The sequence below is a fragment of the Marmota monax genome, unplaced genomic scaffold (assembly GCF_021218885.2).
Source record: "Marmota monax isolate L192 unplaced genomic scaffold, Marmota_monax_Labrador192_F-V1.1 WCK01_AAM20220418_F8-fsc00074, whole genome shotgun sequence".
Lineage (NCBI taxonomy): Eukaryota > Metazoa > Chordata > Mammalia > Rodentia > Sciuridae > Marmota > Marmota monax.
The window spans coordinates 4,221,627-4,293,715 of record NW_026694232.1 but is presented as its reverse complement, the minus strand read 5'-3'; the positions used below and the strand labels follow the sequence as shown (position 1 = coordinate 4,293,715).

The 72,089-nt window shown below is 39.4% G+C and overlaps 1 long non-coding RNA gene across 2 annotated transcripts; it reads right to left on the bottom strand.

Annotated features, from left to right (window-relative positions):
* Positions 1-23,612: 23,612 nt before the first annotated feature.
* LOC131425026 (uncharacterized) lies at positions 23,613-51,769 on the bottom strand. Of its 2 annotated transcripts, none has more exons than XR_009228817.1 (3): positions 51,675-51,769; positions 33,569-33,635; positions 23,613-23,824 (listed from the first exon to the last, which is right to left on the bottom strand). It is a non-coding gene; the product is annotated as an uncharacterized LOC131425026 (long non-coding RNA). The 2 variants fall into 2 exon arrangements; XR_009228816.1 differs by lacking the exon at positions 51,675-51,769 and adding an exon at positions 34,165-34,285.
* Positions 51,770-72,089: the final 20,320 nt, after the last annotated feature.

Genomic DNA, 72,089 nt, shown 5'->3' with positions numbered 1-72,089 from the left:
GTCTCAAGCAGGTGTCTGAGAAATCTTTTCAAGCTGTACATTATCCAGGAATTCCAATAGGCCTAACATGTGACACGTCCCCTTCCTCCCTACAGGCTGAGAATCATGGTTTCACAGGGACATAATTCCCTTCAGATATCATGGAATATAGCTTGAGGACCCTGCTCTGAAATCACTTGAAGTGTTTGTAGAATGGAGTTATATATAAAGTAGAATATTAAAACTATGAATTCTTAAAGAAGATGCCATATCTCCTTTCACCTTGGCATTAAAATACTGAGGCCCAGGAGATCAGGCAGTTTGTCCAGATCCAGGACAGGGGTAGGGCTAAGAATGCTGATTCTTTGCTTCCCCAGCCACTGTTTTTACCCCACACTGTGCTCTCCCAACTTATTGAAGGTTTCACTGTAATGTCAACATATATTGCCAGAGTATGATATTCAAGATGATATTTATATTTTATCTGTTAATACCATCTTAGTTGGTGCTCATGCTATTCACACCTCTTTTAGATTACTCATAATTTTATGGTTTGATGTTGACTTCTTTGTCTTTCTTTGTGGTTCCCACATCCTTCAACCCATTTCCTATTTTCACAGAAATGTTTGTGTCACATACTGACGAGTTCCAAACTTCTATTATTCAGTGAGAGTATGTTTTTCGTGTAAGAACAGTATTATTTGCTAAAGATACAGTTGTGCACAAGGCAAACATCTTTGCAGAATCTACAATCTAGTGAGGCAGACAAATAACAAGACAATTACAACATGGAATGGTGGGTACCATATTGGGAGCACTACAGATTTCTGTGGGAACTCAGAGAAAAGATTCTTAATTTGTTACCTGTGCTGTGTAAGAAATTACCCAGATTAGTGACTCAAAACAGCAAGGATCTGTTTCCTCAATTTTTTTTTTTTTGGGGGGGGGGTCAGGAATCAAAGCATGACTTTCTGAGTTCTTCTGGCTCAATCTCTTAGCCAAGCACTCACTTAGGACTTCACCCCAGGGTTCAGATGGCCAGGAGGGGTCATCTGGCTTCTAAGCTCAGTTATATGGCTTTTTACAGGTATGAAAAAATATTTGTTTTCAAGCTTACTAACAGGCTTGCTGTTGGGCTTTGTTTCCTCACTACATGGGCATTTCTATAAATACATGAGCTCCTCTGGCACTTGAAAGAGTTAGAGAAAAAGAAAGAATGCCAGAGATAAGAGTCTTAGTCTTCTTGTAACCTAATCTTGGAAGTGACATCTTAAGTAGAAAATGTGCATTACTTCTGCTGTGGTCTGTTCATGTGAATCACAGGTCCAGTGCACATCAGAGGGAAGACAATGTACAGGGACATAAATACCTGGAAGCAGAGAGCACTGGGATCAAAGGTACTTGAATGGCACCTCGGTTGGTTTCATAGCTTAGCTATTATGAGTTGCGCTGCTATGAACATTGATGTGGTTGCATCACTGCAGTATGCTGATTTTAAGTCCTCTGGGTATAAACCGAGGAGTGAGATAGCAGGGTCAAACGGTGGTTCCATTCCAAGTTTTCTGAGGAATCTCCATACCACTTTCCATAATGGTTGCACTGATTTGCTTTCCCACTGACAATGTATGAGTGTGCCTTTTCCCCACATCCTCACCATTATTTATTGTTGTTCGTATTCTTGATAACTGCCAATCTGACTGGGGGTAGGAAGAATGAATCAGACTTATATACATACATATATATATATGTATGTATATATATATATATATATATATATATATACGTACATATATAACTATATGATTGGTGGGGTTCTATATCATGTACAACCATAAGAATGAGAAGTTATACCCTATATATGATGTATCAAAGTGCATTCTGTCAGGAATAACTAATTATAACAAATTTAAAAATTTTCTAAAGTTAAAAAAAAAATGTTGGGACATAGATAAAGGGGAAAAAATGGTACTTGAGTGGGCCAGGATTGGGGTATATATCAAATGAGCCACCCACCTCTCAGGAAGTGGTATCTGAATGAACCTGAAAGAATGAAAGTTGAGCAGAAATTGGCAGGGCTAGCGGGTGTGTGTGTGTATGTGTGTGTACAGAGGTATGTTCACTCAAGGAAGTAAAGGAGGTGTTCTGGGAAAGGATAGTCTGCAAAAGAGCAATGACAGGAGAAAGCAAATTTGGTATTCCTGGAGCACAAAGTATAGCAGTTGGAGGAGGTAAAAGAGGGGTCTGATTGGTGAGAAAAAACAAAGAATAGGTCATAAAGTCACTCACTTGCTTTTTTTGCTCCCTTATGATGGTTTGCATTGTCTTTTTTATTTGGATAGATATATTATTAGAAGATGCATCAGTCAAGATGTTTGTCAGCAGGCAAAACAAATCCCAACTCAAATAGATTTAACCAATAAGGAAATACACTAGCTTGCATTAGACTAGAGTGTTCCCAAGGTCAACTGAGTCTGTCGCCCAAAAAGAGTGTTTTCCACATTGCCACTCTGCCATCTTCATTGGTTTCATTCCATGACATCATCGCATCCGTTACGACAGTGCCCCGTGAAAGAAGAGAGAAGCCCTCTTCCTGCATTTCACTCTTAAAATGGAGAAAACCTTTTCCAGAAGTCTCTAGATTTCTCTCCCCTCACTTCTCAGAGAGCCAGGTTTAGATGACCAACTTACTCCGGAGTGAGTCATTGACGAGAATGGAATTACCTTGATTGGCTTACACTGACCAACTGGGATGGGATGACATTGGCGTATCAACCAGAAACATCCACTCAAGTAAGAGACAGATTAGTTTAGTCCTCATAGAATTCTTTTCACTGGTTTGTGATCTCACTTTCATGCCCTGAACTTTAATCAAGGGCAGTGCAAGGCTCAGCCACATAAAAGCTATTTCTACATTGACTGAAAAACCAGTCAATGGCATTTTGAAGGCATATTTGTCCTATATCACTTTGGGTCTTTTGTGGAAAGACTTGTATAAGAAACTCCTTCCAGAATTAAGCTTAGATGAAAAAAAAAGTCATTTGAGAATATTATACATTTTCCTCTCTGAGGACAAGAAATATGAAATTGACCAATTTCCTACAGTTCTGTCAGGAAACTCCAAGTCAGAGTTCTAATTAAATCACAGGCCTCTGTTAACAATTATAATTATTTGGTGATTTTATTTCCCACCTATTTTCTTAAGCTGTATTTTCAGTTTCTATATCTCTCCAACCTGGAAATCAACAAAAGCCTTCAGGCCTCTCTGGCTTAGCATCTTCTTTTTTTCATCCTCTGATATCCCAGATTCATTTCTATCACTGATTGCTACCAGAAACTTACAATAATAATATTTGGAGACGTTTATACTACTCAAGATTGCTAGAAGATGATGGAGCCCCCTTCGCCATCAAGTGCTCTCTGATTCCCACCTCACATTCCTCCCATATCTTGAGAAGCAAAAATTTATCTCTCTACCATGTGCATGACATTTTAAAGATCAGCTCTTGTTAGTTAAACTTGCCTTTGGGATTTATCTTTTTACCCTGGGCAGGTTGCCAATGCACTGTCATCACAGTTCTACCCAAGAGAAAGTTTGGCAAATAAAATGTTTATTTATTTATATTTAACCAAGTGTGAATATCATTCTTTTTAAGTCACTCAAAATCCTTTTTGGAAAAAGAAAATTCTAAATAAGTTTAGTAAAGATTTATGAACAATGCCACAAAGGATATTATTGGCTATAAAAATAAAATGCTTGATATTAGAAAATGTATAGCTAAGATATCTACAGAAGATCTTGCTGTCATATAAGGATCTCATTTTCCTACTCTTGTTTTAATGCTTACAGCTAAGATGAGAAATTAGAGGTTCTGAATCCAAAACACATGTCTTCAGTATTTATATATCAAGACATAATAAACATTTTAATCTAATGAGTATATTGTAAGCTACATGCATCCCCCCGCTGCTATGCAGAATGATAGTCCAGACAGAATCCTTGATGTGATATTGAGTGGCCATGTGATTCCACCATGGTAGTAAGAAAGGTTTTTAAAGATGCTGAAAAAGATACCTAACCCAAAACAATATTCGTGAATTATTCATTTGGGGACAATGCAGTTGGAAACCTATCCCCACAGGTCTCCTTTCCCCTGCACTCCAACCACCTTTCATTGTTCCTTTGGAGAGTTCAGCTCCAGTCCTTGCTATTCACAATCCTTTCCTGGAACCCAGCATGAGCATGCAAAGCCATCAATAATTCATTTTTTTCCACTTTGGGGGTGATGATGCTACTGTATCAGCACAAAAATGAACCAGGTAGATAATACGAACAATAAGAGAGCTACCTTGGATGTTCCTGACACATTTCCTCCCTGGAGCACAAAATGTTCTCATATCCACTGGCTCTTGTGTCCTTTCAAAGAGACGTACTCTGTTACATTATTAAGTTAGTAAAGAAGAAAATAGGTTTATGCCACAGTCATCATCAGAGATGGTAGATTTAAATCAGAAAATGCCGAGTTCCTAGTGTCTAACTTAAAAGTGATCATACACTGGAGATAGAAATCATATTTCCTCCCTGTTTTGAAAATACTTAGTTGCACTGTGAAAAGTTAATAAATGCAAGAAATTAAACTGACATTGGCATGCACTTCGCAGTTTACCATGACTCCCTCCATACTACCATTTCTAATCTTCCTGCTACCCTGTGCCAGGGTATTCTTTATCTTCACTTTCTAGATGAAATTGAGGCTGAGAGAGGTGAATTTACTTGACTCAGATTGTAGAACTAGTAAGTGGTGAAGCCAAGACTTAAATCAAGATCTTCTGACTCCAAATCAAGTTCTTTTGTTGCTACACTTCTGACTAGCAGTTGATAAGAGGGAATTTTATCCACATTTCAAATCAGACAGGAACTCACAGTGCTTTATATTGTTGTGTAGGATAAGAGGAAGATGAAAAATAATTCTCTTAAACCATTAAAGCTTATGGCTCCACTGGAAAACATGAAAACCACTAACATACAAGATTTGGTTTTATTTGAAAATAAAAAATTTATCTACATAACATCATCATATTTAATGGACCCTGAAAATATCTTTGAATCTCTTATCTGCTTGCAAGTGGTCAGTCTGACTCCAAGAAAAAGAAGGCTAGGAAGAAATGTAAGTCAGGTGTGAGTATGATTTAGCCAGGTAACAATTTAAGCAGAGACATACATATCATCAAAATGTTAAATATTAATTATGTTAAGAATGGACAGATTCAACATTTGCTATGCCAGAGAGTTAAAGTGGAGGCAAGTTTTAGCATTAGGGCCCTTAAAGCTATAAGGAAAAGAAGTAAGTACATGCTATCCAGGTGATAAGGCTTTTGTGATGGACTTATAATTACAGGGCTATGGTGGAATGGCCAGGGGATATTGAGTTAGAAAGGGTGGGCCATAAAGATGCTCCAACCATAATGTTGCTCCAATCATCCACCAGGAACCCTCAGAGACAGGCAGCCATTAGATACTTAACACAGATTACTTCTCCTCATCCTTACAACTTCCTTGAGAAAAAGGCCGTTTTTTGCAAGTATGAAAATTGATCTTCTGTTTTAGTCAGCTTTTTTGCCACTGTGACCAGAAGATCCGACAAGAACAATTTTAGAAGAGGAACAGTTTCTGTGGGGGCTCATAGTTTCAGAAGTCTCAGTTCATAGGAGGCTGATTCTATTCCTCAGGGCCTAAGCTAAGACAGGACATCATAGTGGAAGGATGTGACAGAGGAAGCAGCTCAGGATATGGCCACCAAGGAGGGGGGTGGTGTGGTGGGGGAGCAGTGCTCAACAAGGACAAAATATATGCCCAAAAGGTACACCCCCAGGGACCCACCTCCTCCGATCACACCTCACTTGCCTACAGTTACCACTGAGTTAATCCTTACCAGGGGATTAATACACTGATTAGGTTAATACTCTTATAACCCAATCATTTCACCTTTAAACATTTTTGTATTGCCTCACACGTGAGTTTTGGGGGAACACCTCATATGTAAACCATAACACCTTCAGAGAGGCTAATCCTTGTCAAATGGCAAGCTGGCAAGTAGCCAAGCTGGGAAATTTCACTTTAAAGCTCAGGCTCTTCCTCACCACACCACTGTGTCAAGGTGAGGTGACCTTGTTCTACCGCAAAACAACACTCAAAGGAAAAGTTCAGGGATGAAGAGAGAGAGAGAAAGTAAGAAGAGAAAGAACCAAAAAACCTCTCCCTGTTCCCTGTTTGCCCACAGCCTCAGTCACAAACCAAACCTTCCTCCTCCTCCTCCTCCCTCTCCCACAGTCTGGAAGGAACAGAGGAAAAAACAAGGTCTGTCATTATTCAAGACTCTGGCCCCTACTAAAAGTCATTATTCAAGACTGGTTGGGAACACTGTGACTTGATCCCAGGTCACAGCAAGGTGGCTTTCTAGGGGGGCCACCTTGGCAGTTATCCCTCAAAACTCTGCAAGTGGGCCTCTCAGGCTTCCAGGCACATGTGGAATGGATTATGTTTCTAATCATAACACTGGCCGAGCCGTCTTCAAATAAGGAACTTGTGAGAGAAACTACCCAAATTAGGAAACCAACGTGGGCACGACAGGATTGGCCTTCAACCTCTCCCACACGCTGCCAACATTTTTCTCCTCTCGCCTGATATTGTTATTTAAGCATCCCATTAACAGAATTTTTTTCACAAGGCAACCTCTGTTTCTGGAGAATGTGTACTAGGTTTATTTATAATTGTCCTATTTCCAAGCATCAATTTTATTATTTGTCACTGCTGCCTTTGTTATTGGGAAATATTCTCCCCCCTCCAACCCATTTTCTAGAAAGATCTCCAGGCTCCAGTACCTCAGACCTCAGATTGGATGATTACATGTGTCACCACTATCCCCACTGGTTTCAAAGGGGATATTTATGTATGCTCACTTATTACTGTCCCCTCTGCTTAGTCCTGATCTTTGGATACGGTATGTGAAAGATAAGAAAGACCTTCTTCCACAGGGTATCTCATGCCCCTTTAGTTGAAGTCCTGGGCTAGAGATTTATCTCAGTACCCTGCTTTGTGCCTCAAACCTCAAAACTCATTTAGTTCTTATCTCCAAAGGCAATAATTAACACTTTCATTAACTCCTACTGAACAAAAATCCTAGGGGGCAGGGACTATTATTTGAACTTTTCCACTTTAGGAAACCAAGACAGAAAATGTTTGCATAACTTGCTGAAGATCACATAACTAGTTAATAACCAGATTTTGAACTGCAATTATCAACACTCACTGATGTACAAATTCTTCTCCAAGTCCACCTCTGTTTTTAATTTGTAAATAATTTGAAACTTAAAAGAATGACTAAGAATAGGAATAATACAAAGAACACTGACATACTCTTTGCTCAGATAACCTGTTATTAAGATTTCAACTATTTGCTTTAAGGTTTACACACAGTCTCTCATATGTATCTAACTATGTATGAATACATTTTATACTATGTGCTATATAATAGATACTATATTTACTATTTTTACCTGAGCCATATGGAAATTGAATACATCATGTACCTTTGCCCTTAAATAATTCAATGTGTATTTCCCAAGGAATATTCTAAGATATTCCCTTACATAACCACAGCACAGTTATACAATTCAGTAGATATCATATTAACATTAATACAAAATTTTAATCTAATCTACATTCATTCAAATGAATTTTCCCAATTTAGCCAAAAATATCTTTTATATCATTGTTTTCCTCCCATACAGGACTCATTACAGGTATTGGATGTCATGTTTCTTTTGTCTCATCTGTTTAACAGCCTTTCTTTTTCTTTATTGACATTGATGTTTTATAATATAGTTTCTTCCTCCTTTCTTCTAATAGAAAATGTTAATTTGGGATTTATCTGGAGTTTCCTTATGATTAAATTTAGGTTATGTATGTCCAACCAGAATTTTCTGTAAGTAATATTGTGTTCTCCTCCTGGTCTCACATTATGAATAGAAACAATGCATATTTGCTTCTCTCTGGTGGTTTTACTTTGTCTTCCTAATCATGGTGTTGTCTGATATCTGTATTATACTGATATAATTACTTTCCTGGAAATTAGTAAACAATGTGTGAGGATTGACTTTATGAACATGAAAATATCATGATCCTTGTCAAAATATCCCCCTCCCAAATTTAATACTCATTGGTGATTTCTGCGTGAACCAATTTTGACTACAATGGATAATCTTAAGATGAGCTAGAACTGCTCAGTGGTAGAGGACTTGCCTAGAATACACAAGGCCCTGGGACTGAGAAACTAAGAAAAAGGAAGAAAGGAAAGAAGAAAGGAAGGAAGGAAGGAAGGAAGGAAGGAAGGAAGGAAGGAAGGAAGGGAGGGAGGGAGGGAGGGAGGGAGGGAGGGAGGGAGGGGGAGGGAGGGAAGGAGGGAAGAAGAAAGAAGGATGGATTTCTAACTTTAGCAGTCTCTCCATATCTGCAGTCAGCACATTAGACACAAGCCCTCCCTTTTCTTCCATATATTTATAGATGTATTCATTTATTTATTTGATAAATTAGCATTGAGTCGTAGACTCTTATTTTCTACAGTGGTTCATAATCACACTGCTTTATTTATTTTGGTATTCAAATTGTGTCAGCTTTGGATAAGGAGTTGCTTCAACTGAGCTCTTATCCTTATAACACACAGTCATCATTTTAAAAAAAAACTTAATTATTTCCTGACACAACACAATGTCCAGAATCCTCTACAACTTTTTCTGCCCCCAACCTACATTCACCCATGTCTCTAAGGAGCTCTTGTTCTTTCAGTAGAGATTAAAGACCAAGATCCAACCACTAGGTGTGCTCATTACTATGGGGGTGTTTTCTTTTAGGTCTTTATTCAGAGCAAGCAAGATACACACACACATGCATACTTGCGTGCACATTTACATGAGCATGCCTATACATATAACGATATTTTAGAAACCATTAGCTTATACCCATGCCTCTAGTTTGGAACATACTTTCTTAATCTCTACACAGTTGTTTCTCCTATGCTCCCATATGGTTGAAATAAGCATGTAGCTTCTTTTTGCAAAACTATGGTGAAGACAAAGGAAATGGAGCCTTGAATTTCTCCAAGAATTTGAATTTGTTACTACCAAGTGCTGTATTTTGAGGTAATTCACATAAAATATATCAAATCCTAAGATAGCAGTGAGTCCATCCACCTTGGACATAGGCTTATACCAAGAAGTTGATAAAGAAAAGCTCAGACATGCAGACAAATCCTTTTTCAGGTGGGAATGCAAGATTATTGGTAACAAAAGAAGGAAGGATGAGCTCCCCCAAATCTCTCTATGCTAGAGTGAGGGAAGATACAGTTTCCAAGGATGGGTACAAGGTGGATCAGGACCCTGTTCTCTGATACTCCAGATCCCCCTAAGAAGAAAAGAGTAACTATTGTTCAGGATCAGGCAGGCATTGATATTATGGCAGCTACACAGCAAGTCCATGCCAACCCATCAGCAGAGCTGAGATACAATACAATAAGCCAGGCTCAGGGGTGATGACCTGAATCTCCTAGACCATACCTGGCTACAGGGTAAGCCCTCAAAGCAATCATGCTCACTCTTTCTCAGTGGCCTTAGCTTTCCTTGTGGCAATGGTGAAGAGGCAGCAGTCTGCAATAATTTTAGAAACAGACAGACCTGAGTTCTAGTCGTAGCTCTCCTGATAAGTGTGTGGCCATGTATTATAACTTCTCTGAGACTCATTTACAAAATGAAAAGTGCAAGATTGCTATGTGAGTTTGACCTAATAAATGTAAAACCCATAGCATTCCGTTTGCTCTTGGAAAAATTGTATGTTTGGTCTTATTTATTGAGAACAATAAAAGAGATCATAGTAACCTGATGTATGTTAAGTCCTAGGTAGGTCAAAGCAAAATAGCCTGAGGTGTCTTAGAGTTTTATAGTCTGATATCAGGAGAGAAATGAACTAGGCCAAATGCACACCCATTCTTTTTTAGATTACCTCTCATTGTGGATTGGCTAACAACAGAACTGTTTTGTATATATATCCACCTGAATGTTACAGCAATGCAATCATTTGGATTCATATCCTTTGTTATTGAATTTTTAGCTGCTTTCATAACTGAAAACATACCAGCTCTTGGTCTGTTGTTATCCTGAGAACACCTGCAATATTGCATTTTCTTTGGAACTTAAATCTCCAGATATGGTGCAGCCAAGGGCTGAAACTAAATGCCAACAGTTCCTTGCCAAGTTATGCTCTAACTGGGCCTGATGTCATCCAGGCAGCATCTCTCCTTCAAAGGGTTTGCATCCCTCCAGGTTCCCCTGCCAAGAATTACTTGTCCACAAACCACCCAGAATAGCCAGTTCCCCCTATCTAAGGATGACTGACAAGTAAAATACAGCTTCTGTTCTTTTCCTACCTGCGCACTCAAATACCGGATCTGCTGATGGACAGTGTAATGGGAGACTAACATTGGAAACCATGTCTCCTGGCAGTGCTACACAGGAAGGGAACAGCTTGAGCCATGGCCTGGAAATCTCTCTACTCTGCAAGCACCATGATCCCAACACAGATGCCTTCAGAGCTACACAGGACTAGTATGTCTGTCATCCAGGGATAAAAGGATCGAAGTGGAAGGGACTAGGAGAACAGTGGAGAGCAAGTCCTGCTGAAGGACACTGACGTGGGGTTATTTTTTTGAACATAACGCATGAACTTCTTTTTTGAACAAAACGCATGAACTGGTTTGTGCACGATTCTGCCCTAACCTGGTGCTTGTTGTTTGCCTTTGACCTTGATGTGAAGACAAACCAGGCAAGTAAGAGATGGGGTCCTGCTCATGGTCCTCCATCAACAGGCTCTAAAACCTTCAGGAGTACTTGACTTCTCTGGGCCCAGTTTCTCCTTAAATAAGATGAAGACACAAAGCCTCCAGGGGACATGCAGACCATTTACTGTTTCATGGGTCTTAGATTCCAGACTCATCCCATCCTACCTCTTCTAGCTCTGCTCCTACCTCTTGGCTGACAGATTTGGGGGGACCTGAAGCTTATATGATTTGTGAGACTCCAGTGAATTTTTTTAAAAAACCCTTCAATAGATGAATGGATAAAAAAAAATGTGGCATTTATACACAATGGAATATTACTCAGCACTAAAAAACAACAAAATCATGGCATTTGCAGGGAAATGGATGGCATTAGAACAGATTATGCTAAGTGAAGCTAGCCAATCCCTAAAAAACAAATGCAGAATGTCTTCTTTGATATAAAGGGGGGCAACTCAAAACAGAGCAGGGAGGAAGAGCATGAGAAGAAGATTACCATTAAATAGGGACGAGAGGTGCGTGGGAATGGGAGAGAGAAGGGTAATTGCACGGAAGATGGTAGGAGACCCTCATCGTTATGCAAAATTACATATAAGATGGTGTGAGGGGGAAGAAAAAAGAGAGAGAGAGAAACGTGTCACAGTAGATTGGGTAGAAAGAGGGGAGGGGAGGGGAGGGGAGGGGAGGGGGGATAGGAAGGGCAGCACAATACAATAGACACTAGTATGGCCCTATGTATAAACGTGGCTATATAACCAATGTGATCCTGCAATCTGTACACGTGGAAAAATAAGATTAAGATTACGTACCCCATTTGAATCAAATGTATGATATGTCAAGATCATTGTAATGTTTTGAGCAACTAATAAAAAATTTAAAAAAAATAAAAATAAATGCTAACTAAAAAAAGTATGAATATATAAATAGGTCCATATTGAATATTCAAAATGAGAAAAATTCACAAAAATATCAGCTTTAAAAGTTAACGAATACTGGAAATAACACAAAACAGAAAAAAATAGATTTATTTATATTAGGATTTTAATGATGTAAAATTTGTATTTATTATCTGAGAAACCTGTACAAGTGCTTGTATTCTACATTTTTCAGCTACATTCTCTTTGATTGCCTCTATTTATGATAAAATTCTATAATATCTTTTCCTATGGATTGACTAGGAAGATAATTTAGATTTTTTATGTAACATTTATTATTGATGACAATTTAGAAAATGTATTTCATTTACACAAGTGACTCTTGGAAATTCTATATATTGGTACCATTGTCAAGTTTGGGGGAATTTACCAAAAGTCTTTCATGTGCAAACAATAAGTTTTCAGACATTCACAATTCACTGGACAGGGGTTAATCTGAAATGGTCTTTAACTTGATGGCACTCTTTAATCAGTGAGGGCTTTAGGGGGACATCTCTTTATCACCAGGTACCTACAGCCCATCCTCACCCAAGCTGAACTTCTTCCCTCTCCCTGACACATGGCTCTGCAAATGCTGATCTCTCCTTTTTAAATGGCCCTTTTTCCTCCTCCCACATACCCCTTCTCCAAGGCCAAAGGAGATACAGCTCCAGACTCCTGCTGTCCTGACTTTTGCTCAAATGACTGGAAGACAATGCCTCTGTGGGGTTAGAGTTTTGTTTATTTGTCTACCTTCTCCACTAGACTCAGATTCTCTTGAGGGAAGACAGTGAGTCTTTCCACCTGCTTAGCATAAGGCCAAGCTGGTGGGGAAAAGTGCTCATTAGGTGTATCACAAACAGAAACTGCTCCACAGCACGTACTCAAGAAGTGCCCCAATTCTTTACTTTCCTAAACCTAACGATATTCTGCTTTGATTTCACAATTATCAATTGATGATTAAAAACAGTATCATTCATTTATTGGCCCTCTTCCTCCTCCCTGGGGATCAGGCAGCCTGTGGTAATAGGAACTTTCTCTGAGACTACCAGTCAGCTTTGATGACCCTGGACACTGTCCTTCTGCCAGGAGACTCATGGAGTTGTAGTCCTCTCTAATTCACCTTTGACTGGCCCCCAGGGATCACTTCCCTGCCTTTGAAGATGGTGACATTTGGGGGGCAACCTTAAGTCACCTAGATGCCCATCTGCTTCTGAAGTGCCACCATCTCTAGAAGGTAGCAATGTGAGCTGGGACAGGCCTGCACCAACTGTGAAGTGTTTCCGACTCGTTTCCTTCGAGGGCTTAGAAATCTCCCCAAAAGTAATGAATGAAGATGTCATCAGATTTGTGAATCCCCACCAGTCTCACACACACACACACAAAAAAAAAAAAGTGAAGAAAAATAATAAGAATAAGGGAGGAAGGAAGGATGGAAGGATAAAATTACAATTAAGGATCTTCATCAGCTTTATTTGTGCTTCTAAATTTGGCCACCAACACATGTAAAAAACAGAGTCAATGTTTCAGTGAACCAACCAGCAGACTTTGGTATAGCAGACAGAAAAGGGCTGAAGAAAGCAGAAACAAAACACAAATAGCCTAAGAAAGACCTTTCAAAGCTGCATTCCTTGTAAGGCCAGGACCGGGAGACAGGACAATAGAAAAAATGCGTGGTTAGCTTCAGGTTACTCCAAGTTACCATTTTTTGCGTCAAGATTACAGCAGAAGAAACTTTCTTATGTCAACTGAAACTGTGCTGTTTGAGAAATTTGACTCTGTTCTCTATAATCTTGATTTCTCTTCTCAGAAGTAGAGATAAACAGCTTAGTTTCAGCTTGGTGACGTGAAAATTCAGCACGAGTGACACCTTCTTCATTTTTTAGCCTAGTACATTGAGACCTGGTGCAGAAGCTTAATTTGTATTTAATAGAAGGAAGGAAGGGAGGAAAATAGAAGTTTGGAGAGAGGGCAGGAAGGGACAGAGGGAGGGAGGGAGGGAGGGAGTGAAAGGAGGAACTGTCTTGTGCAAAAATTCCCAGAAACTCCAGATCATCAAACTCCGTTTTGTCCTTCCTATATGGCTGAACAGTACAGTTGCTTCATGCGTTTTCTAATGAATCTGCTCAAGCAAGAAAATAATAATAATAATAATAAGGCATACACAGGTTAATTTCTACATTGACTTATTAATATATTAGCCTGTCACAAATGTTTATTGAATGAATCAATCAATGAATGAGTTTGTTCATTATCATGAATCTATGTTTTTAAAGCTACATTAATATCATTCAGGGGGAAACATGTCCCTTTCGTCACACCTACATAATTGTGCAAAAATGAACAATGATTAGAAGCCATTGCCTTCCTACACTAAAAAAAAGACCAGGCTTGTTGGCTTGTTTATCTCTGTTTTGATGATAGAGTTTCCTCCCCTGGCTCAGAAAAAGACTTAAATTTATTTTGCATTTTATAGAAAGTAGCTAAGGCAGACAAGGTCTTTTTTAGGCTCCCAGTGGCTTACTTCCAACTACATTATTACAGGGTGGGGTGGAGGAGGGGGCGCTGGAGAGGGACATCAACATAAAATAAAGCCATTTTCCCCTTAATCAGAACTTCTTTAAGAGAGGTTAGATTACAGTGCCTCAATGTCCCCCATCAAATTTACTAACATATTTCCAGAGCAAAGGACACTCCCGATCTAATACATTCTTCCAGGTAAGGTTGATGTTTGCAGTCTGAGGGAGAAATGGAGATTTCACTCCCTCACATCATCTGACCAGGAACTGATCTAGCAGAATAAAACGGCTCACCAAGCTCTTTTTTTTTTTTTTTTAAGAAAAGAGCTCACCAAGCTCTTTTCTAGTTAGCAGGACTTATTTAAATTCCTTCCCCTCCCCCAACCCCCTTTTTATAACCCACAGCAAATTACCAGTATTGATAAACCATTAGAAAATAAAATAAGAGACAATTTTATTGACAGCCAAATGAAGTAATGCCTGGGTTGTGTTGGTTTTCAGCAATTGAGCTTTTTGTATTCATTAAAACTCTGCAAGCAGCATGTGTTAAATTTTTGATATATGCAGTGTGCACTGAAATCTTTATCTACATTAACTGAGACACCAATTTGCACCCCTGTTGCCCCCTAATAGGCTGATTTATTGTGGTTTCCCAAGGCCTATTAATGAAAGAGCTTGGAGTTTTTTAGTGGCCTAAATCAATTTCATTTTTGGATGCAGCAGAACTTGTCAAGGTCCATGTCTCTCATTTCCTCTTTTGTCAATGCGGATGGATGGTGTGAGCTCCTGCGTTGTTTGCAGCAGCCAGCAGCTTGACAGATTGGCATGTAGGCTGGGGACTACTTGGACATCTGCACAAACTCAGTGAGTGGAATGACAAAGAAATGCCACAGGATTCCCAACTGTCTTCAAGGGGAGAAATGCCTACAAAAAGTTTTTGTGCAACTAAAGAAGCGTGCATATGCGTGCTCGCTCACACACACAACCTGAAATAAACTTCAAGAAGCTGCCAGTTTAGAGTGGCAACAAAATCATACTCCGCTGTTCATACCAAGATCTTAACCACCTCCTTTGATGGTATCAAATTCTTCTCTACTTAAACTGCAGCCTCTGGGCTGAAGGCATTTAGTTTTGTTCACTGAGGCATCCTATGCACCTAGAAGAGAATCTGAGCTAAGTAAATATCATCAGTAAACAGACTTTCACACAAGGAGAAAAGAAAAAAAAATCATTGAACAATTACTTTTTTAACCAGTGTTTGCTACCATGGGGGTCAGGGCATCTTTGAGAAAAAAAAAAAATGCTTGGCTGTTTATAAACATTAAATTTCTCCATGCAATTTCAGACTTTCCTAAAATTCCAAGGACTTTTAGGGTAACAGAGGCTTTGATCCACACAGTGCTGAGACACTGGGTAGTTTAATAATTAGAATAGGGGGCAGGGAGCAGGAGCTATGCAGTGTAGGAGAGAAGAGACTAATCCAATTGGATGGAATGATCCGTTGCTTACTCTTCCTAGAGGTACCCTAACACAGCCAGTCAAGCAAACCATCCAAGAATTAATTTGATATACTAATCACTGTTCACAGCCCAGAAAATATTAAAGAGATAATGAGTGAATTTGTCAAAAGCCACAAAAAAATTGTCCTCCTTTCTCTTCCAAATGTGTTAGATGACTTGTTCCCTAGGGTGACCAAGTTAAAGAGTTCTTTGAGTTTTCTTCCTCCTTTTGCAGGGCGTTCAGAATATTCAGGAGCAGATCTTATTCTGTAGCGGACATATCCAAGAATAAGCTAGCCCCTTATTGGCCATCTTGGAAGAGAAGTTTCTCACAGAAATCCCAAAGGCCTCTGCAGCTCACTTAAAGGTGAGGAGAGACAGGAGAAACCAGCAGCTCCCCATCCCCACCCCCACCCTCAGGGATGAAGAGAATATTGCTGGATTTCACAAATATTGGTTAAGTACACAGCTCCTGTTATTATCAAGGTATATTTGAGAGAATTCATCATTCATTCAGAGTGATGGTAACATTTCTGTATCGTACATTGGATAAATTGGGTTTTTTGGTCTATGTTTTGAGTTCTCAGAAGCCCATGAGACTGTGTATTGACTGTTGTCCTGTTTCATCTTTATAACAGAAAAATCTGGTCTAGAGCCTGAATTTTCTGTCAGATTATGAAGTGACCTGTCATGAAATCCTGAAACTTTGACAGAATTTTGACTAAAAACACCCTGACCCAAAATTTAGGGGAAAATTTAATTGAAAAAATCTACCCACCCTTTAGGAGACTCTGAATGTAACATTCACAACAAAAAGGAGTTGTGCATATTCGGGCAAATGCAGTTGTAAATTTTAGCTTTTCCACTAATTGGAATAACCTCATGCCTGATTACTTTGGCTTGCTTACCTTTAAAACAGGGATAATAGTAGGTATCTTTAAAAGCAGTGGAAGGATTGAACAGGGTTATGTCCACAAAGCACTTAGATGGGGGCCAGGAGCACAAAATGTGCATTCAATACCCAGCAGTTGTTGTCTTGAAACTTCCCAGGACACCAAGGGAGAACTGGATAAGGCAAAGAAAGACCACAGGCTGCTCAGGGGCATAACAGGACATGGATAGACTGTGCAGTCTCCAAATCTAAATCCACCTCTGGGGAAAGAATGTTCTTTCAAGACAGTCTCTTTTGTGGGTACTGGGGTAGGGGGAAGGGCACGGGCAGCAACTGAAAAAATAGCAACCCAAATTTATGACAAAAGAGGCAAAACAGTTGAAGAAACAAACATTAAAAATGAAGTCAGGTTCCCACTTGTTTGGCAATAATAAAATTTAAATAAGTCACTTTAGAAGGAAAAGCAAGTACTATGAAGGCCAAGAAAGCTACTAATATGTTTTCTCAGAAGGACAAACAGTGCAGTAAAAACTTAAAATGAATGAAAAATGTATTCAGTTCACAACCAAAGAAACATCATGGGCCCAAAGCCAGAACTATTCTTGAACCCTCAATTTCCCCCCCCCCCAAAGGAGACTAAATTTAACCAACTGGAATTCTTTTGTGAAAATAGCATTCCCTTCAACCTTTTCAAATGAAGAATTTGCACTTGAGAGGAAATGTGTACTTTCTCACTGGGCTGGAACTCCTGACCTCGGCTTAGCTACTTCTGGAGGAGCAAGACTACATCATGGCGGCTGTTGCTCAGGTGCCAATTGCTCAGGTGCCAAGAACGGATGGAAAGGCTTTAGAGAGCAGGAAATATTTCTCCTCCCGACAGGGAATGCTGTCTGGTCAATCTCCTCTGAAGGAAGAACACTAATCTTGTCTCTAAGGATGAAATCCATCAAAAAATTTAAAAAAAAAAGTATAGTTGTAGAATAGATGACTGGAATAATTAAGGTTATTGTTAAGGAAGAGCTTAGGATCAGAGTCAGCAGCAAGTTTAAGCAATGAAACGATGTGCTAGAGGCAGTTTCTCAAATTCCTGCTTACTTTAGGAAATTATGATGAGCTCATCAAAGAGCATCTTGATCCTATAATAGACTAAAGGGAGTCATGAAGGGCAAAAAAAAAAAAAAAAAAAAAAAGCCCAAATAACTCATTTTTAAGACAACAGCTAACTCTGTGGCTGAGAGTATCAGCAGGTTAATTAAGAAGTCTGTTGGCAATGAGGACAGCATATATTCATCTGCGGAACTTACTCCTCATTAACACAGGAGCATAACCAATAGCGGCAGAAGAGCAGCATGCCTTCTGCAGAGGGAGGATGATCTTCAGAGATCTCTTGGCTGGTGGGGGCAGTGGTGGGGGAGTCTCCTCTTGCTCCCTCTCTCCACCCTATTCTTGTACTAACGAGAAAGCAGCTCCATTACTACTTGTATCTGTTGTCTACCTATGAAGTCACAAGAAACAGAACTCAGACTCACATATTTCATGGATTTTAACCTATTTTAACCCTTTTTCTTTAAGACACTGGAAAGGAAACTATTGACAGTAAAATATTCATAAGCAGTATGTCATTCTGAATGCTTTGATTGCAAGAAACATAAAGCCCCAACTTAAACAATAAATGAATTTATTCTTGATTTCATCAAATGTAAGACACTAGTTCTAACACAACCCTTTATTTTTTGAACCCCTAAGAAAAAAGCAAAATACTGGCAATTAAACTGACACAATATTCTCTAATGACAAAAAAAAAAACCCTCTATTCCTATTGAAAGAAAATTATAAAGCTGATTGAGATGTATATCTTATTATACGTAAAGTGCATACTATAAATATTATATATCATAAATATGTTTATAGCTATAGTCTTCAAATAGATTGCTTCATATTCATAAAACGTCTTCACATTCAAAGTTTGGATCTTTAGAATCACTATTTTAAAATTCAGAGCCATAATAGCCATGTTTTTTTGCTATTCAGTATTATCCTCTGTGATATCAAAATATTGACGATGCAACATTTCTTAAAAGACAGAACCACTCTTGCCTCTTGGATTTCCTTCCAAGCATGGACACTCATTATGCAAGCTTTGATGATGGCGCTTTTTTTCATCTTTTCAGGAGACATCAAAAGAAGGTTCTTAAACAGAAAATAGGATCCTTACTCTAATGCCCTTCAACAGCTTGTTGACTGAACTGTCAAGGGGCTTTTGTCATCAGTCATGTCACATGGCATAACAATCAAATTGACACATGTACAAGCAATGACAACTAAGTCAGGACTGCTCCTGGCCAATAGTGATCGCAAGATATGATCATGGCAAAGTATGCTCTGATTTCAAAGATGTTGGATGAAGAAAAGAAAGTACAACTTAGAGTCAACAGAATGCATTATTTTACTTTAAAAAAAAAAGAATGATACCATGATTCCAGGGTAGGTTAATGTCATTGGGGACATTAACCTACCCTTTCCACTTTTCTGCTTAGCCATCCCCAGTATGATATCCAGTGCTCAGTCCGATGTTTTCATGGGCTCAGATGGTATTAAAGTTCTAAGAGTCACAAGCAAATATGATATCCAAGGAATAAGAAGGGACATTTTCTCCCAAGTGTATCTTTTTATCAATACACAAAACACCCCCCTTGAAGGATATTCCAGTCACACAGGAAGAAGAAAAAGAATATATGTCATTGCTCAGTTCTGTCTCATTGTCTATAGGGTTGGCCACCTATAGACTGGGACATTTTAAACCATGAGCCCCAATAACTTTCGCGTGGTGGTATAGTGGTGAGCATAGCTGCCTCCAAATAAACTTTTCCTCTTCTAAATTGTTCTTGTTGGGTATTTTGATCTTAGTAATGAAAAAAAAAAAAAAACAGGGCTTACTGTTGACAGATTTTCTAGTTTGTTAAAAAACAAAAAAATCAGAAAGGTGTATTTTCCTATGGAATACTCCAATTCTTCAACTATGTCTCCAAACCATCCTTTTCTATACTGTTTCCTGATTTCTGCATGTAGCTTGGAAACTAATAAGGCTTTAGTCAGATGGCAGTTTACAGTAACACAGGTCTGGGGGCACTGTTACCGCTGTTGACCAGGTGACGAGTCCTTGCTTCCCCAATGTTGAAGAATAACACCAAAGAAGCACGCCGAGGCAAGGTCAGAGTAGAAATTAGAAGTTTATTAAAGGACAGCAGAAAAGACTTCTCCCGGAGGAAGAAGGGGACCCAAGAGGTGGAATCCGAGGAAGGGATGTTGTCTCCCCTTTTTATAGTTCTTTCAGTGATGGAATGTAGGTGGGAAGGCCTGAGGGGTGGGACACAGGTGGGCCAAAGAAGTAATCTGGTCAGGAAGGACTTCTGAGTCAGCACCTTTTTGCTGGGGGCTGTTCATTAACATTTCTTTGAGGTGGACTTTGGCCTAGGGCCTTTTAGGACTTCATTAACATTCCTTGAGTTGTCCTGCGTTTCCCAGAATCATTGCCAGCATGGCCTCCATTTTAGATTTCACTCGGCATTAGACCCGATTTACCTAACTACACTGACTACCTAACTTTAAACCTGGCTTCAGCACCACTGGAAAACCACACCTGCAGCAGTGCTGGAGATGGAGCTCAGACCTAGTGGCAAGTATCCAAACGAGCAGGCCCTGCCCACAGAGACAGAGGTGCCTCCAAACAGCACAAACAGCTCAGCCTTTACCAACAGGCAGACGGCACCTGGGGGAAAACCTGGAGAAAGTCCCTTGAGGCTGCACTTAGAAGTTCTAACTGCTGACACCACAAGAATCACTAGGAGTCCTTCCAGCAAATGACTCAGACTCCAATTTCAGAGTCTGCCCTACTTCAACCTGCTGACCCATCTCCCATCCACCCCTTCAATTCCTAGGCATCCCTCCAGCCTCTCCATGAACAATGCGCCTTCTGTGGTTTTGCACACCCTTCATCCTCAGCTCCTTGTCCCTTTCTGGCTCTGGCCCCCTTCCACATGCACTTTTACTTGCTCCTAATGTATTTAGGCCACAGTTGTGAACCGGGCCTATTGTGTACCTTTTCCCATGGTGTCAAATATATTTAAGATACCTGTCAGTTTGTTCCAGATTATTGTAGCTTCCCTCAGGGCTTCATAATCCCCACCATATCTGGGAAAAACTTGGCAATCTCAGAATTCAAATTGATCACCTATGCCAGGCATGATGGTCCACACCTAGAATCCCAGTGGCTGGGAAACTGAAGCAGAAAGATCGCAAATTCAAGGCCAGCCTCAGCAACTTAGTGAGGCCCCCTAAGCCACTTAGCGACACCCTGCCTCAAAATGAAAAATAAAAAGTCTGGGGATGTGGCTCAGTAGTAAAGCAACCCTGGTACCAAAAAATAAAATAAAATAAAATAAAAACCTTGAGCAGCTATGAGTTTATGGCCTAAATAGCCAACGTGGTTATAAGCATGAGGCAGGAAGAGAAATACCTTTTATAAAATATTTCCTTCCTTCATTTTTCCATTTTTCCTTCCTTTCATTCTCCCTTTCTCCCTCCCTCCTAATCTCCATTTCTACCTTTCCCCTTCATCTCCTTCTAAAGAATTTTTATATTTTAATATTAAAAAAAAAGAATGAAAACCCAAACCACCCAAGTTTCCATCACCACAAAAATGTTACTATGGATATTTTAGCATAGTATTTTTCATTTTTCTTTTTCTTTACAGTCTTATCATCAATTGATTTAATTAAAATTTTCATGATGGTGTTTATTTTTGTGCAATCAAAATCATCAAGTGGTTTTCTTAACATTGAATCAAACATTTTTCTTACAGACACACATACTCTTGAAAATTTAGTTGTAAAAATTATACCATTAATAATTATGTAAATAATTATTTACAATATTTATATATATAAATTCAGACAAATCAAGAATATACATTCTTCTCTTCTAGACTATAATGAAAGGCAGAAATAGTTTCATCGTTTTGTTGTACTCTTGCAGTTCTTTTTTTTTTTTTTTCGGGGCGGGGGTTGGGGGTGGTACCAGGGATTGAACTCAGGGGCACTCGATCACCGAGCCACATCCCTAGCTCTATTTTGTATTTTATTGGAGACAGGATCTCACTCAGTTGCTTAGCACCTGGCTAAATTGCTGAGGCTGGCTTTGAACTCATGAGCTTCCTGCTTCAGCCTGGGATTGCAGCTGTGTGCCACAGCACCAGGCTCCTGGGCAAGAAGTGTTGATTTTGAACTCTTTTTAGGAATCTGTACTCTTGTTATTTAATGACCCAGGCTCTCTGACTCCCAGTGTGAAAAAAAGAAAAATGATCGAATCCATGCTTCCCCTGAATGAAAAGATACTTAAAACTTGCAGCACTTTCTATCAATAGTCTAAACTCTGAAAGCAGAAAGGAAAAAAAAAAAAAAAAGATCTTCGCAAAGAAAAGACACATACATATTCTCTCTCTCCTTACAATAGATATTGTCACATCCCAGCTGTTTTCACTTCTCATGTTAAAATAGACACTAAAAATAGTTGTTTCAAACAATGCTTAGCATTACAAAACCAAGTTATTCAGAGCTCAATTTTTAAAAATTCATTTAAATCAAGATTAATAAGATTTTAAAGGGAGATGAAAACAATTTTTTTCTCAGTATCTTTCTTTGGATTTTCTTAAGAACTCTTACTTTCAGAATTAATAGCTTTAATTTTTTTTCACAAAGATGTCTACATTCACACCTCGTTAAATGCCCTCACATAGACAATGACCATCAGCAATCAGACTAGCCCATGGGTCTGGTAGGCACCACCATTCTTATCTCCGTGGATTGTTTGTTTGCCAGTCTATTTAGCTCCTAGGTATTCTCTCCATTAAACTAGACTAGCAGACAAAAATGACTTTGCAGTATCTGACAAAGTGGTAACATGCATTTATTTGATCTGCTAATCCCAAAGCTAATGTTTGAGTGTAAAGGGTTTTTAATCAAATCCTCAATATGCGGAGGAACCAGCCCCGTGCAGTCTCTCCTTTCTGAGTCACAAAGGCCTTGGTTTCCAGCTACTGCCTCAATTTCATGAAACTAGAATTTTAGAGCTGGAAAGGACCTTAGATTATTTGTGACTTGACCTCCTAACCATTTTAAAACCATGGCTCACAAACAGTGTACTCTGTAACTGTTCTCTTGCTAAGTCCTTGTGCTCTTTAAAAGAAATGAAACCTCTCTTCTAGATGCTTTTATGGGGCAGCTTGTTAAAGGGTGGTTTGTTGGAGTCCTTTTATGCTCACAAACTTTGAGTGAAGTTTTGATCCTTCTGACCAACAGTGACTGCTGTAGCTTTGCTCCTGAATGTCTCCCTAAGGTCCATATTGAAGACTTGTTTCCCAGTCCAGTAGGCTATTGGAAGGGGATGGAACCTATGGGAGATGGGGCCTGCTACAAGGAAGATAGATGATATTGGAGGGTCACACAATTAAAGGGGACATTGGGACCCTGGCTCCTTCTCTTCCCTTGTCTTTGATTCCCAGCCACCATAAAATGAACCACCTCTTCTGCCATAGGCTTTCACCATGATGTACTGTGCCAAAGCAATGGGCCCAAGTGCACTTGGAACACCAGAAACCATGAGCCTTTGAACTGATTCTCTCAGGTATTTTGTCACAGTGACAGAAAGCTGACTAGCGCACTAGCCAAAAATTTATTTTCTGCAAGTGAGGAAACGTGGAGGAAAGAAAAAATGAAAGAAGCCCAATCTTCGTTGAGTGACTAACAGGTGCCAGGCGACTTACAATATCTATTTTGATACTGGCCTTTTAAGATAGCCCTTGCTCCCATTTTACAGGTGAAGCACCCTGAAACCCAAGTGTTTCAAAAGAACTTGCTCCATACCTCAGAGTTAGTGAGTCACAAAATGGGATTTTCAACCCTAGTCTATCAGGCCCCAAACATTGCCCACGTTCTGTTTACTGCACCAAACTCAAGCTTTATTTCCTCAAGCTTTATTCATATGCCTAGACAGAAAATCATTTCATGAATTCCACATGGTTGTCTGGGCAGGGTAGACACTCCTCTTTTGGAGGAATCTTCAAAGTAGTGTGTTCAGAAATCTAAAAAATAAATAAATAAATAAAAGGCTCATGTTTTACTGTGTTTGGCTCATTGATGATTATAATTTAAACATTTTTGAATGACGGTTGTTTTATGTCAGAGAGCAATACGTATTCCCTTTAGAAGTTGACTAATGATGTTGTTCTTGACTCCATCTGGAATTCTAAGAAAACAAGGAACAAAGCCAATCACAGGTAGATGTCGAAGGTACTCAGAGACTTCTGATCATTAGGCCTTCAAATCAGATAGACAGATTGATGGCTGGAGAGTTTTCAGGCAACCCCACACCCAGAAATAGGGTTTCCCTGAGGGTCAAGATAACTCTGAATCAGTACTATCAACACAGTTTGGCCATTCCTCGGTTAATTTACACCAAGGACTGAAAAATCTGCCAGAAATAAACAGGAATTAGGGGGTGGATAGAAGGAGAAGGAAAGAGAAAGAAAAGCAGAGATGAAAGAGAGAGAAAAAGAACAAGAAAGAAAAGAGAACAGAAAAGGCAAAATTAATGGGATTTCCTCTTTCTGGATCTAGAATCTAGAAACAAACAATCAAACAATAGTTTTTGGATTATCTTAAAGGACTCTGCCAAACTGATGTTTCCTTGCGATTTTATTAGATTGAATTCTACCTTGTATCTTTTTGACCCACTTCTACCTCAAGTTGGTACAACTGAGAACATAAGGTTCAATGCAGATGGTTGCATGGGAAGTGTAAAGAGGTTCAGGTATTGAAACTGGTCTCCTAACTGGCTCTGAAAATCAAGAGTTATTGTGAGGTGGGATCCTGCCCAACAGTCACTGTCAGATAGCCACTTAATCTTGTTTTTTGGTTCTTGTGTGTGTGTGTGTGTGTGTGTTTTGTTTTTTGTTTTTTAGCTTACTGCTCTACTAAGACAAAGTCATACCTCATGATTCTTAACAGCAAGGGCTCTGTAACACTCAAAATAGATTGTGCTATGTCACTGAAAAATGATGTCGCTTCTCGTTAAATCATCTCTTCATCTGCCTGTTCATTTAGCACCTCCATTCCCTGCCCTATTCCATTCCTGGGCTGTCCCTAGCCTCATTTTGGGCTTCATACCTGTGTGATCATTTCAAATCCTCTTCTTTGCCATGTTCCAGTGTTAGTTTTAGTCCCCTCGAAAAACCCGGGGAGAAAAATGCCATGAACACGGGGCTGTGTCTCCTCCTGGGACCCAGGCCCACTCTCTCTCTGGAAAGGTTACTCTGTTGCACTCAGGTGAGTAACTGACCTCACTAAGGATGACTTCTTTTGCTTTGCTTTTCTCCTTTTAATTACTTTCTCAATCCATCCAGGCAAAGTCAGATCATGTTATTAAAGAATCTGGGATGTGTTGCTAGTAAGCAGCAATTTATTTTTCTCACCCTTTGGAAGTGTTTCTTGTTGACGGTTTTCACTCAGTGACCCAAATAATACATGTTCCTGTTATGCAACAGAGGTGACAAGCCAGAAAGATCTGCACTCACACAGTAGCAGGTCTGGTCTTCATCAGACACAGGCAGTGTTTGTTTTTATTTAACTACAAAAGATGAAGTAGAGAAATTCAAGGAAAACTCAATGGGATGCCAGATAAGACAAACCATTCATTAGGGGAAGAGAGAGAATTTCTTTTTATACATTCTTGTTAAACCATTTTGACTCTGAAATGGAAGCAGGACACCAGAATATGGAAATCGTCACATTTGTGGTTTTATTAGGGTGTATTTAAACTTTTCAAACGGTAGGCCAGCCTTTGAAAGTTCTTGACTCAGCAAACTAGGGATGCATTTGGCCAACCACTTTTTCTTCCTCCAATTTAAACCCATTTATATTCCAAGGGAAACTTAATCTGTACATTTATGATTCATTTGTGCTTAACTTGTCAAAATGTTAAGAGCTGTTTGAAATAAAAGAAGCCTTTACATTCTGATGCTTATATAATTTTTATCCTTAGAATCAGAAAGCTGTGCTTTTTGCAGAGCATCAACAACCCCATACCTATAGGCGTATACATCATATATGAGAAAATGCAGGACTCAAGCAGACCGCAGGTGTACTGCTATTACTTTGAATTTCAATCTACAGGCATACGTAAACAAGTAAGCCTTAAATTCATTTTTTTAAAGAAAATTATATCACTTAAATGGTGATGTGTCCTAAACTAAATTGCTAACCTACTCTTTTCCTTGCAGAGACATTGTGCACTGTTGATCAAGTTACATACTGCACAATTCTGGGAAGCACACTCTCAAAAACAGCACCATCATTCATAGTGAGTCTGTTTCCCTGCATTCTTTTTTTTTTTTTTTAAATGGAATTTTGTCCTTATTTTTTATTTGTTCTGATTGGTTACACATGACAATAGAATGCATTTTGACACATCATACAGAAATGGAGTATAACTTCTCATTCTTCTGGTTGTACATGATGTAGAGTCACAAATCGTGTATTCACATATGCACATAGGGTAATAATGTCTGATTCATTCTACTATGGTTCCTACCCTCTACCCCATGTCCCCTCCCTTCACTCCCTTCAGTCTAATTCAAAGTACCTCTATTCTTCCCTAGGCCCTCCCACCTTATTGTGAATTAGCATCTGCATATCAGAGAAAACACTCTTTGGTTCTCTGGGATTGGCTTATTGCACTTAGCTTGCTATTTCCAGTGCTATCCATTTACCTGCAAAGGCCATGATTTCATTCTCCTTTAAGGCTGAGTAATATTCCATTGTGTATACATGCCACAATTTCTTTATCCATTCATCTGTTGAAGGGTGCCTACATTAGTTCCATAGTCTAGCTATTGTGAATTGAGCTGCTACAAGTATTGATGTGGCTGTGTCCCTGTAGTATGCTGTTTTTAAGTTCCTTTTCTCAATTCACAACTCAGGCACAAGCATCATCCAGAAGTATCACTAAGCTACAATATATTTATTGACTATGCCAAAAATTCTACCTTGACTTATCAAGTTTGCAAGGACTTCATGCATTATTCTAATATGGTTGCATGTGCTTATCTATAATCAGGCTCTGGTTTTAACTCCATATTACTAGGTTTATGGCTTGGAAGAGGTTCCCTTTCTATCTTCAGATGGAAACCTAGGATATCTTGACCTTAGAGGACATCAGTTATGTGTGCTCACAGAGTGGAAGAGAAAAGGGCATCCATGCTTGGAACTGTGAGATGGAAGGAGAGAGGAACAGATCAAAGGCTGTTGAGGGATGACGAATCATTGAATTGTCGTAACACAAGAGTTAGGCTGCCTGGTAGTGGAATAGAGTAGAGATCAAGAACAGTGCCAGGCTTCAAGGGTCTGGGGTGGGAGCTGTGAATGCTGTGAGCCTCCAGGGCTCTCCACCCACAAAAGACCTAGCCCACCTTGCTGGGCTGATGATAGGCTCTTACAAGAACCTATAGACCCATTTATATTCCAAGGGAAGTAGTAATAAGAGTTCAAGGTTATGATGCATTTAATATTCCCAGTACAGTGCCCAACCTAATATGATATCAACAAATGTTGGTTCCCTTTAGCCCTTTTGGGGGCATGGACCAAAAAAAAAAAAAGCATTATGAAGAACCTAACTCATGAACTGCCACTTGCCATGGGTATATTTTGGATGCTTTGAGCTTCCCACATGGCTTCATTTTGGAATCTGTTTTCCCTCACTTTATGTCTTTCTAGAGGGGCTCACAATCATGGGGTCCCTAGGGAAAAAATCCACAGGATCCAAGCTGACCAGAAGACTCTTTTTCACTGGAGACAGGAATTGATCTTAGAATGGATGCAACCCAAACAGGACCACTCAGAGTATTTTTTCAGGAACTAATTAAATGCTGAGAGAGAAAGGATCTTTCTGATTCTGAGATTATAAGAAAAACATCCACCCAGGAGTTGCTCAAGGCCAAGCAAAGGGAAACAGAATCAATACCTTAGAGAGAGACAGAGATCATCTAGACCTTACTGTGCCTGAAGCCCTAGACTTTTCAGTTACAGAAAATTAATTCTTTTTATTTTACTTTAATTCAAATTGAGTCTCTGTCCCTTACAACCAATGGACCAGACAACTCCCTAGGGATTATTCTTAGGGAATTAAACTTTGCCATAGGACACATAAGAAAACATCATCCACTCCACCCCACCCTAGTTTTCAGTATAGATTTTGATCTAAACTCTTTAAAATTGTATGTATTTATTTTTATTTGCAGTACTGGGGATTGGATCCAGGTGCACTCTTCCACTGATATACATCTCTAGTCATCATCATTATCTTTGTTATTATTATCATTATTTTTGACACAGAGTCTCACTAAATTGCTGAGGCTTGCCTTGAACTTAAGATCCTGCAGCCTTAGCCTCTGTAGGTGCTTTGATTCTAGGTGTGAGCCACTGCCCTTCTCTAAAAAATAATTTTTTGTACTGAGGATTGAGCACAGAGACTCTTTACCACTGAGCCACACCCCCACATCCCCATCCCATCTTCATTTTTATTTTATTTTATTTTAATTTGAGAAGGAGTTTTACAAAGTTTCTGAGGCTGGCTTTGAACTCACAATCCTCTTGCCTCAGCCTCCCAAGTTGCTGGAATTACATCATGTGTCACTGTACCCCAAATTTTTTTTTAATTAGGCATTTCTGTGCTAGTACTGTTAGTTATGATTTTTTTCAGAGGTATCCTAAAGAGACTGTAGACATTCCCACTATAATAATTTTTTCTGTTCCTATAAAAAATGAGTGCACAGGGAAATAGTGAGCAATCTCCCAGCCAGTAAGAAGACTCCTGATGCTGGCTCCAGCACTGTCTGCTCCCACAATCTCAGCTGCCATGGCAATCAAAAGAGCACAGAGAGTGGCAATTCAGTCTTACAAGAAGGCTGCAATGCTCCCAGAATCAACAAGCAAAGGGTCTACATGACATGTCTTAACAAAGAAATGGGCAGAAACCTATAGACTAGATCTAAGGCATAGAGCCAGAAAATTGGAAAATCAAAAAGTCAGCCTGGGAGGTAGGAAGAACAGAGTTTTAGGCAGAGCACAAGGATAGGCCTAAGATAAAGCCACATCACTGTTGGAGCTATATGCCACCCAAGGTACAATGTGCATCGAGGACAGATGAGGGCAAATACCTACTGGCTCTATGTTGTTAGCCGGCCTGTAATCACAGCATAACCACACAAATAGAACAAATAGTTATAAAGAGTAGAGGTTCATCCATTTACTAATTTATTTGTGAACACAATGTTTTGTTGTTGTTGTTGTTATAATCAATCTTAATTACAAATACCATGAACAGAGAATGGTGCTAGTGGATGGGATGGAGAGAATCTCAAGTGGTCTTTGCCTTCAAGGAGCCATAGCCTAATTAGGGTTGTCTGAGATGGGTGCATAGATAACTAGCATAGGAAGAACTGTGTTGGTTAAATATCACCCCCAAAGGCTTAGACTGAAAGGGGATAGAACATCTAGGGAGATTGACATTATTCCTAGGTGGTCAGAAGGGTTTTTCTGGAAGTGGGAGACCAAGTGGAATTGGTAGTCACTGTGAGAAAGGGTCCATATGAGTTGGAAAGTGAACTGGGCTTGACCACTTGGACTTGTGAAGCTAGGGGGAGGGTTTAGCTACTTTGAATCGTGTTTTTCTCCTTTGCAAATGGAGGTTTCAAATATCCAGGCATCAGGTTAGGATGAAATAAGATCACTGAGGTAAGGCCAGAGAGCAGCCCAGAAGAGGAGGAGGCAGCACTACCCGTCACCCCGGGTCCCATGAGAAGAGGGAAAGCAGCAGGGTCCCCGAGAGTGCCACGCGGCAGGTCCAGGCTCAAATAGCCTCAGAGAACTTCCCACACCCCATCTGACTCAGGAGAAGCAAGTGAATAAGTGGAACTAAAAGAGATCCAGTGAGTGGGCATAAGGGACAACCCAGCATCTTGCTGGGTAGAGGATCAACAACCTCTCTCATTTCATTGTCAAGTTCAGATGGGTCCTCCAACGTCTCATGCTCTGCAGTACCAGCATCCTCCTCAAGAGCTCAGACACCATGCCAGGGAAAATGGGGCAGAATTCCTGAATCAACTGGGAATAAGGCCCTGGCACCGAGCAGGGGCTCAAAATAGGAGTCAAACATGTTCTAAAATGTGTGGACAGTTATCTTGCTTGGAGACCTTAGATTATATGTTTTAATGTCTGCTAATTACACCAAGCCCTCACAGGCATTCAGCCAGTATTTGTATTTATGCTCTTCCTCCTTTCTCCTTTCCCCAACACTTCCAAGAACGGATGGGATTCTGAATGGAATCGATGGAAACAGAACTATCAGGTTCAGATTGCCTTTTACAGATCTGCCTTTAGAGCTTTAAAAATAATTCAAAGCACATGTTTCTCCTGATGGCAGGAAAGTCGTTTTACTGCCACATAGAAAGGACATCACATTAAAAAAAATCATTTCTAGATGCCTCCATCTATGGCTTCTCACACCAGAGAAGTTGACACAATTGTGACTCATCTGTGACCAATTTTTGGAAGCTGTGAAAATGGAACCAAGTGTCCACTTAGCCACAAGCAGAGTGTGTGTGCTCCAGGGAGGTGGAAATGTTGCTTTCACGGGTGACATTTAAGAAAACGGCAGGGACAGCTATCACTTGGTGTGGCTTGGCTACAGAGCCGCCTGAAGGCAGTGTCACTGTTGCTGAGAGCAGGGACAGCTCCCAGGGCTCGAGGAAATAGGTCAGGGTTGACAGCAGCAGCTGTTCAGCGCCATCTTCCCACCCCCTCCACCCCGACACTCCTTTGGGTTCCCTGCCTCCCTCCTGTTTGCCTCGGCCCCTTCCTTCCTTTGATTTCCTACATTCCCCTCTGGACTCCAAAGAACAGAAATCCAAAATGCCTCCCCGAATCAAAGAACTAAGACTTTTCATCGTGGAAGATAATGGGAACATTAAAACCCTTACTCCTGATTACCCCAGAATTTAAATTTTTTTAACCCTCCATGCCAAGACTTTGTGCTAAATCTATGGACAATTTAGAAAGCACGTTTGTTTTCTGAGCTTTATTTAATGGAGGCAGATCGATATGAAATTTTTTAATTCTGTATTTATCAAGCTGATAAAAATCAAATGTTATATCATTAGTCAACTTTGTGGATAATTATATTTACTCTTTGAGCGTGAAAAGTTGTTTTTCACCTAAAATATATTTTATTTTCCACTTAATAAACACCCTCTTCTAGTGATTATCATGTTTCCTGGTCATCCAGGGCCACAGAATTGGGCCTCCATGACTAATTTTGTGCCTCGGAGGAGGACTGGCCATGAGGTCCCCACACTGACTGCCAGTCTCAGTGCTGGTCTAATGTGGAATTGCGTGGACAGACAGCCACCTCTGGGTCAAGTCCATATCAAGCCTTCTCCCTGACAGTAAGAACGATGAACCATTCCAGGAGAAGAGTAGGAGAGGGACGTCTAGGGCAAAACCAGCCCAAGAAGCAGAACCAGGAAGATGAATGATAGCAAAGATCCAGAGATAGGTCTGAAACCAGGGCAGGTTTGGCAAGATAACGAAGGCCAACGGCCTGATGAAGTCTGGAGATCCGATTTGATCCATCTGTCTGCAGTTTGCAGGACTAACCAGTTTTTATTGGCCTTCTGCTTAAACAGTCACTTCTGCTCTGAGGGCGTCTTAAAGGGCCCGGGTGATTTGGGCACTGACATTGACACTGTCCTTATCCTCATCCTCATCACAGGTTGTGGGTTCTGAAAGTTGGGTTCACTAGCAGTCTCCCTCAGTCCTCACTGCTTCCAACCCAACGTGGGCTGGGACACAGAAAGAATGCAGGATGCCGGGAAAGCGCACACTCGTACCCACATCTGCAAAGGACAGCATAGGACCCCACTTGTTAAATCTAAATCAGCTGCCCTAATTTCACCTGCACATTTCTGACTGAGTGCATCAGCTGCTGGCCAGGCTCCTCTCATAGACCAAGGTACAGGGCCTTGGAGACAATTATTTTCCCCTCACTGTACCAAAGAATATTCCACTTGTTTATCAAGTCACAGCTGTGTTCCAGGTGGTGTATGTGGAGATTTTTCAAAACAAAACAAATCCATTCTCCACACTAGAGTCAGAGTGGGTTGTTTATTTTTTTGTTTGTTTGTTTTATGTCTTGGGGTTTTTTTTTAAACTGCAAATCTGATCAAGTACCTTCCCCTGCTGAGGGGGGAGGTACGTAATCAAAATGCTTCCCACGTTTCACCCTCTTATGGGGGACCTTCCTTCAAGCCTCCCCTTCCCTCTCTGCTCAGCTGCCCTGTTTAGGCTCCCAAACCATCCCAGCCCTTCCCAGCACCTAGACACCAAATTCCCTCCCTTATTAATGCAGCTCATCCCTTGCCAAAAAACCCAAACCCAAAAAGCTACCCATCCATCTTTCAGAACTCAAATTAAATGCCAATTAACTGACCCCCCACACACACCCCTTTAAAAAATTAAAAAAAAAAAAAAAGTTCCTGCAGCTCCTACAGGGCCAGGCAGGGTTTCCTTTAAGATACTTTATTTTGCATATTTTACAAAAAAAAAAAAAACTGCATTCTTAAGGCTCCATCCAGGGTCTCAGAAAGCTGTGATATGAGGAGACCTGAAATTTACGGTCTTTCACCTCATGGTAAATCTGGACAGGGACTAGCTTCATCTCGTCACTGCCATACCCCGCACCCAACACAAAATTTTATTTTGTTGATTGCTGTTTATTGTTTATTTGTTTTCTAATTACTAAATGGTGATTGTTGTTTATTTGTTTTCTAATTACTAAATGAGGGAAAATAGGAATTATAGAATCTACGATTTTTAAATATTAAACCAGCATCTATTTGCCTGCAGAGCTATGTGATCACACTGGGGATGGAAGAAGCACATTGGCTCTCTGAAGGTTAGGCAGATCCTTTGTCCCCCAGGAGAGAAGGTTCCTGTCACATAAGTGTGCATGGCTGAACTGCTTTCAGGCCAATTCTATCTTTAGCCCTGGATCTAGATGAAGAAATTTGATATTTTCTCATCATGAGGGTCTTGATCAAGGGTCCGTGAGGAACTCACATTGTTTTGAAAATTAGGACTATTTCCTTTTATGTTTGTATCTCAGTGACAACACCCTGGCTTTCATCAAATTCTGAAAATGATAATAAGCTCCCCAAAGCATTAAGAATTACCATAGATCATTCAAGGAAGTCTACATGAAATCTAAGAGATGTGAAAACAGCTCATACAAATCAGTATCAGCCTTCCTTCTTAGTAGATGAGAATCTTCACAATTTATTTAACCACTTTTGAGTTTACTCAAATGTAGAGCAGGCTACATGTGCTTACTCACAAGGTGACTATAGGAATACATGTATACACCCATTCATGTGTTTATGCATATACATGCATACAAATGATACATACTGTCTTGACCAATTCCTGTCTTATAGCACACACCCAATAAATGTCTGACCTCATCTCTTCTAAGCAAAGAGATCTTCATTGCTTTAGCATAATCTCTGTACTGAATTATTTAAGAATAACCTATCCCCTTACCTGTCCATTCATTTTAAAAGAGTTTATTCAGCTCTTATTATGTGCCAAATATTGTGCCATGAACTGGGCAGGGGATAGGATGGAAATCAAAGATCACTAAAGTGATTTGAAGAAGTGAAAACATATTTTTTTAAAAAACTGGAAAAAAATCAAAAAGTAGTTTGAAAATCTCCTACCTCATTATGATGATACATTCTTTCTTGGAGATGAGCCTGTTTGGCTGTCTAGATTATTCCAAAGTATCTAGATAAAAATGGAAAAATGCACTCAGTCATGTGGTTTTTATTTAAAGTACACCCATCATCCAGATGTTTCCAAACATTCATGTGTCCAGTATTATCAAGATAACCATTTCAGAAGATTGAAATTTTCATTCTTAGTGAGATGGCCTCACTTTGGGTACATACAGCTTTGAGCATTTCATGTGAAAACCAACAAATATCCTATTTCTGACATGGGCCAAATACACTGGCTCTTACAAAACAGTCACACACACACACGCACACACACGCACACACATGAGAAATTAAGGAAATAAGTGAGTCTCAAAACCTACATAAAATTATTCAGGATTAATCTCTCTTTCTCCTTATGTCTGTCTACACAGGGAGAGTGTCTCTGTCTCGCACACACACTAACCATCCTACTTTATCTCCCTCAGTCTCTCCTGTCATCCCTCAGCCAACCTCTCCATCATTTCCAGATTGGTAAGGATTCCTCAAGTGCTGCCCAGTGCTCCCAACCCACCCACAACACCCCCCAACACACATACCTAAGTTTGCCAGATGCAATAGAGATGTTCAGTTAAAGTAGAATCTCAAATAAGTAACAAATAATGTTTGAGTATAAGTATACCAAAGTAGCACATGGAACATGCTATCCTAATATTTTTGTTCATTGGAATTTTGAATTTAACAGGACCTCCTGCATTTTAGTTGCTAAATCTGACAGCTCACCTCCTCCCCTTCCTGGAGTCATGGCCTGTGACCAAGTTGCTGCCACTGTCACTCAACTAGATGCAGTACTCTTTCTACCCTGGCATACCCTGGTTCCCAGGATGACACACGTTTCCTGGACCCTGCTCCAAAGCCCTACCCTACCAAGCCCTGTCTTGGGAACTGCACCTACTAGAATTACCCAGCATCAAGTTTTACAGGACTAGCTTGCCCTTGTCAAACAGCCAGAACTTTTGGTCACTGTTCCCTTCTCCACTGTGACTTCTGGTATCACTGGAGCTCCTCCTTCCCTGGATCCCCTCCTCCCTGGTGGGACTTCAACAGGACCCTGCTCCTCCCTGTAGCTGCCCTTGTTAACTAAAAATAAATTTCAAAAACTTGATCAACCAACAGGGTAACTAGAACCTCTATACTCAAGTTATACTGTTTCTGACATAGTCCAAATACACTGGCTCTTACAAAACAGACACACACACACACTCTTAGATCATTCCTAAGCTAAAATGAACATCAGAAGGCCAAACGAAGCAGCCAAGAGACAACTTGTTTCCTAAGAAGAAATGTAGCTAAATGCAAAAATATCTAATAAGCCAATCAACAAATTAATAGTTGCACAAAACACAATTTATCTCAGAGCCTGCAATTCAACCACATAAACACTCATAATATCAAAGCTTTTTTTAATTTCCTCTAAATTTATCAAGGTCTTATTTAATTGCTATAAACACCTAAAGACATGAGCAAATTAACACATAAAATTGCAGGATTTTAGCTGATACATATTCATGAATGCATGTTGTTGTGATCAGGCAAATAATGACCCAAGACATTGATAAATTTGGTAGAGGCAAAAGAAAAACACTGAGAACACTGTTAGAATTCTCTGCAGATCATAGAATGGAACCTTTGAGAAGCCTCGCTCTGGGAGACCATTCATAACAATTATTGTATTTCTGTAAGTCTTCCAGGAGAGAGATCAGCAAATGTTTAACCATAGGCTCCATAAAAATGCTGTCCCCCAAATACTCGAAGGCTAGGTCAGCGCTACAGATCACTGGCTTCTTGGAAGGGTGATCCAGATTCTGCTTCTCAGAAACTGTCTCACATTCTTACTGGCATCCTTGTTTGGATATGTACCACCACTCAGGTAAGATGGACAGATTTCCAAGCATTTGTGGGAATCTCAAGTTACAGCTGTTGTAGGATCTTCAAAATGAATGTCTTTTATTTAGATGGAAATCTACATCCTGTGTTGGCTCACCCAGGGTGGCTGCACTGCAGTTATTTTTGAATGCCTGGCCTGCTAACCTCTCTTGTTAGAACCCATCCATACATAGTTCCTATTCATTAAATTCTTTGTTCTCACCCAAGCAGTCAGTGCCCCTATGAGTTGGAAACTACATTTAGTGTGAACATAGCTGGACCGCTCCTGAAAAAAGAATCAGAGCAAATGCCTAAGGCAGACTGGGAAGCTGAGGGGCACAGCATGGACTATGTCAAGCCCTGCAGAGGGCTCTCCAGAAAAGGGCACGATCATACAGCACCCATGTAGAGATGCTCATCATTTCACCCCAGACCACAGTAAACCTCAGAATCCTTCTCAACACAATTTTCTAGTTAGCCATTTCCAATTAACCTGGAGCAGGAAGCAAATCTGACTTCCCTTTCCAGGTTGAAATCAAGGAAGTTGAGCGCTGAAATCAACAAATAATGTCAGTACTGAAAGGTGAGTGACTCACCCAAGATGAGACGGAGGTTCAACCAAGCGATTTTATTGGGGGGGGGGGCTGCCTGAAGGGGAAGAAAAGGAGAGGCAGAGAGAAGAGAGGAGGAGGGCAGAGAGGGAGAGGGAGAGAAAGAGAGCAGAGATCATGAGGAAGGGGGGGGGGAGAAAAGGAAGAGGGGAGAGAGCATGAGCTTGCAAGCTTCGGCTTAAGAAGGGTTGCAAACGCCACGTGGCGGGTGCTGATTGGCAGGGTGACTCAGGAACGGTGAGCCTTGGGGATGGGTTGAGAAAAATTTTGAATTTGGCGCCCTTCAGCTTGGCACCCTTCGGATAGGAGGGGGAGGGGTACGGGATTGATTACATGATGTTCTTCTCTCCAGACAGAAACTTAACTTCAGCGGGGAGTCTCCCACACACCCAACAAGAACCATCAAGTGGATGCTTTTGTAGTATTTACTATGCTTCAGAACCATGACCTGTGTATATCAACTTATTTATTCATCACAATGACAAAGGTGCTGGTACTGTCCCAATTTGTAACCAATCGCTCAAAGTTACAGGCAATGACGTTGCAGATCAGTATTCAAATACCATCCCATATCCCTCTACATCCTGTGCTCTTAGCTGTTGTGCTCTGACAGCTGCACTAAGTGGGGAGAAATTGACAGCAGTTTATGGTTTGTGACTTCAAGAAATAATGGGGACATCTTCTCCGCTGGCCACACCGTCAGGCTTCCCCTCCTGACACAGATCCACCTGCTTTCACATGAGGACAACTGGTGGAAAGGAGGGAACATGAAATGCAATGTCCCCACTCAGCCTCTGCCTCTGCCTAGCAATTTCACTTTGGGTCAGTAACTTAGCATCCCAGGATATAATTATGATGATACCTACCTCACAAGGTCCAGTCAGCATTAAATGAAACATGTAGAAAAACACATTTTGAAAGGGAAATGGTGTGTGCAAGAGTTAAATACTATTAAATTAAAATCCAGAATTAGATCAAAGCACGTGACTCCTCCCAGAAGCATTTGCATTTAGACAATGTTGCCCGACACTGAGATTCTGAGAGCAGGTGGGAGAGGATGGTAGTGTTGCTTTGGGAGATGGGCTAGATGGGGGTCCTGGAGAAGCCGCATAAGGATATCTGACATAGCTGGAGACCCTGGGGCCTGAAGCTTCTACTTCCCAGCTCTCACCAGTGACAGTGATTCAGCTGGAACCATCATCCCCAGACATGTGGTCTAGATTTGTGCACTACCTCTGTCAGAAAATCCCAGACTATCAGACACTTTCTAATTAGCTCTTGTAAAATATAGATGTGATAATTAGAGAGTAGTTATTATCCGTGGAGATGAAGACGTAAACACAGGATCCTTTAGGAGGTGCCTAGGAGTCTGAAAGGGAGCCAGGAAGAAGCACAAGTGTCCATATTACAGTCCCTGGCTTGGTCAGTGACAACCTGGCATGGAAATCTTGAGGTTCTCCCATATTCTCATCACTACTACTAACCTCAAGGTCACCATATGGAATCACCTCTACTGTAAGATTCAGTCCAGGTGGGCAAGGTGGCGCACACCTGTGACCCCAGCAGATCAGGAGGCTGAGGCAGGAGGATCACAAGTTCAAAGGCAGCCTCAACAACTTAGCAAAGCCCTAAGCAACTCAGCAAGACCCTGTCTCTAAATAAAATATAAGAAGCAGGGCTGGGGATGTGGCTCAGTATTAAGTGCCCCTTGGATTCAATCTCTGGTACCAAAAAAAAAAAAAAGAAGAAGAAGATTAAATCAGTCCAGGTCTTTTGCAGGTCTGTCGATCCCTTTTCAGAGGGTAACAGGGAGTTAACTTGAAGTTCAGTGGCATTCCTCCTCATTAGGCACTTCTCACATTCGTGGGGTGCATTGGTTATTTGGACACTCCCCTAGTCCAAAAGATGACTATGTCAACCCCAAGGGCCTTTTATATTTCTCTGGAGCACTTGCAGCCTTGGCGCAGGTGTGAGCACCTCCTGGCCCCTCTCTCCCAACATGCTCATTCTCCTTTTGACATCAGTCTCTAGGCTCCACTCAGCCCTTCTGGACAATCATCAAAAGCTTCATGTTTCTTCATCTTGCACACATTCATCCCCGCAGCCTGAAATGCTCTCCATCTGAACCCCCACCCATGCTCTCCCCATCTACTTAACTGAAATCAGTAAACACGTTCTTTCTTCACATTCCATCAGATTCTAGAGCTAGTCACTCTCCTGAAATACTCTTCTTCCTTCCTAAGGCATGCCAGAATTTGTAAGTATATTTTTATCCATGTAGATAGTTTTCTCATTAAGCAACAATCACTCTGAAAGCAGGGACCTTATGTGCTTTCTTACTATGGTCTCTGCAAGGACTAGCATTGGGCCTGACGTGTGTCAGGGAACAACAGCCACTTGTCAAATGTTGAGAGAATGGATACTTATAGCTCTTTAAGCTGCAGAACGATGACCCACAGATCAGGGAAATGATGAGCTGATAATCATCCGCAGCGCCACCTCACCCTCTCCTCCCATGTGCAGATTGTTCATTTCTGCTTCAGAAGTTTGGGGTTTGCAATTTGCAGTGGCATTTCCAAGGTGGGATGACAACACTATAGGTCACAGAGATACTCAGAGTGACTTTTGACAAGACTTTATTGTTGTGTGGGGTATTTTAAAATAGTTCATTACTTATAGGGCAACATTGGGAACAGTCCCTGTCACATAATCATTGAACTGATAACCCTAAGGGCCAGTATTTCCCATTGCATCCACTGGCTTCTATAGCAGGCCAGCACAGAGGCTTCCTAGCTCTGTTTAAATGCCTCCTCCATGAGACATACTCGGTGGTCCATTCCAATGTGAAACAGCGGCCATTGTTAAAAAGTTTGGCCTTAGCTTGTGTGGATATCTGCCTTACTGTAACCTCTCCAGCTGTGGTGTAGACATTTTATGTATACCCCCCTCCCATTCATATTTTGAAACCCTTCCACTGAAAGTGAAAGTTTTAGAGAATGCTACTTTCAGAAGGTGATCAATTAAAGAGGATGAATTCTTCATGGTGGGGTCAGAGAGCCCAGAAGATTGTCTAGTCCATTCCACTATGTGAGGACACACCCAAAAGGCACCTGTATGAGCTAAAAAGTGATCCCTCACCAGACACTGAATCTGCCAGTGCCTTGACCTTGGACTTTCCAGCCTTCAAAATGTAAGAAATACATTTCTGTTGTTTGTAAGCACCCCAAACAAACTGATACCTGCCCATGATGCTCTTGGACCCACATAGCAAATAACCCTAAATGTTTTCCACCTGACAACCCTTCAGTTATTTGAAGACAACTAACAAGCCACATCTGAAGACTTTTCTTCTATACTTTATGCTTTTTCCAGCCTTGATTTTTTTAAATTTATGAACCACATCTTTCTATTTTATTGCATGCATTCTTATAAGATACCTTAAATCCTGGGTGGAATAAGGCCATGTATAAATAAATCTTTGTTTCTTTCTTTAGGCAACAACTCAAGGTCCCCCCTTGACAGACTTCTTGCCAGCATTACATTACCACCTCAGTTGCATTCTGCAATCATTCGCACATTAGAACAGGGTTATCTCCAAATTCCATATTCATCTTAGTGACTGCCACGTCCATGGTAGGGTCTCTGAGTACAGTGACTTATGACCAGTAGGAGGGCTTTGAGGAAATGAGAGTAAATCCATCACTTTATTAATGGTTTCTTTTTTCTTTCTTTTTTTTTTCCTTCCTTCCTCCTTTCTTTCACCAGGGATTGAACCCAGAAACACATAACCACTGAGCCACATGCCCAGCTCTTTTTTATTTTTTATTTTAAGGCAGGATCTCACTAAATTTCTTAGGGCCTCACTAACTTGCTGAGGCTAGTTTTGAACTTGCAATACTCCTGCCTCAACCTCCCAAGTTGCAGGACTTACAGGCCTGTGCCACCACCATCCTGGCCTAACAGTTTCATTTTGCAAGAGTTATTAGTGACCTGCTCAGTCTCTGGAAAATGCTAAGCCCCCCTGCCCTGAAATTTGAGTTGATAACCTAGCCTCCTAGAGAAACTAGATCACTCAGGTCTCAAAAATAGAACTCCTTCCTGCCCGCCCCACCCCCAACACACACTGACTCAAAATCCACTTCCCTTCTCCATGGCTCTCTTTGAAAGCCATTTTCTCCACTCTGTCTTAACCCATTTCTTTCCATTTTCATAAGGTCTCCAAAAGTATCCCTTTTGCATGGGTATTTCTATCTCTTCAGTAGAGCTAGCATTTTTCTGATACACATAAAGTGCTCAGGTTATCACCTACTCTAAAAATGAAATAATCATGAAATATTTAATATCCTTTGCCGACATCCTGCTTCCTTCTGATCTAGCAAGACAAGAAGCACTACTGCTTCTGTGACCCAAAGGCGGGTCCAGGTGCTGTAAAACCTGAATCTAAAATTATTTTCAGGGGGAATAGAATTCTTTAATATTTTTAAATTAGATTTTTTAATGAAAAGTTTAGATTTAAAAAATACATATTTAGAATGAGGAAAATACAGTACATTATTTTTTTAAAAAGGTAAGTATCAAACATCAGAAAAATCAATAAAATAATATAATATTTTATTTCTTTTCTGTCTAGTTTCTAACATTTTTCCCTAATTTTTTTTTAGCTGCATTCTCTTAGTTTGTTTATTTATTTAGAAAGGATTCAACTTGCCTTTCACTCTAGTTAATTTTTAAGAAATTTTACATATTTATAGTTTAAAAAGGTTTTAACTATCTGAAAATCTGTGGGATTTATTTTTCATTTTGTAAAAATTTCTCATCCAGTTTCTTTCATATCTGAGTCGAAAGATTTCAGAACATTTCAAGTCTTTATGTGCTGTGACTAATCTTAAATCTTCTTTGAACTGACAACACCCATTAACCAGTTTGTCATTGATGTCTCATCGCAGTGGTATATTATGAGTTTTGGGTCACCTTATCTGATAGGAGACGATTTGCATTCTGACTGAGACTAGACAAGAACTGGATCTTCTACTTGTAATTTTACACATCTCATGATTGGAAGGACTTTCTACATACCAGCTCCCGGCTCAGTACATTTTTAACCTTCACCTCCACTACCCGCAGTTTCTAAGTGCCAGGTATCAAGACACATCCATACTTGGTTTCAGTGCTGGGCAAGTTGGTTTAGTGGGTGGAGGGAGAATAGTACCTTAAATACATGTTAACCATATGCAAAGCATGCAGCGTGTTCCCTTAAATCCTGATTCAAGCTTTCCTAAACTGAAGCCTGAAAGCCCAGCAGCTGTTCTATTTTCCAGTCAGGAATACCTGAGTAGAAAGGGTGCTCTTCCCTAAGTGTCTTACACTGGGAAGTTTTATAGACCACATGCCCTGCAAAAGCACTGCCCAGGCCTGAGATAGGAGCCTGGGGGTCCTGAGGGAGGCCTCGCTAGCTTTGTTATAAATCTGCCTTTGCTGTGATAGTGTCCTTTAAAAAAATCTCCAAGTCCTGTCCTCTTTACCCAGACACTGTCTTCCCTGCCTCTAGCCCTTGGAATTTGGTTTTTGCTCTACCTTCTAGCAACTCAGCAAGATCTAACAAAATGCTTAAGAACAGATCCTTTTCCCAGTCTTTGTTCTCAAACTCTCTGCCTTGTTTCTCTGAACCAAGCTGGTCTCTTGCCTCTGGCCAGGACTGGCCAGACTCCTTCACCCCTGTCTCGCTCACCCACCAGCCTGTCTCCTCTATACTCTCCTTGTCCCACTTTGTGCTTCCTAAATGATAGTGTCTTTCCAAGTTCAGTCCCTAGGAACTCCTTCCTTGTCCTTCCTGGGAATTTCATTCCCTCCCAGAATTTCATCACCCACCTCACATGCCTGTTCCAGTGTCCTCTAGAGTCAAGGTCATTGCCAGCTGGCATCTCCCTGACACCTGTAAAACCTCCTTGCCTACTCTCTGTTGGTGATGAGAGAGCACCGTCGACCCAGCTTCCTTCCCCACATATCCCTTCCCCGCTTTCCTACTGCATGGCCCATGTCTAGCCTTGGCACCCTTAAACTGTCTCCCAAACGTCCTGGGGAACTGTGCATCCTAAGTGTTCTCTCATCCTTTCACCTAGATGGGTTTTCCTTCTCCCCAGAATGGCCATTTTTCTTGTAGCATTTATTATATTTCATCTTGAATTTATATAGCAATAACCGATGCATGCTTATGAGTACCACATATTTTACATATCTCAATTCTCACAACCACCATGTTAATGGATACTATTAAGATGACTATTATCAATAGTTAAATGAAAAAACTGAATCTCAGGGAAGAAAATGAGAAACTTGCTTAAGGTCACATAATAAGTGGCAGAACCACTTAAAAGTATAGCTGTCTGAATGCAAATAACCATGAGCTTGTTCACCCATAACTAATAATAATAACTGTTATGATAATAATAACTATCAAATATTATGTATCTACCAGGTGCTCTATATTTCTTAAAACTGCCCTATGAGTTTATACCATTATCATCCTGTTTTTGTAGAGGATTAAACTGGACCCCAGAAAGTGTGTATCATCACCCTAAGGTCTCCTTCCTGCTAAAGGCAGAACCACAACCAATAGATGAACACTTTGGCTCCAGAGCCCAGGCTGTGTCCCTGTCACCAGCCTGTTCCCCCTCTGCCCTGCTGGTTCCATCTCAAGTGTCTTGTTCCTTCTCTTACACACTGACATCTTTGAAGGCAGGAGCCACTTCTTCTACATTCTTTTTCATACTAAAGGTAATTTTATTTTGAATAATGTAAAATTACCAAAAAATTTCAAGAGTAGAGACATCTTTTGTCCTGAATCAATTCAGTATAAATTGCCCACATGCTGCGCTATAATCCCTGAACCAAGTAGTGTAAATTTTCTAGAAGATTCTCCTACATAACCACATCAAAACAAGGAATTCAACACGGATCCCTCATCACTACTCCATTTAATTTTCACCAGGTTTCCCAGTCTTATCCTTTACAGCAAAAGGATTCGATGCAGATGCAAACAATTGGCAATATCTTTAGTGTCCTTCCATCTGAAATACTTCCTCCATCTCCCCCTCATTATCCATGACCTTGATACTTTGGAAACAGAAGATAGTTATTTGTAGAATGTCCCTCAATTTGAGTTCATCTGATGTTGCATTATGATTAGATTCAGGATACACATCTTTGGCAGAAGTTCTTCTAGGTCTTCTTATCAGGCAGTTACAATTGCTTTTTGTCCCTTTTCTATAAAGTTAGCTTTGATGATTAGATTAAGATATTATCTGCCAAAATTCTTTAAAAGTTATACTTTTTTTCTTCTTAACACATAAATATTTTACAGGAAGCACTCTTTTAGACTATATAAATATCTTCTCATCAAACTTTCATCCCCTGACTTTTTAATTTATAGAGTTTTTGGCTTAATTATTACTGGAATGATTGCCAACTGGTGATTTCCTAATGTCATTATTCCTCTCACATTTATTAGCTATCATTCATTCCTCACAATTTATTTATCCATTGATTTATTTATGTTATTATGGACTTATGTATCTCATTTCATTCAGTGAATTATAATACTTTATTAACATTATCTATTTTGAAGCTTGAAGTATCTTAGATTTGTGTGACTACCTTCAAAGAGGCTCATGTGTCCTTTTATTGTGTTCCCCTCATTCCTCTTGTCTTAGGACATGAAGTGTTTTCTAGGCTATTCTTGTGCTTTCCCCTCCCCAGTCCTAGTGTTAGCCAATTCTCCAAGCAACAAAGGTTGTTTTTAATACAGAGTAGTATTTATAAGTCAAGATTTAGCCTCAAAGGGTGATTATTGTGATTGTGGTGTTACTACTTCAGGACTTACTTGTTGACCAGAGATAGAAAATACAGTCATCCCTTGGTATCCTTGGGCAACTGGTTTCAGGACTTTGGTGGATTCCAAAATCTGAGCATACTCAAGTTCTTTATATGTAAAATGGTGTAGTATTTGCATATAACCTACAACATCCTCCCATATACTTTTAGTCACCTCTAGATTAATTATAATGCCTAATACAATGTAAATGCTACATAAACAGTCATTATACTATATTGTTTAGGGAATAATGACAAGGAAAAAAGTCTAAACATTTTAGTACAGACACGATATTTTTTTCAAATATTTTCTATCCATGGTTGGCTAAATTCATGGGTGCAGCACTGTAGGTATGAAGGGAAACTCCATGTTTATCTATCTATCTATATGTACATATATTCATCTATATTTCTTTCTCTATGATGTCTCTCTGACTCTGTCATAAAAAACAATAAATTCATACTAATTCTTATCTTATATCACTTTGGTTGATTCTGTTTTTGTACTTTTCGAAATTTGTAACTCTCTTCTTAAATGGTGTGAGTTGTGGGTGACTCCCATTATTCTCAGTATTTATGTAGATGGTCAATCTCCCCCATGTATCCAATCTGCTGTCAGTGTCACAGCTTGCCACCCTCAATGATGCCCTTCTAGCCCTACTCAGGCATTGGATTTCCCATGCCAGCTTGCCCCCAACTGTATTTCCCCACCTCGCCTTCCTCTTCTTCAGAAGATAGTCTTGCTCAGTCCCACCTAATTGTCTCTGATTATTATTATTATAAAGTCACTAACTTTATAATGAACTAATATAATGTCCTTTGTCCAATGGGTCCTCCATTTACATTTTTATCAATAGAATAAGATAAATATGTCCCACTTAAGGTTTCTTACATAAAAATTAGTCTTTATTTAGAAAACACAGATTACTTATTATAACTTTCTTAGTATAAAAAGATAATGTCTCAATAAAAACAAAAAGTAATTCCTTAAGTCTAAATTTAACTTACTTTTACAATATCAAAAGGTCCTTGTTTTCCCTCTATGTCTGGCCTGCCACTGTCTCCTTGAGGGTGCCTGACCTTTGCTTTTTCCAGTCTGTTAGTAAGAAAAATAATTTTAATTATTTTCTAAAAATGTCTCAGTCATTTCATGAATTTAAACTGTTTATTCTTTGAATCTCTGCCCAGGCTGGCTAAAGTCTACTGTCTGGAGCTTAAACCCCAATCATGTGTTGAAACATGTGATTGGGGATGGTTATCTGCCAATGGTGCCTGTACCTTCCTAAGAGAGTCCCTGTCTCCCAGCCTATCCACTTAGAGCTCCAGAGTCTGAGAATGTACGGTTCCTCCATAAACAGGATCGTTTTCTAACTTTTCAAAACTATAAACATATTATAAAATAGCTTATACAGCTTTCTCACAAATATTATATTTCACCTGATTGATTTGTGTTCTAATGAGGGTACAATCAGATGTAATGTGGTCATAAAATAATCAGATGTGTGGCTTATGAAAATAGGTCTCACTACTTTGATAGTTTACTGTAAACATGTGAATAATAAAAATATATTTAAGAAATATTTGTTTTTCACAATTTCCGGAGAGTTTAAAGAGCATGGCCACCAACAAACAAAGCTACAACATTCAAATTTCTTAGGCTTAATTAAACACTTCTGGGGACAACTCTGAAGGCCTGCACTGGACATTTCCACCCTTTTAGGCCCAAGTCACCAGGATCCAGGTTAGTCAGGAGTCCAGTTTCTAGTGCCATTGACAGCAGTAATAACTCACAGGTGTTATTACATCTATTCCTCACAAGAACCCTTTAAGGTAGACAAAACAAAAGCTATCACATGACTGCACAAGCTCACACATCTGCCAAATGGCAGGACTAAAATGCCAGCCCAGGTCTTCACTCAACCCACACAGCTCGCTGCCTCTCCAGACTAGATTATATTTGTGATAGGTTTCCAATTCCTCAACCGCATCCTCTTCCTCTGCGCATCCAAACTCCCTTCTACCTAATGAGATAGATAAATCAAGCCAATCAAGTCTAACCTCATGGGAAAATGCCTTCTGAAAAGATGTTTTGTTAAGATAATGGGCTTATTCAAAAAATTATTTAGCCTTCAAACTGAAGAGCAGAGTATCTAAAGAAGTTCACAAGCAGGTTATATTCAGCAATCAGAAAACTCTTCTGACATTAATTATGGGCAGATTTTTTTTTTCACTAACAGCATGAAATCTTTTTCTTTTGGACTATCATTTTAATGTGAAGACATGGTAGTATATTCCACACAGAGACTATTTCTCAAGGATGGCTATGCTACAGCCAGGAGAATGTAGGAGAGAAAAGAAGGGTTAGTTATTTCATCATCATTGCAAAGCCCCAAAATCACTGTTTCCATTCCTAATGAATATTACATTTTGCCTGCTGAAAATTTAGAAAATTCTGTCACTATAAGCATTATTTATTGTGTTTTAGGATTGTAAGCCTAATAGATGCTTATTACTGAAATATAGAAAGTTATAAAGAAGAAAATTTTAATTACATATACTTTCACTGCCAAGCATTAAAAATTGGTTAATTGGTCCTCGTAAACTGATTTTTTTTTATTTTCATGCATTTACATGTCTGACTTTGTTTTTATAAATTGGGCTTATATAGTAGAGATATATTTTCTGTTATTTAAAATTTATATTAATAGCATTTTCCCATGACATTAAACTCAGTAATGTGACATCAGTGGAGAATAGTATATGGAATGTATCCTACTTTATTTAACTCTATTATTAGAAATGTTGACTTTTTATTTTCACTATTAAAAATAGAAATACAATAAATGCATTCACATATAAATTATTGTCCTCAACTTCGGATATATTCCTAAAAAGAAAAATTGTCTTGAAGGACATTAACTCTTTTTAAAAATGTTGATTCATAGTAGTAAGTACACCAATTTACACTCCAACCAACAGATTATCAAAATCTCTTGATAGTATTTAATATTTTGATGTTGTTTTGCCAATTTGCTAGTTTAAAACATCGCATATCCTTATTATCTTAATTGGTATGCACTTAACTATAAATAAAACTGAACATATTTACACTAATTTCATATACATACATGTGGTTTGTTTTGTTTATGTATGGTTACCTTGTGTCTATTTTTCCAATGATATATTCACATTATTGTATTGAAATATATATTTTCATATATTAATAATGTTTTTATATTCAATATAGCTCTTGATATGCATGTTGTCAATATCATTTATTAATTCATTTGCTTTAATTTTTTATGCAGTAAAATCTTCGTATTCAGGTTTATATTGAAAACATACTACACGTTTTGATAAGTAGGATAGTCTACCTATCAATCAGCTCAGCTGTGGCTATACAGTAGACATTAAACCAAGCTGCTTTGGGAGTCAAGCAACCCCTAACCAGCAATCTCTACTGGCAGTTTTGGAGAGTAATGAATTACACAGAAGTACTCCTCCAAACTTGGCCTTCCATAACCATTTCGAATGGAGCTCTGAACTGACCTAGGGCCCACTGGGAGCCATGTTTTTCTCCAGACATATCATTATTTCCCAGATATAAAAACTAAATCTTATCAAAAGCACCTTGAGAATTTTCTAGGGGACATCAAATACCTATTGCCAAATAACATTTTGATGAGTTAAGTATAAATAAATGTGAAACATATGGACTATATTTCTTTTAAATAAACAAGAATATAAAATGAAAAGGCAGTTGGCCAAATAGATTCGAAAGTGTTTGGAAGGAAAAATGATTTTAATTCAAGCCTAAAATACAGTGCATTTATCAACTGTGTATCTGATCTCAAAATAAGCAGGGTCTGTGCTGACCCCAAGTGTCAATGATCTGTGAAAGAAGATAGGAATTCCAAGCACATTTCTCTTCAACCTACATAATTCTTAGTCCCTTTGTGGCAATATTTTTTAAAAGAAAGAAGAATATACAAAGTGTATTACTTCTCCTTTCATTTCAGTTCTTCCACTGTGAAATATGAAGTTTCACATCAAGCAGATGAGTCCTCCACATCCCACTCCATGCTGAGCCAGTCCAAATGAGTGTGGGAGAGACCGACACCAGTGCCGAATTACCTTCGAGGAATGGAGCGGATCCCAGCCAAAGCTGCCATCTGTCCACAGTGAAATCTGTCAATTGTGGCTATTTATGAAATCTCTAGTGAAGTCTATAATGACTCCGTCTTACCTGGCTTCCTCTCTCATCCCAAATCACGCAGTCCTTCACTTACTTTTCTACAAGAAGGTACGTGTAGAACAGTCACTGAAAATATTCACGAAATACAGTGTTGTAATGAAAACTGAAGGGAGGTTGGGCTTTGGATCCAGCAGTGCTACCCAAATCCTGCTAACGTTTGCTGTGTGACATTGGATTTGTCTGTAGCATCTCCATGCTTTGGTTTACTTGTCTGTGAAATAGGAGCAGTGATATCCCTCCTGCCGTGTTCACTGGTGATAGGAAATTCACTGAGAAAACAAACATTAACATGTCTGACCGCCCATAGCAGTTTCTTAAGCACTGACACTTACATAGTCTTTCCTCATGACTTTCCAATAAAGAATACATACACAAAAAGGAATTGTAAATGAAATTGTTGTGGGGCCTGAGTTATAGACGAAATTAAAGACATGAGAATGTTTATCCTATCTTTATTTTTCAGGAATAATCTTTAACATGATAGCATCCATAGTGCATAAAACTACAATTCTCCAATGGTTGTCTGACTTTTTAATTGACTATTTTTATTTGAAATTACTTACTTCTAACTAGAATTTCATGAGCTTTACCAGACCTGGAAGCAAATGAAACCCAAACCATCAGCAGTTTTCAGCTGGTTCCTTACCCAAAGCTTAACAATTGACTACTCTGGGTAAATCCTTAGCCAACATATTTTTCCAAGACAAAGCCAAATTCAAGTACCGCAGGTTTATTCCACTCAAGTTTGTTTTTCTTTTCATAAGTATACAAGGTTATTCTGCTTAGGTGAAGAGCATGAGCTCTAGAATCAGATAGAATGGAATGCTCTCTGGAATTTATCCTAAATTATTTGTACAGACTTAGGGAAGTGATCTACTATCTCTGAACCTCAGTATCCATATTTATAAATTGTGTTGGGTATGTGACCTTTGGCCTAGAAAACAGAGTCATAATAATTATTGTATTTTACCCAAAAATATGTGAACTATGTTTCACATCAATAGTGGTAAAAGTCTACAATGCACAGAATATTTACACAGACATTTTTTTTTTTTTTGCTCTGTTTGGATTTTTTTTTCCCCTTTAAACACACACGTATTTCTCAAGATCTCTGGAGCTAGTAATTCATCTTCATTCTGTTTCCCTCATTTAAGTCATTTCACTACCTTTTAGCACCTCATCTGAAGGATCACAGAGTGAAAAAAAAATGTGGGTACCTCAAATAAGAGCCCCCTACAAAATACATGTTTTTCTTGTGAGTCAAAGGTTTCCTCATGCATCATCTTGGAGAAGTTATATCCCCTAATCAGACTCTTTCTTTTTTTAATCAGCTTTTTCAAAGCTAGATAGGTTTGATTGAATGATGGCTGATATCTTCTCTGAGTCTGTCTCCAAGGATTCATTTTAATAGTCAAAGCATCATATAATAAATAAATTCATTAAGCTAAAGTGAAGGCCTAAAATAAGATCTAAAACTCTCTTCATAATGTAATCATTCTTACCATCTTTGACCATGGCAACAAATAATCTCTCTTTTTTAAATAAGCAAGCCTCACTGTATTTCTCATAAGATGAAGTTCACAATGAACCCTGCTTAAGGAATTCGAGTTCCGTTTCACTAATAGGCTTGGTCTTGGCTGTGGGCTTTTTGGAAATGATTAAATATTACAAATGTATTCCACATGGAGGAGCACATGAAACAATCAAGTAGCAAAATTTCAGAAGAAACAGAGAGAATATTTTTTTTTTAAGCTCAAAAGTAAGAGCCAATGTGGGTTGGGGGAGGGGCTGAGAGCTTAGGGAGTAACTGAGATATTGGGGTGAAGGAAGGAATCTGAAGAAAGTGTTTCTAAGCAATGTGGGAAGACTCTTCAGGGACCCTTAGACCTGGATCCCCGCTCCCCTTGGGTCTCCTAAGAGCCAGGAAATTTCTAAATTCCTTCCAACCAGAGTTGAGCAGGCATTTTGTAAGAGGCTTTTTTTTTCCCCCAGAAAGAAAAATCAGTAGACATCATCTTTAATGGAAGAGAGCTACAGCTGCAGGATTATACTGATCTGTGAAATGACAAATGAAAGAGAAAAGAGTTAAAGCGACAGACTCCGTGGCTGGAACTCTGTAGTTAAGGCAGAAATGCTTTGCATTTTTGAGAGAAGAGAGCAGATCAGAAGCAGGAGAAAGCTATTCAATCAAGACCTATGTTCTGAATTAAGAAAATGTCCAAAGTGGGGCATTAAAAGCAGATCAGAGGATGCCAAAGAACTGATAAGATGAAAGAGGGATAAAACAGACAGTTACCTACCAGGGTAGCTTTTTTTTTATGAAGCCAAATGGTTTGTGGTAAATGCAAAGGTTTTAAGGGCAGAGAGCCCTTTCCCTGGGCTCCTCCACTCATATGCATGTGGCCTTGGTCAGGTCAAGCTTGGAACCTCTGCTTCCTCACCTGAGCAGGGGAGTTAATGTGTGACCTTTGTGTGAAAGTGTGAACTCATGATTTAGGGCTGTGAATCTTTCCTCCACCAAAGTCAATCCTCTCTCCTAAGTCAGTCTGTGGGTGTGGTGAGCAGACACCACCCTCCTCCTTATAAAAACACTTCCATTTCTTTGAAGGCAGTTTATTAGATCACCTCTTGGAACTGAGGTATCCTTAGAGGAAAAAAACCAGGAACAGTTCACAGAATTCAAACTGCTGTTTTCATCTTTCTCCCCTCCCCCAAAGATTCAATTACCGAAAGGGAAAAGGTGGTGTGTTTTTAACAAGTTTTTCACGCTGAACTGCTTAGAGATGTACATTAGGCCTCCTTTTAGTAATAGGAAAAAATTATCTCGTCATGAGTGGGCTCTCTTTCCCACCTCCAGCAGAGGATTGCAATCAATCAGCCGGACAGCAAGATTGATTTTCTAATTAAGCTTGCATTTGTATAGGTGCACAGAGCCATAGAAGGCTTCCCTACAGTATCTTCCCAACACTTTCCTATTTGTACTCATTTACACTCACACTTAAAGCCCTTTTAAAGTTGCGGGGGAAAGGGTTAGTCACTCTCTCCATGCAAATATCCGAGAGAATCTCTGGCTTCTGCAGGAAAGAATTACATCAAGTTATTGAGAATAAAGAACACATTGACAGGCGTTCATTTGGACTCGATTTGGCTCCCACATGGATGAAACTTGCCATGGTGGCCCTGCCTCCCCGCCCCCTGCCACCCCCAGGGCCCTCCCATGGTCGCAGCTGGGCCAGCCAACACAGATGGCTGGAGGAGACAGGCTTTTAGCATTCCTGAAAGCTCCATTTCAAACACTGCTTTGCCAAAAGGGTATAGGAGGCTTTTGTGTAGGCCCTGTGATGAGATATGCTCACGATTTAATTTACTTAGGGAAAGAATATGAAACCTTGAACAGCTCAGCCAGATTCTGCGTCCTCTGGGGACTCCACCAGAGGAGAAAACTTACTTTAGCAATTCTGGATCCAATGTGCCGGTGCCTTGTTGCTCATGACCTTCCTTCAGCGAGAGTCACTGGGGAGTAAAGCTGAAATCAGGAAGAAAAGCTTGCATCTTTTTTAGTTCATTCCTGGTACATCCATTACCTAATATTTTATTTAAAAGCTCTGTCTTTCACTAATTCAAAACGCTAGGTTCAATTTGGGAAGCATTCTGACCTGAACTGGGATATAGTCTACTTATTGTTCAATGTTTAAAAAAAGAAAAAGAGAGAAGGAAGAAGAAGAAAAAAAAACAGTAGGTAGAAAGAAAGGAAGAAAGCAAGCAAGAGAGTAGGCAAATGAAAAAAAAGTGACTAAGGGGGTGGATGTGTGTGATGGTCGATCAACAAAGGATTTGTTTTAAAGACCTTTAACAACTAGCTTTCAAGTGGCACCATTCATATTCATTAAGTAGCCTCTGGTTTTGGTGGTACCACTTCAGTCATTCCTGTCCCCCTGTGCTGTACAAATACAAAGTATTCCAGACTGAACTTGCCATCCTTTCTAAACCCTGATCCTCTCTCTGATTTCCCTCTATATACATATGGCCCCACTGTGCTGCTAGTCATTAGGTTCAAAACCTGGGCATTGCTATGGACATATACTTCCTTGAGCCCCATATCCAGTAAGTTCCTTGTTCTATAAAGCAGATCTCTGGTTAAACCAGCGTAATTTGTTATCATTCCTTACTTGGAATATTGCAACAACTTCTTCATAATTACTAACAATTAAGAATTACTAATTTTCTAATTATTTCTCAAGAGTCTTTGGATTCTGTCATCCCACATTCAAAGACATTCAGTAGCTGTCCACTGAATCCTACCGTGGCACAAACTCCTCAGGTCAGAGGCCTTTCTGTACTTCTCACATGACATTGATGGTTCAGTGATTTGTATAGAAGGCTGATGATACCTTCTTCAGGAGTGACAAAGATTCTTTGCTTGATCAAACTTTAGTTAGGTTCCTAAACCATCTTCTAGGCCTGTGTATTTCCTTGTAAAATCCAGTTTCAGAAAGAACCCTCCTAAGTCAGTTCACAAGAAATCCCTTGATATCAAGTCATCCTCACTGTCTAGCCATCCTTGATATCTATTATAGTTTGGATATGAGGTATCCTCCAAGGCTCCTGTGTTAATGAAGGAATCTTCAGAGGTAACATGATTAGATTATGAGAGCTCTGACACGATCAGTCCATTCTAGGTTGAATGGATTAACTAACTGGGTGGTAATTATAGGCAGACAGGTGTGGCTGGAGGAGGTGGGTCTCTGGAATGCACCCAGAAAGGGTTCATTTTCCCTGTGGCCCCTTCCTGTCTCAGCTCCCTTTCTTTGCTTCCCAATCATAATGAACTGGCAGCTCTCCTCCTCCATGATGTTCTGCCTCACCTTAGGCCCAGAACAATGGAAATGGATAATTATGGACTGAGTTTCTGAACTTCTAAGCCAAAATAAACTTTTCTTCCTCTAAGTTGTTCTTTTCAGGTATTTTGACCATAGCAATGAAAAGTTGACTGACAATAGCTGACCAAGCACTTCATCGTCTTCCATCGTCTTCCATCATCCCCAGTTGCTGTCTGATCACCCTGGCCTGTCTTTATCAAGAATGCTTTTCAATAGATTTAGCCAGAACCCTCTTTCCCCCTGATGTTACCTCTTAGCAATTTTCCACTCCCACCTGCTCCTTGATAAATTCCCACTTACCCATGCTGTACTTGGAGCTGAGACCAATCTCCTTACACCCCACCCATTGAAAAATCTCATTGTCACGGTCCCTGACTTGTTGCAGTGGTACAAAGTTAAATCTTCCTTACCATGTTTTAACAGTATCACTGAATTTTTTTTTTTCTTTACAGGGCATCTGGAAACTGTGTCCAGGTGGTGTTTATATGCTTCAGTGACTAGAGATCACAACTGCCATTTACTGAGTGGGACATTTAGTATCTTAGGAGTAAGAGAGCCACAGCACACAGGACCCTATTGAAAAACACTACCTCAATTCTGGCCAAATTTAACTTCAATCTTTCTCCAAATATATGTCACCCTGGTTACAACCCTATCCACTTTCAAATTATCCCCTGTTCTACCTCTTCTGAACAGGTGTCCTGATCACAACCACCTTCGCATGCACACACACACACACACAACTACGCTTTCCCCTGTTTGCATCTCAGTTAGGGAACTTAACCCAATAAGACTTTGAGAAATGAGTTGGCTTGACAATCCCTCTATTAAATTGTAAGCTTCTTGAAAATAAGATCTTATAACAATCATTTTTTATATAATTGATGTAAGCTATATGTATAACTTACTTATGTAATAAATATTCAACACGCAGTTGGGAAATCAGTCTGGGAAAAGGCCCAGGGAGTTAGACAGAGCCTGAAGAACTGAGTTAGACAGAGCCTGAAGACCACAGCAAATCATATCTTCAGAAAGGGGAAGACAGAGAGCAGAGGGAAACTGTAGTTAAAATCAGAGGTCTAAAGAAGAGAGTCCTGCATTCCAGATGAGAGGCGGGGCCTCAGTGGTCAGGCAAGAAAGGGTGAACCAGTCATCAATGAGCAGTTTAAAGAGGCATAACAAAAGAAAGGACAATTTAGAACCAAAACAATTTCATCAAGTCATTGAGAAATTGGGTGGTCGGTGGTCTTGACAGGTTCTGCAGGGGAGTCAAAGTCGATGAAAGGGAGCAGCTGTGTGGCAGTGGAACAGGACACAGCTGAACTCTTGTGTTGCCCCAGGCTCTGAGCTCTTATGTGGTTCCTCTGAGGGTGAGCATCAATCCTAGCTCCATTAACATGAGCTCTGTAGGAAGGAAGAGACCACTGGGAGCATTTGGCCTATGCATTTGCAAGAGGCAACAATGGCTTTTAGAAGGAAAAGCTGGGGCAGGACCATTAACTATCCAGCTGTTTGCCAGAAATGGTTGCAGATGGAAAGGGAAAGAAGCAACTTTTCCAGAGCATTCTCAACCACATACATCAGGCTCTTGATTGACGCTGGGAAAGAAAGTGACTTGGGAAGAGAAACAACACCTGAAGGCAATTTTTGCAGAAGAAAGAAAGGTTGAAACAAGAGGTCTATGGAAAAAACCACTGAGCTATGTGCTAAAACTGAAACCAGGGACATAGTAAAAATGTGCAATAAGGAATTTTCAAAGGGAGAAGTATTGTGATCTCAAAACATGGACAGAGTCTCACTGCAACAGAGAGGCCAGAGTTAACCAGTCATGGAGAAAAATTATGGAGAGTAGAAGTCCCCTGACCAGACAGAGCACATTCAAGTGGTACAGACCATAAGCTAGTAGAAAGAGTTAGAATAAGAGTTGGAAGAAATTGAAATTACACTGAAGCTCTATTTTGGAAAACTAATAACCATTAATAATGGCAGAAATCTCCAAGAAAAAATATCAGTGATTATATATTTATTGGATGACTATTTTTTTTGGAAGCATCTTATTAGAGGAGGTGATTTTTGAAATAGGTCTCAAAGAAGAGAGAGAATTTGCACAAAGAGGAAAAAAAACGAACCTTCCTAGATATGCAAGCACCATGAATAACACTGTGGGAAAAGCATATATCAGAATATGGAGAGATGAGTCATATCAGACAAAAGAAAGAATGGAGGAGAGGAAGGGAATGGGAAGAGGGTACTGGCACTACTGAGTTTTATCATAACCTATCCTGTGAGCCACTAAATGCCAGGGAAAGAAAGACACAGAACTCAGGGACATAGTGAGGAAATGTACTCACTGGTCTATAGAAGAATTATTTATTGATATGGAGAACAATAACACCCAAACAACATGTATAAAAACCCCTTTGCCTCTCTTGCCACTCAAATCCCCATAATGATTTTTGCTTTAAAATCCTGGGAGTGAGAAGGATTCTGTGGGCTTCCTGGACTTGGGCTGTTGCCATCCTCAGCATGCTCCTTTAACTTTGAGAGTCTCAGTTGCATTCACAAAGGAATGGTGACAGAGTTAATTAGAGGAAAAGTTAATTAGAATCTAGGTCTTCTAAAATTTCCCCCTACCTTCAGCAATTCCTCAAGTTCCTAAAAGTGCTGCTGAGAGCAAAAGATTTGCACGGAAGCAGAACTTGGTGACTGTGAAAGTAATTCTAATATGATTACAGGGAGTTGGATGTGACTTGCACACATAGCATAGTTACCAGTTGGCCATTTGGGGATAACTGGATGTCAGGAACAGAAGGTCTAAGCTGTGTCTCTTTCAGTGTTTGGTGAAACACCCAATCACTTTAGGTGAGCAGAAAAGAGGAGAAGGGGAAGAGAGCAGGCACTTGAACAAAAAATTGCTAACACAAAAGAATACAGAATTCATCCTCAGGTATTTTTGTTGTTGTTGTGTAGTTGTGTAGTAGTTGTTGTTGTTATTGTTTTATTTTTTGGTCTCATCCTGAAGACAAAATTCAGATTAGGGATAAGTAGATGGAAAAAGAATTGCTATAGTGTATGTGTCCAAGCCAGGAGCAGGAGGAGAAATCTGGTTAATAAGGATCTTTCATAAAATAAATGAAATGAAAGCAACTACTGGAATCTTCACTTTATCCTTACAGTTGGAAGTCTCGGACTGCAGTTTTCATGTCTCTAAAACGAGAGCAACATTACCTACTTCTTATGGTTGTTGTAAAGACAAAAAAGACCATGTACCAAAAGCTTGACCCAATGCTAAGGCCCATGCCTTATGGATTCTATGATGAAGAATTGTGTGGGCAGGAACTGGGAAAGCTTTAGGGACACTTTTCATTATGTGAGGTTCCAGTCACGGTGTGAATGGTGGCAGTAATAGCGCTGTCATAAAAATCAGCTGCCATATAGCCAGATTTACATGCTTGCTGCTCCCTGAAGTGAATTTTTGGTCTGGCACCCAATGAAATGAATCGCTGTGTACCAAGATGAGTGCAAATCCGGCATCTATTATTGGTATCTTCCTTAATGCCTTCAACACCATTAAAAAAGTGAACCAACCAGCCAACTGGAGACTGTTCAAGACTAAATAAACCTTTGGAATTGTTCCACGCCTTTTGCAAAATTACAACCTACTTAAAATAGATGGCCTCAGAGGTCAGTTTCAAATATGCTCTGTTGGATGTCCATATTTGTTTACTTCCATCCAAAGGCAATTTGGGGGCAAGTAATTCAGACAGCTGCTTGGGGCATCCAGCACTAAGTGCAGACGCTGCTATTCCTTGAACAAGACGTGCTGCGCCACTGCTTCTATTTTAAATGGGCCTCCCATCCAAGATCGGAGATGGCAGGGGCCAGGAAACAAGAGTGCAGGCCTCACAAAGGATATTTAGGGATGCAATGAGGTAGAAAGGGGTAGGAAAAGGGCTCTGCTTACCAGGTTTTCATCTGGAACCCTACTTGGTCTATAACCATTCCTACCCCAAGCCAAAAGATTTCCTGGTTGTCAAACAGAACAATAAGTAATTAAATGAATAAACAAACAGCCCTAAAAGCTTACTGAAAAGTTACACATCTCAAAGATGGAATAGTTTCCACAAAGCACTATTTAGGGTAAAATAATCAAGAAGAAAAGAACTAATATGTGCACAAGATGAAAAAAAAAGGAAATGTGTTTATGACAAAGCTTTCTTTTGGCTTTCAAAAAAACCCCAAACAATCAGTTTTATATACATCTCCCCCTCTTTTCATTTCAATAAAACAATAATATTAATTATTAATAGTAATGATAATAATATCATTATTATTATAATATCACTTTCATGGGCAGAAAAAAGACTTTTGTCACTAAGAAAATCTGCAGACATTGAAAATATTGATAAATTAACTATCAAGACAGTTTTAGAAATCTTTAACATCAATTGTGCTGTATAAATTAGTTCTCATATTTGCCACTGATTCATCTTACAATAAGGGAAAAATTTGATCTGGATCTTCCAAGTCAGAATTTTCTTACACATTTGGAATATTTTATTTAACCAAAGAAGAACAATAATTCTAAGAAGTCTGCCTTGACTACCAAGCCTAAACTGATTTTTTGTTTTATTAGGTCTTTCATAATTAGTCTGCTCCACTCAGGAGCTAATTATACACAACATGTGTTTTTTCTCAATTGTTTTATAAAAGTTTGTTTCCCCAACTAGATGGTAAGCTTTTTGACAGCTTTTTTGTATATGATATGTGATATATATCATATATGTATGTATAGGTATATATAAATATGTAGATACATATATTGTGGTGCTGAGTATATAGAAAACCTTCAGTAAATATATGTTGAGTGAAAAAAGTTCCGTTTACTACAGTTTTGAGTGTCACTAATATGAGATACTACTTCAATTAGTATTCTAGTCAACATGCAGGTATACTAGAATCACCTGGCTGCATATTTGATTTACCTGGGGAAGCTTTGAAACATTCCCATACCCCATTCTAGATGTTGATATTAAAATGGGGGGGGTGGGGGGTGGGAAGAGTAATGCAGACAGGGAATGGATCTCAGTGGTAGAGCATTTGCCTAGCATGTATGAGGCCCTGGGTTCAATCCTAACACCATGAAAAAAACAAAAAAGCATAATACCATTACCATCAAGTCACTTACAAATCTAGGATGGAAGGCAGATATTGCAGATAGTAGTAAATAAATGTGTCTCAAAATCGTTTTAGGCAGACAAGTCACACTTCAGTTGATCATGTTATAGCTTCTTTCGTTAGTATTAATACCTGAGTATCATCTCAGTTGGACCCAGGTATTCCCACAAACTTCTCCAACAACGTATTTACCAATCATCCTCTTAAATGGGTTATTTTTGCAGATATTTAAATTCATGTGTTGTGTACTAATGCCGATGAGTTTTGCTTAGAAAAGAAAGTCCTATTTATGAATTACAGGGGAAGATAATATGTGAGAAGCAACTTCCTAGCTTTGGACATGATATATTATATTAATATCATGTATTCCAACAAAGATCAGGGGCCAGGTTTATCTTCCTGCTTTAAACAACTAAAGAGCTGAACAAACCAGCTTTCAAGATATCAAACACTGGACACAAAAAAAACACTGATCCCTAAGACATGGCAAACAGGGGAGGTAAGTCCTACTAGGACCTCAACCGACTCCCTGGAAGGATTCCAGACTATGGAACAGAGAAAGGGAGACCAACCAAACAGGAGAATTCCCTGAGGGAGGAAGTGGGGGGTCATTCCAGGGAGACCAAAGTGCCTACAGTTCAAGGAGGACTAAAGAAAGAACTAGAAGGACTTACAGAGGGTCTTCCTTACCTATTCAGCTAACTACTGATGAGTAGATGAGAACAAGAAATATTCAAAATAACTGGAAGGACAGTACCCAGGACTTCCCCAGAGGTAGTACCCGTGCCGATTTCCCACAGCCAGCGTAAAAATCTCACAAATCATGGTTTATCCACTGGAGTGGCTAAATCCAGTCTGCCACTATTTTTGTAAACACAGTTTTGTTCACAGGACGGGCAGACCATGTAAAGTGAGGAGGTTTAATTGGAACACAGCCACACCCACTATTTTATGTATTTTCTTTAACTACTTTTGTGCTACAGTGACACAGTTAGGCAGTTGGGATGGAGACCAGAGGGTTCACACAGCCTAAAATATTTACTATTTGGGTCATTAGAAGAAAAATATGTAGACCCCTAAGTTAAAATACTACGTGCTTCACCTCAATAGTAAAAAAGAAATTAATCCTAAACTAAATGCTTTTCTGGTTTCATTTAATAAAGCTTGCTTTTAAAGCTAGATTGAATTATTTCCAAGTAACTTAGTTATGCTATAGAATAATGTAACACTACGTTTTGAATTCCTGTATAATTTTTTTTAAAAATCCAGCATCCTAAAATATAAAATACACAAAATCTAGCATGCAATCAGAAGTTACCCTGCATGCAAAGAAGGGAAATACAATCCATTATATAGGGGCAAGGGAAGGGGGTTTGGTGCTGTGCAGGGGAGTCACAATCAATTTAAATTAACCCAGAAATTTTACAGGTAACAAAATATACAGACAAGGACATTAACAGTTATCATGACAATACTTTATAGATTGGTATTTCAGAAAAGACTGTACATGCTGAATATTTTTTGAAAGACCCAACTCAAACAGCCATTTAAAACAAAATAGTAACAATGTATTGGGGGATTTTCATATATATAGAAGTAAAAGTATGGTAAAATGAGCACAAAGAGTCAGAGGAGTGTAAATGGAATTGTATTGTTGTAACATTTTTACATTATTAACTAGTTATGTATGAACTGTACACATGTATATAGTAACTTCTAGAGCAACAACTAAAAAAAAAAACACACAAAGCATTCATTTCTGATATCATGGTGGCGTTGAAGTCCTGGTTGACATTTTCCCATTTCTCCATATGTTTTTCACATATTTTACAAATTTTCTATAAAATACTGGACATTATTTGTAAAAAAAAAAAAAAATAGCAGAGACTGAAGTGAACAAAATTTACATACCCATCCCTGCACCACCCAGAAAGGATGCCTCCCTCCCTCTATCAGGCCAGCTGTATTCTGTGCTCTTCAATCTAGACTTTCGTTGGGTTGGGCACTGCTGCGGTTAGCTTTGGTTCCCACTGAGCTGGGAAGGGTAGCAGAGGGAACTTCCTGTCAGCCATCTTGAGATCTGAGCACCTCTGAGACTCAGGAGATCTGAGTGAAGTTATTGGGTAGATGTGAAGTTGTTGGGTATCTTGATTTGCTCTCCAGCCACACCCTCAGCTTTCTGTGCCAGGAAATCTTGGCTGTTTTTCCCTAACGCTTTCTATGTCAGATTTACTCCAACTTCTCCTCCTCCGCCAGCAATGGAGATATCTGTGGTCCTTCTCTACTCCTAGGAAGAATATATCTTTCCCAGAATTTGATTCATTGAGCTTTCTTTGAGTCCTTCAAACCCTGATAGGTTAAAAAAAATAATAATAATAAAAAATCTTTGATTTTTGTTGATACCCAATTTATTTCCATTGTTGTTAGAATGAGAGCAAAATGGTCTCTTGGGAATTTTTCTATTCCCAACCATAGACAGATGCTGTCTCCAGTTAGGAGCTTATACATTCAAATAAGCCACACAAGGTGGCCATTTGTTGCACAAACAATAAAGGTGGAAGCAGCAAACCTCAGGAGAAGGTGTATTAATTCAGACTTCAAATTAGTTTTAAGAAAACAAGACCTAAACTACTGACTCATGAGATGTGAAACCAAACTACTTTAATAAATTATTGAATAAATTATCTATGTAATTTAAAAAATAATGAATAAATTTGAAAATAATAAATTATTTGCATAATCCCCAATTTTTAATCTTTAGGAGGAATTTCCCATAAATTTAAGTTAAATTATAATTTATCTAATCCAGAGGTTTTCACAACACCAACTCCAGGGAACTCTAGATGTCCCTAAGACTATTTAGAGCTGCCACAGGACATAAGTGGAAGTCTAGTCTGCTCTGAGTCTCATTCTCCACATATCAATATTGCTTTTATTAGGTTTTTTTTCTATATTGAGTTTCAAGTCAGATATTATTTGAGATGAAGGTTCTGATTTTTTCAAAACTCTCTCACTCTATCTGTACACACACACACCACCCACACGATCACCAAAAAATAAAAATACATCTACACACATAGATACACAGATATCTTCTTGGTGAGAAAGTGAGGCAGTGATAGAACTGAGTTCTCTAAGATCACACAGCTAACTAATAGCAGAAAGGACCCTAGAACCCCTCCCCGCCCAGTACATTTTCTTCTCCACATGTTTCTTCTCCTCACTAATTAATCTTCCTGTCCTGGACCACTGTAATCCCCCCACCACATTGGTTGATTTTAATGTGGAACCATGGATGAGCGGGCCTAGTCGGGTTGATGAATGATTTCTAGAGCTTTGGAGGCTCTCCCGTGACATCAGTTGGACCCAGGTGAAATGGTAATCACCAGTGTATAAATGATTTGGACACTGTAATTTCCCCCTGTGATTTATTTTGCTTTCTTCTGTTGATTTATTTGGAATGTGCTCTGCTACATCTTCCAACCTTGCTACTCTTTGAGCACCAATAAACGTCAAACAGATTAGACAGGCCCATTACTCAATGGGCACATTCCTAAAAGCGGTACAAAGGTGAGAGCCCAGCAGTTTCAGGTGATTGGAGTATTTACAGGATGTTAGGAAAACATCTGCTTCAAAAATTCAGAGGTTTGAAAGTTGATGTAATGTTTTATTAGGAGCCTACACCATCACTAGTCACTGTACAGAAAATATTAAGCCATTATAGAGTGAATGAGCTTTGAGTACCTATTACATAGAATGGGCTGTACAGAGACTGGCCCTCTAATAGCCACTTAGAGTGAATATGTTTTGCTTTTATCAAAAGAGAAGAGAATGGAGCACACTTTTATAGCTTTGCTCTAAGACAAATGTGGGTAGAAAGAGGATTTTTTTTTTTCTTCAGTAGTAACCACTTAGGTTTGGACATATAACATCCTTGCTCTGGTATAAAGCTTCAAAAAGCAGATAAAAGGTGGCAACAATTCACTTAGAACAGATTTTGAATTTTTGTTTATCTTCATTGTTACCCTAGTGACCATTAGTGGATCACCAGTTACAGAGCCAAGCATTGTATACTACCTCACTTAATCTTTATAGAAATACTAATGTCTTAATGCAATTATTCCCAATTTACACATGAAGACACTGAGGCTTGGAGAGGTCGAGTAACATGCTCTTGGTCACATGTTTAGGGAATGGCAAAGCTGGGATTCTAACCTAATCATTCATTCCAAACCCCTCACTTCATGTCACTCTTATTCTCAGTTGTACAGAAAACAACCAGCTTAAGGTTGAAATAATAGCAACCAGAATAAGTTGTTATGGTTATTTTATACCCACCAGTAGTTTATAGTGTCCTTCAAGGATTCGTCTAGAATAATGTCTATTGCCGCGGACACGCCACAGATACTAATGGACTAGTTCCAGAATCATATTTATACAATTTCCTTTTCTCTAAGATTTAATTACATCTCCAGCATTTTGTTTGTAATTTCTGTGGCTAATGGGGTAGTTGTTAGGGAGTTTGCAGATGAGGAAGCTCTATGACTGAAAAAAGAAAAAAAATAATAATATATGAACTTCACATGGCAGGAATCAACTAGTATCTCCAGTCCACAATGCAAAATTCACTGTGTAGTTTCATATACATACATAAATGTACAAATGTGCATGCTCAGGCATGCACGTGACAGAAAAATGGGGAGATGCGGGAGAGAGTGCTTTTTTCTCTTGGCTTTGCATTTCAGAGAGAACAGCAGTTGGATTCATCATTTATTAATCACAAGTTTTGGTGCTATGACTTTAGAATAGAAAAGCATTCCTTGATTTTCAATGCATATTCTGCTAATTGGTAGGTTTTGCCTCTCAACTAAACTGTAGAGGGAAAGGGTGCACACTAAACCGATTGCCCTACTTAGGCAGTTTCTGGCAGGAATGCTGAGATGGATTAACATGCATAACAGAAGGCTTATGTGACCCTGGGAGACAGTAGAACCTGAAATAACCTTAATATCCTGTCAACTTTCATTACCAGACCCCACTGAACAAGAAAAGCCTATTTAACAATCTGTCTGGGAAGGGGAAAAAAAAATCCATATTTTTTTAACCAAGATCTTTCATCCCGTTGTTTTTTATCCTGGGCATCTTTTCTTCCACCTCATTTCTCAAACCATCGTTGTGCTGGACCAAGTTATATGGTGTCCTGATTTCATCAAATTTCACAGTGTGGATGCCACTCCACTGCCCTTGCTGCCACAGTCCTGGCTTCTATAAACATATATTTGGTATACAGGGTCACTATTGAACAACTGGCAGTCTGGAGCCTAGCAGTTGTGTTGGGTCAGAAATAACTCTATTCTGACAGCTGGCCAGGGTCAGCCCTAGGAAGGTGTGTTCAGCCTTAAGAAGGAAGGGAAGAAGAAGAATCTGTCCAGCCAGAGATTCAGAAAACAAGAATATATAAGCACCTGGGCTTTTTCAGACATACACAAACCCAGATGTCTTGTCAAGTTGTCAATTGCATTTACTGCAAGCATCTGAGTTACCTCGACAGGCCAAGTGCTGTATGCTCCTCAAGGGAGGTGTTTATGGGGAATTCTAAAAATACCAGAGCACTAAGACAAATCCAAAATAATTGCGTTTCCATAGCTTTTTAACAGTGCTCTCAAGAAATTTTTTCAGTCTCAGTAAATACTTCCCAAATTTCCAAGTAAGATGCAATATCTTGAGGTTCAAACCTTCTTGTGGATATAAGACAAACCTAGAGTTATTGATTTATTCCATTCATTCCATTTAATCATTCAAATTGAAATCATGCTTTAAAGACATATCACTGGGCTGTATACAGAAATCTGGGTTCTCCAAAATTACAGCCGTGTTGTCTTGGGCAAGTCACTTCTCTCTCGTCTGAATCATTAAAGGAAAAGTTTTAAAATTTCTTGAGTTACTGAGTATTTACCATGATTTCCTTTGACAAATGGTTTCAAATATTTCTCCCAATTTTAACTTCCTGTCCTGTATATTGACTGCTTAGATTGATTTCTTACATTTATTGAGAGATCTCTGGCCCTGGCACAGTGCTATATCTTACAAATGTCATTAAAATCGGAAGGAGATTGAAATAATTTTTTTAAAAAATGTAAATTTCTTTTATGGAAAACCAGGTTTTGGATTTTCTTTTTCCATAAAACTCAGAAGAATGGTTTCTTGTCACATTGGTGAAACTCCATGGTGACATAATCCTGTCAGGAAAACTCAGTTTTCTCCTGGAGAAGGTTCTCAGTTCCTCCCACTATGATACACGCTGACTTCACTGACCTGAGCTCCAGTATCTTTATCTACAAAACAGATAAGTTAGTGGGATATTTAATTGAAAAGAACAATGGACTGAGAGTCAGAACCGAGTTCGAGTTCTGGCTGCTGAAGTACATGTTAGACAACTTAGACGTCTGAGTCTCATTTTCCTGATAGGAAGAATTTGAGTTAGATGATTTATGTTGTTTTCAAAATTCTCCTACAGCTTTGGAGAAAAGGAGGAAGAAAGAGAGAAAAATGTAACTAAACATGCATGCTGTCTGTCCTGGACAACAGCTACTAGCCACATGGGGAATTAAATATGGCCAGTCCAAACTGAGATATGCAACAAAAAAAGAAGCAAAATTCTTGTCAATCACTTTTAGTATTGAATGCATGATAAAAATTATAATACTTTGGATATATTTAATGAAATACAATAAAAATCAGTTCCATGTCTTTTTTAGTTGCACGTGTTTAATAGAAAATTATAAATTACACATGGGGCTCACATTTGTAGTTTGCATTGTGTTTCTGTTGGACAGCACCAGGCTAAACACTTACAACTACCTACCTACTGAAAAGTCATCAGCTTGAAAAGAGTTAAGTAAGTTGTAGCATTGTTCTAGTTTCTATTAAAAAAAAGAAGAAAGGGGGGAGGGGGAGAAAAGGGAGAGGGTGAGGAGGGAGAAAGGAAGGAAGAAAGGGAGGGAGGAAAAAATCAGAAGGGTAAGGAAAATAATGAAGCAAGTTTCTGTGCATTCTGAACACTCAACCCATCCTTCACCACCTGAAGCCACAAAGGAGTTCTATTTCTCCTTGCTGCTCTGGGGCATTATTTTGCAAATTGGAGTAAGAGCAAGCTGAGAACCAGAGAAATGGCAAGGTCCACTGACTTTATATTAGAAAAAGCAGACAGCTACTGACAGGAGAAAACCATGAGCCACTGAAAGGGCTGAAAGGGAATAGGGCCCCAGAGAAAAAGAGTTGGGGAAGTCTGGAGTTGAAAAAGCTTAGGGGGAGTGGGAAGTGAGGGAGAAGAGAAAGACCTAAATGCCCACCCTCCTCTTTTCTTCCCCTTCTGTTCCTCCCTTTGCATCTTGCAATTCTTTTCACTAAGCTTTTTCACATGTGTATCTCATTCAGTTGCAATGTGCTATGAGGTCAGTATGATCATCCTCATTTTAAAATGAAGAAAACTGGAACTCAATGAGTTACATAACTTGACCAAGTTTGAACAACTAGCAATTATTGTGAAGCCAAGATATGAGTTCATAGCACCAGATTTCAGTGGTTGGTATTTTTCCACAAAACCACATCACGTTGCATGCACCTCAACTATTCTTTCTTAATTAAACTGTGATGTATTATAAACTCAGCTAATTCTCTAATTGCTCTATGAAGACCCTGTGTAGATTATCCTACTTCCTAGGTTGCATTTTCAATCCTTTTTCTAATATATGGCAGGGCCAATTTTTCCTTTCTTGTGGCTAACTCAACATTGTCCAGATATTAATCAGATTTCAATACTAATCTAAGAAGTTGGCCTTTGGCTTGTTTGAATAGCTCAGGCAGACCTGTGAAGAACCAAAATTAGTTGATACCCTGTCTGCATCTCAGTAAGTAACAGATTTGGGTGACAATCACATTGAAAGGTTTTAGCCAAATGAATCAAAATTAATTTAGTTGATTATGAGAAATCTATTAATGTAGACGTGTGAAACCAACCCTTTAAAATCATGATCACATAGTTTCTGTAATTTAATTTCAACAGAAGTAGCTGAGCATTTTTCTTTTCTCATCTTCATAGACCACAAGAAAGAATTCAAGTGAAATACATGCATTGTACGTATTTGAAATAGAGTTCTTTCCTGTTCTATCTGTAATCCCCCAAATGCCAGCATTAATCTATCCCTAAGTCCACAAAGCTTTCTGTTCAGACCCCAAGGAAGGCATAAGTAATACATACAGAAACCATACCAGTTCAAAACCACAGCAGAAGCCACAGCATCATAAGACTACATTCGGAATTTGACTTCAAACAAAGCCTCAAGTTGGGGACTTAAACATACATAAGAGCTTACTTTTTTTTTTTTTAAGTCTAAGTATAGACTAACTAACAAAATCATGTCATGCATTATTTCATTTCAACCCACATTTTTTAAAATCTGTGTTATAAAGTCCTATAAAGGAAAAAAGAGTTAGCTATAATCTGCCCTCATAAATCCCAAGGTGGAATAGGAAAATTTAAATACATCAATGCAGGGGGTGAAACTTGTTGTCGTTATTTAATAACTTTATTTGCAAAATATTTCTAAGTTGTTTAAAATAGCATTTCTTCTATTGCATTTAAAGACAAATGTATATTGTGTGTAGATTAGGATAATAATCCGAAATCATATCTAATAGAAAATCAATTAGAAACTAAGACAAAAGATCTACAAATTAATGTGAATTATACATATAATTTGATTTAGAATATTTCGCTCTGTGCTGTGGCACAGTCTATAATACCAGCAGTTCATGTGGCTGAGACGGGAGGATCATGAGTTCAAAGCCAGCCTCAGCAACTTAGGGAAACTGAAGCAACTCAGCGAGACCCTGTCTCTAAATTAAATAAAATATAAAAATGGGCTGGGGAATGTGGCTCAGTGGCAAAGCGCTCCTGGATTCAGTCCCTGGTACAATACAAAAAAAATTGAAAATTTCAGTGCTTAAGAAATTTCATAAAATTTGTATAACATGAAAGAAGGTATTTCCATGTATTAATAAGTTATAGGGAGGGAGAGAGAGAAGAGGAAGGAAGGAAAGAAAAGAGGTACAAGTAAATTTTTCTTTCCTTTTCAAATCAGGAAAAGTATAATAAAGATGCATTTCAAGCTACAAAAAGTCATAATTCAATTTAGCACAGAATAATTGCAGGTGCACCTTTTATCACAAATAAACTCTTAAAATTTCCTATATGAATTATATTTATGTGAATTAAATATGTTTAATGATCTAAAGTGTCATCATTATCTAAAGTAAACCTCTGATGGCTTACTTTAAAAAAAATTAGCTGCATACTCATTTATCTGTGTTGTAAATTCTTCATTCTACAACTACTGAACTGAACAGGGCGGCATGCTTCTACCTTCAATGAATTGAGAGAATACAGGAGGAGACAGACAAGTGAATAAGCAAGTTCACCTCATGAGCACAAAGTGTGCTGAGTGTTATTAAGGAAATCAGCATGAGATGTGATGGGGAATCACGATGGCCTGTTTCACACTGGAAGATGGGGGAAGGTGTCTCCAAGGAAGTGTCACTAAGATCTGAAAGAGAAGGAGCTCGCCCATGCTCAGGGAGAATGAGAGCAAGGATATGTATTTCATGGGGCAAATTGCGGTAGGGATAATAGAGGAAAGAAGGGGAAGAGAAAAGATAGGGCGAGGGGGTTGGGCTGTGACCAGGAGATGAGTTCAAGCTGATATGTGTTTCTGAACAATTACCCATGCTTGCCTTTGGAGAACTGATGGAAGAGAGGGAGCATGAATGCCAGGCCACTTGTGTGGAGGCTCTTACATAACTGGAAAGCTGATGTTAACTAGACTCAGTTGGAAATAGAGACAGGTCGGTGTGCTTGAGAAAAGAAGCCACTGGGCTTCCTGATGAATTGAAAGTGAGCCTTGATGAAGAGTTTGCATCAAGTCTTCCAGAGATAGATAGATAGATAGATAGACAGACAGACAGACAGACCCCCCCAACACACACACACCAGATCTTAAAATGAACTCTTCTTAATTTAATGTAAGGATTGTGTTCTGAAAGTATCTGCTAGTCATTGCTTGTGAAAATTCACTGTTTCCATAATAACTTATTTGAACTTCACATACATATCCTCAATACCATTTATAACTAAATTTCTGTGGGAAAAACTTATTGAGTCAAACATGTAAATCTGTAATTCCCTCTTCCATTCATAATATATACTTAACAGGAGCCTTTAGTTCTTCTTTATTCCTCTTCAAAATTTGTAATGTCTTCCATCTATGTTGTTGTTGTTTTATAAAGATGACTGTAAACCTTAGTAGTTTAGCCCAGAATGATCAAAGGAACCCATTTCCCTAGGCCCCCACTTGGAGTGGGGCCCAAGTGTACTCTTTCTAAGTCTGAGCTATGAGTGCCAATAAACTAGAAGAGAGCGGGGCTAATAAGAGTGATCTAGAAAAACCATTTTCACAAAATAAGAGAAACAAAGAAAGAAGAACAAAATGCACATTCTGTGAGACTAATGATTAGGACAAGTAACTAAATTTCTGAACTAACTAGAAAACTCTTAAATTTCAGAGAGAAAAAAATGACACACACAAAAAAAATTGCCCAGAATGCTCAATTTGTCCACTAAATTGTCTTCCATTTCTTGCAGAATGTTATGACTTCACTGGGTTTCCAGCTCCTATTGAGTAATGCTTAGACTTTAGGTTTTCAAAATGTTCAAGCCACAAAACAAATCTCTTATAAACCTGCCAATGTCTACTGAGTCTTTGTTTCAAACCTTTTCTTCTACTGTCATTTTTGTCTGTATAAACTCTAGGTTTTTCTCCCACTATTTCCAAGAGTTTCCCCCTGAGCATTGGGAGCATGTGGAGCCACCACAGATGCTGTGGTGTGGCAGAGGAGGCAGAAAAATATCAATAACCCACTGTGATAACCCCAGACAACACTGTAAGAAGAGGCAAACTGCTAGGAAAGAAGTCTCGAGAGCTTTCGTTCTCAGCCAGAGGCCTGGTTCGCATTTGGTACTGTGTTGACCTACATGTAAAATAGATGATTTTTTCCAAATCTACTCCAGGTAGAGTTTGCTCTGAGGCTTACTCTCTCATCTGTTGAATTTTTACTGAACTTTTATGTCTCACACACAAGTTCTTTGACTTTTAGGACCATTGTGACTTTTTTTTTAAATCTGCATAAATGTAGGTCAACCTTATGAAATTCTGAATATTCCATATGGGAAGAAACAGATTCCTAGGGAACACATTCATACCTGGTTCCCATTTGAAAGTACTTCTTCTCATCCCTTTTAGTGTCTAACTCTCTAAAATTTTCATTCTAAGCACTTTGAAGAGCATTTGTCATAACTACAACAGGCCAGGCAGGGATGCCTGTCAATAGCCAGCCTCTTGGGTCTTAGAGCCATACTCTCCTTCCACCCCTTACCACCCACTGTCCCCTCCAACCACAAAATCTTACAGTGGAAAGGGCTAGGCATTGAGATTCAAAGACTAACTGTTAAACCTAATTGACCACGTAGTTTAGGAAGAGAAATGTGAGGGAGCTTTGTTCTTCTGTATATCTGGGTTCAAATCTTCTACCTACCAATATGGCTCTGGGAACTTGAGCAAATCATTTTTAGCAATTGAGATTCTCAATTCAATACAGTATAGAATGGATATTACCGTTTCTCTCTCATGGGTTTATTATGAGGCATCAACTAAATAATATCCCTGAAAGTTCCTGGCACATGATAGGCTGCCAATGAATCTTATCATAGCAGGAATCCCAGCTGCGTTGTTTGCTACTGATATTTAGCGGAGTCTGGCTGCCTAGGAGCGGGGGTCTGCCAGGAGACTGTTTGCTCCAGGAATTGAGGAATCTCCTGGGAAAGAACTCCTACAGAATGAGACTGTCAGACAAGCTTGGCCTGAAAAGAAAAAAGCCTCAGTTATCAGGGGGAAAGACAGGCTTTGACTCTGGGGGGATTCCAACCCCCTACCTCAGTCCCATTCAGATGCACTCACAGCCCAGTCCTGGGGAGAAAGGAGGCTCTGAACTAAAACAAAGAGAGCTGTTTTCTCTAAAAACATCTGGCCTGCCCTTTTTTTATTGCTTCCACTCCTCTTTCCACATACTCAAGATCACTGGGAAGAATTCTGGCTGCCCCTCCCCCCTTTTTTTCATTACCAGGGACTGAACCCAGAGGTGCTTAACCACTGAGCCACACCCCCAGCCCTTTTGTATATTTTATTTAGACACAGGGTCTCACTAAACTTGCTTAGGGCCTCACTAAGTTGCTACAGCTGGCTTTGAACCTGCAATCCTCCTGCCACAGCTTCTCAAGCCGCCAGGATTGTGGCACCACTGTGCCCTATTTGCCAGGAGATTCTTTATTCCCTTGAGTTGGTGGATTTGGCTTATCAAACCCAACTCAGAGTTGCAGAGTTCTGTTCTTGAGTCACTTGAATGAAGTAAGCAGCTGGCTTCCTCACCATCCTTCCGGCTACTGCCTTCTTTGAATGAAGTCCCATTTACAGGGATCTCTAGAGGGTCTTAGCTTTTCTAACCGAAATATGCAAGTCTGGTTCCTGATTAGGGCACAGGGAAAACCACCTGTCATATTAACAAGCACACTCCTTGGTCGGCCTCTATTCGGAGGTCCTCCCCAGCTCTTCCCAAATAAGAAATCAGATGCTCAGAAGAAGTGTGAGGAACTAACCTTGGGAGCTGGCCCCACTGAATGACACTATACAGTGCTTAAGTTCTACAGGCTGAAAATAGCCAAATCTGGTGTACCCAGGAGTAGACCTACCCTTTTGACAGAGACCACCATTATTTTCCCCACCCTCATTCCACCTCCTGAACTGGACAGTTCTTTCAGTAGCTAAAAGCACTTAGGCTCTTCAACCCTACCAAAGCTGGATCTTCTCTGCTGGTGCTTTCCAGTAGAATTTTCTGCAGTGATAGGAATATTCTTTATCTGCACTGTCCAACATGAAGGCCACTTGTGCTTACTGAGCACTTGAAATAGCGCAGTGTGATTAATGAACTGAATTTTTAATATTATTTAATTTTAATGAATTTAAATTGCCACTGCAATTGAGCCATGCATGTCTAATCACTCCTTAGCAACATGACACTGCTGTCCTTCTTGTCATCCAGTACATCCATAAGCCCACCAGAGCCCTGGATCCTAACTATGTGTTCTACTCTCCTTCCATTGGATGAATTTAAGTTCCTCATGAGGAAGTTCACAGACAACAAAATCTGGTGGAAGTATCTCCACACAATCTTCAAACAATCCTGAGAAGGCTAGATAGAAATTGAACCCTAGGTAAATTACTCTGAGCTTCATCATTTGCAAGACCTAAATATAGACCCGAAAGGATAAATACTAGTTTTCTCTATTATTCCAGAAGGTTTTCTAAACTTCCTTGGCTCCCTAGGGTGTTCCCAGTGCATTATCTATCTTCCATCCTACCCACTTATCCACTTATCGGTCCATGCCCACCCCTCAGGATATGTTGGGGGTTACAGTTCTAATTCCTAAATACAAACAGTGTATTCATAGAGTAAAAGTATTTCCCCATACCCCAGAATGCTTTAAAACATTATTACCATTTAGAACATAACTGGTATGTATGTACATATTATATATATATATATATATATATATATGTGTGTGTGTGTGTGTGTGTGTGAGAGAATATACGAGATACGTATCTCATCTACATAATATGTGTGTATATATATATAAA